General features: G+C 39.7%; 1 protein-coding gene and 1 long non-coding RNA gene across 2 annotated transcripts; one reads left to right on the plus strand and one right to left on the minus strand.

The window, feature by feature from the left end:
• Positions 1–15,464: 15,464 nt before the first annotated feature.
• On the minus strand, positions 15,465–46,404 carry LOC107967884 (uncharacterized). The gene is made up of 3 exons (XR_001708659.3): positions 46,170–46,404; positions 19,057–19,288; positions 15,465–17,121 (listed from the first exon to the last, which is right to left on the minus strand). It is a non-coding gene; the product is annotated as an uncharacterized LOC107967884 (long non-coding RNA).
• Positions 46,405–51,670: 5,266 nt separating this feature from the next.
• On the plus strand, positions 51,671–52,395 carry LOC742989 (ADP-ribosylation factor-like protein 2-binding protein). The gene is made up of 2 exons (XM_001146568.6): positions 51,671–51,917; positions 51,981–52,395. Exons 1-2 carry the CDS (start codon positions 51,671–51,673, stop codon positions 52,232–52,234), a joined length of 501 nt encoding a protein of 166 aa, XP_001146568.3. The 3' UTR covers positions 52,235–52,395.
• Positions 52,396–72,089: the final 19,694 nt, after the last annotated feature.

Consider the following 72,089-nt stretch of genomic DNA (forward strand, 5'->3'; position numbering starts at 1 on the left):
ATCATCCTGCAAACCTAACCATTATTTATGACATTTTTATGGGGGAAACGCAATTAATGTTAGAAACCTATATAAACCTACCCCTGGCAAAAGAGGAGACCTTCACTATCTTCTATGACTCTGTAAAGCAGAGAAGGGATTTTTGTTCTCCACCAGCTCTGGTGGAAGCAGTTTTCCTTTCCTCTGGCAGCTATTTTTGCAAGTGGAAAGGAATTCGCCCCCTGGTGGTGACCACATATTAACATGAAATATTTATAAATCGAGTTTTTATGTGTTACAAACTGCTTATGCATGCCTTCGTTTGCCCACCCTGAGATTTTCTTGTAAATATTTATATGTCCCAAAGCTTTTAGGGCATTAGCTCGCATCCGAAAGAGGCTCTGCGAGTTTTCTGTGTAATTATTAGGGACATCAACTCTTTACTAACTATTGAACAAGAATAAATGACTTATTCTTGCAAGCTCCTAGGATATAATCATAAGCAAAAGTGTCTTTCTTCCAATATGAGTGCACCATCATAACTGTGCTCTAAGGTGGGTCCCAATAGTATTACTAAATTTCTAACAAACTAGTCCCTAAGTTGGAATTTCTGTAACACACACACACACACACACACACACACACACACACACGTTCTATCTATCAAATTTGATGGACAAGGTAAACTGATCTTGTCATTCCCCAGATACAATTTTCACTGCCCACAATTTTCACATTGCTTTTTTTATGGTCTTCCTTTAGCCATGCTCTCTAGAAGAAATTCTCTTTTTCTTTCTATATTGCCTTAAATTTCATGGTCCAACATCCCCTTTCTCTAGCAACATGAAGTATTTATTCTTTCTCTTTCCTGAGATATATTGTGAACCTAGAAAATGCAAAGCTGAATAATGTGATCTCTCCTGTATTAAAAAAGGAAAAAGAACTTTTCTGCCTGAATTACCCTGCCTGGACTATATAATTAGCACCTTCTTATACATTATCTTGTCTCTAATTTTTAATTCCACACATTTCAAAACTTTATTATATAATGTCATATTAAGGTATTTCTAAATTAGAGTATATGCTCCTTCTGAGCAGAAAAATTTCTTACACATCTTATACGGGTTGTGCATGCCTAATCTGAAGACCCAAATTCTGAAACGCTCCAAAATCTGAATGTTCTTGGGCACTGACTTGACACCACAAGCAGAAAGTTCCACACATAAGTACTTAGCACAAGCTTTGTTTTATGCACAAAATATTAAACATATCATATAAAATTACCTTCAGGCTATGCATATAAGGTGTATATGAAATGTAAATAAATTTTGTGTTTAGATTTAAGTCCGAACTCCAAGATATTATGTATATGCAAATACTCAAAATCTGAAAATACTGAAATCTGAAACACAGTCACAAGCATTTTAGATAAGGGATACTCAACTTGCACTTAATTTTTCATTCATTACTTCACTTCAGGGATTGTTTACCACATTTGTTCATTCGTTTATCTAATTCGCTCATTCAGTGAGCATCTATGAAACGTGAATGAGACACTGTTGATATCATTGGGTCCATGGGGCCTACGGGCTATTTCCATAATGTGCGCTCAACAAATACCCACGGAGTAAATAACCCACTCTCTTACCCAGTCCTGATTTTCATTATCTGTGAGCTGGAAAGCTAGTTGCTATGAAACAGAACAAAGGTAGCTGCAAAAAGATGTTTTCCGACATCCTGATATAATGACCCTGACTCTGCCTCAGTTTAACACAAATCCCTTCTGTCTAGCTGAGATCTCAGTATATGTGTCCACCAAGTGGCCTCACGGGAAAAGCAGGAACCCTGAGGAATAGAAGTGGCGATATTTGTGCCTGAAAGCTTCTGCCTTTCACTGTGAATGAAGCATGAGGCAGTGTCATCTGCCGAGAAAAAGGAAATGTCATCAGGGAGGTTGGGGCTTAAGGAAGAGGGAAGAATCCCTGGGAAGAAAGCAAGAGGCTGTTCCCTGGAGAATCACCAAAGGATAGCTTTGAGCATTTCACTGAGATTGGAGACCAAAAGTATGTGGTGACAACAACTTGTGATTTCCTCCAACAACATTCAGTACCTGCTTCAAGGGACAGAAAAGGCCAATTTTACATTAACCATGGTCAGGACACAGCAGGGTGATACTACTGGCAGAAATGAAGGCCCAGGCAGGAGAACAGTTTGAGAGATGCTCCCTCGTTTCTAGCCAGGGATGGAATAGAAGGAAGCGAAGCAATGAGGGGAATGGGAGCTTGGGAACCAAAGGACTCGCTGGGCATGGTGGGTAAAAGCTGGAGAACCAAAAGGCTGTGGTCACAGGTTATTTTCATATTGACCTTTGCAACTTCAGAAATGAAGTTGTTCTTGGTGAGAATGAAGTTGAGGATGGATAGCTCATGTAGAATAGAAGTAAAAGTGAAACGTTAAGGAGACCAAGTTAAAGTCTGGATGGATTCTTCACCAGAATATTAATACTATCTATAATTATGGCAGGAGTCTGGAAGCCAGGCCTTCTGTGAATTAGATGGCAAAATCTTCAATAAATGAAGGTTGATAGGATGGGGAGAGTGGGATAGTCACACAGCCATGAAACTCAAAAACATAGAAAAATGCAGGGAATTTTGCCCCTTAGTAAAGTTTAATTGGTTTATAGTTTGGTTCATTCTGTAAAGCAGCTTATCTATTTAATAACTCAGGAAGCATAAGCATGGTTGGTAAATATATCAAAACTATGTAAATTCAGAAATAAATACTTAGAAAAAGCTTACAGTTTTATTCTGTGGTTTTCTAATGAAAGGCAATTTACCAGTCATTATGCATTTCCTATCTCATTTGAAAATAACACAGACTGACATTTTACTAATTCATTATGCCTGATCAAAATCATATTTTGCTTTATCTAAGGTTTGGATAGCATTTAAGTGTTGTACTGGGATGCTTGTTTAGAAGGATTATGCCCAAGATTAATTTTTTAAATGACTGGATGTGAACATGTTCTCTTTCTGCACCACTTCTCATTCAACTTAGAATGCAAAGTACAAATCTTATTGCAACCTAACAAAATTCCTTGAGAGTTAAGAGTCTGGTTTCAAAACTGAGAAAATGTCATACAGAGTGTTTTAAACTTAAAGCAAAAGGATAGTGTGTGAATTCAAAGCGATAATGGTAAATGCTAGACATTAGCAAGTCTTTACTTCCTCGTCAAATACATGAGGAAGTGTAATCTATAGAACCTCATTATCTCTAGTTTGTGAGAAAGGCCATGGAGGAAACTACCACCTCCATCATTTATACCCCTTTAAATTCTCAAAAATATCTCTTGACTTACCTACATAATAATTAGGTTGCTATTGAGACATGTTTGTTCTCAACCAGGCGATGACCAGGGAGGATCATGGCCGATAGCTATATTCCCAAGGTATAAAGCGCAGGAGGGATGCAGCAAAGAAAGCCCCTTGAATTTAAGTCAGGGCATTTCGGTTGGGGGTGGGCAGCTTTGGGGAGTAATGGGACCAGGAAGAAGGAAGGATTGTAGGACAGAAGGGTTGGATGGTGACCTGGTTCTGGCTGGTGCTCTCAGGGTTTCCACAGGCCTATCCTAAAGTCAAGGATAGGCCCTTGACCATACCAGTCTTCCCAGGTGATAACATTATACTCCCATGCTTCAGCCACAAGCCCAACCCCACTCCTGCCCTTCTAGGCAAGTTTCCTTCTCATCCATTACATGCCAAGGATGTCACTCTCATGAATAATTTCATAGAATACATTAGTTGTGTCCTATGTATACTAAATGTAAAATGTCTCTTAGGCCTCAACCCCTTTCTATAAATTGGGACAATAACTCCCCACTGCACTTTCTGCTACTCTCCACTGGACAGACAGTTGCAGCTTTTTGTGCAGTGCCAGCCGCATTCATGTAACACCATTGTAAAGGTTGAAGTCAATAGATTTGGCAGTATTAGGTGTCTGGTTACAGGGCTCCTTTCAACACTGGCAAAATGAACATTATTGCCATCAATGATCCCTTCATTGTTTTCAACTACATGGTCCTCATGTTCCAAGTTGATTCCACTATGTCAAGTTCAATGGAATCTTTAAGGATAGGAATGGGACGCTCATCATCAGTGGGAAGCCCATTTCTATCTTCCAGGAAACAGGTCCCACCAACCTCCAATGGGGTGATGTTGGTATGGGGGCCCCTGGTGTCATCACTATCTTCAAGAAGATTGGGGTTCACTTAAAGGTGAAGTCACAAAAGTCCTCATCGCTGCTTCTTCTGCTGATTCCCCCATGTGTGCAAGGAGAGTGAACCATGAGAAACATAAGCATTCCCTCAAGACTATCAGCAACAACACCTGAACCACCAACTGTGCAGCCTCCTCCCCAAGAACATCCATGGAACTCTCCCAACAGGGAGGACCTCACTGTTATAAACAATTCCATCAGTGCCACCCACAGACTGTGGATGGTCCTTCTGGCAAACCATGGTGCAGTGGTCATCGTGCTGCCCAGAGCAGCATCCTCACCATCACTGGCACGGCCAAGACTGTCATGAATCTGACATGCCACCTTGAGAACATTGCTAAGTACAATGACTTCAAGAATGTGGTGAAGCAGGTGATAGGGGCTTCCGAAGAGCCTCCTGAGCAACATTGAAGATTAGATTGTCTCCCATGACTCTAATAGTGTAACGCTGTGGATGCAGGGCCTGGCTTCACCCTCAATGACCACTTTGTTAAGCTTTTTAGTATGAATTTGATTATAGTAATCAGGTCTCCCAAGGAGTAAGATAGCCTTGTTTCAAGGCTATTGAAACAAGTCCAATAGCCTTGAGGTACAAAGAGAGAGAGATTCCATCACTGGGAAGTCTTTGCCTTGCCTCCACCCCCCAATACACTTAGAAACTCCCATCCTCAACACAGTTTCCACTCCAAGCCCCTGAAAAACCTTACCTTGTCGTGTACCATCAGGACCATTAATACCATGCTCTACACTCAGATGAGGGAAATCTACATGAGCACCCCACTGAGAATCACTTCTGAGCTCTCTAGTATGGCCTATCCCTTCCTAGTTAATTTCAGGTCTTCTGTCCTCACCACTAACCACTTATGCAACCCAGCACCATATATATCAGCCATACTGGGCTACTTGCTGTATTTTATCAACTCTGCCTTGGTGACTACTGTTTCCTTTGTTCTAATGTTCTTTCTCTCATACTGGCAAGCCTGATAAATGATAGATAATCTTGAAAATGGGGTAGTGGAGAAAGGCCTTGATAATAAGAAGTTAGTAGCATGTAATTACCCACGGATAAGTAAATCACTGATGATTGTTGGTTGTGAAATAGCTAAACACATGATGCTACCTGAGAGACATGACCCAAATGTCACTTTTTCTCCAGTGTTTTCTCGGCCCTATTTCTCCACCTCCCCCAAAAATATCTTCCTGCCAAAATTAATTATTTCTTCCTCTACTTTCGTGAGAAAACCAAGGCCATCATTTATGAGTTCTTTCATTATCCATTCTCATTTCTTTTTTTAATGGTTCTTCAAATTGTGTTTCTTAATTTTACAATGCACCATTTCTTCCATGCAATGGATGAAAATCTGATACTGAACCATAGAGCATTGCAGTTGTGCCCAACCATAGAGCATTGCAGTTGTGCTCAAAGGCTGTGGTAACAGAAGGGTGACTTAAAGCAAAGTATTGGCAGAAGGTTAAGCACAGGGCCTCGTAAATGCCTGTCAGGGGCAGACGTGTAAGAAATGTCCTCAATTCCCCTTTGTAGGACCTCACAGCCATGCTGAGTTCTCTTGGGTCCTTCAGGTGGAAGGGGTTCTGTAAACTTCTTTACACCGACATAAGGCCTACCCCCAATATTTGTCTGATTTTTTTCACCTCATCCTCCACCCTAGCCATCTCATCAAATTCTCTGATCGTCTTCCCATTGCTCAAATGCATATCATGTATGGCATCCTTATATTCCTTGAGGCATGAGCCAGCCCCTGGTTGGCTTTCTTTTGGCTTTCCTGGGTACAATGTCCTCAGTGGGGGGCTTTCCTGCAGCCTTTGTTTCCCCCTCTGACTCTCCTCCTTTTGGCTTTCCTTTGCTCTCTGGCTTCTCCTTATTCTTTAGCATTTTCCTCATCTTCCGCCTTTCTCTTGTTTTCTATCTTTCCATCATTTTCTAATTTTTCCTGGTTTTCCAGGGTACAAGCTGCTTCCAGGTTTCCTTCCTTCTGTGCTTGTTCTTCATTTTCCCTTTCCTTGGTTCGCAGGCTTTCCTTCATTGTCATGGTAGAGTTTTTCCATGTTGAGGCTGCCTCTCCCTTTCCTTATCTGTGGGGATTGGGGACAAGTTCTGCCTTTCTGTCTAGCCTACCCATGTGTGGGAACAATAGATATACGGGCCAGAAAGCACCTGGAGCCACCATTAGTGATATGGTTTGGATTTGTGTCCCCATCCAAATCTCACATCCAAATGTATTCCCCAACGTTGAACGAGGGACCTAGTGGGAGGTGATTGGATCATGGGGGCAGATTCCCCCTTGTTGTTTTTGTGATAGTGAGTTCTCACAACACCTGTTTGTTTTAAAAAGTATGTAGCACCTCCCCCTTCACTCTCTTCCTTTTGACCCAGCAATGTAAGACACGCCCCCTTCCTCTTCACCTTCCACCATGATTGTAAGTTTCCTAAGGCCTCCCCAGCCATGCTTCCCACACAGCCTATAGAACCATGAGCCAATTGAACTTCTTTTCTTTATAAATTACCCAGTCGCAGGCAGTCCTTTACAGCAATGCAAGAATGGACTGATACAATTAGGAACCCAAGGACCAGAGTAGATTGAGGCCGACCTGGGGGAGGAAGGGTAGAAGACACCTGGATTCACATTCTCATTTCCAAGGTTTGCTCCTGCGTACAAATTTGATCCCGTCCCTTCCAGCCTGTTCTGGGACTTTGTTTCTTGGGTTCTTCTTGTAACAGTACCTTCATCCTTTCCCTCTGTTCTGAAGTCTGCCAGTCTGCCCACAGATTTGCATAGATGTCCCTACCCTAAATCACTGATCTCAGTGCCCTTTTAGCTAGTATCCTATTTCTAGCCTTTATCATCCAGCAGTTCCAGGGAGCACCATACCTATCTTGCCTCCATTTTGTTACTAAGGCATTTATTTGTCCACAGCGCCTTTTAGCTTCTTTCTTTTTTTTTTCTTTTGAGATGGAGTCTCTCTCTGTTGCCCAGACTGGAGTACAGTGGCACGATCTTGGCTCACTGCAACCTCCACCTCCCAGGTTCAAGCAATTCTCCTGCCTTAGCCTCCCGAGTAGCTGGGATTATAGGCATCTGCCACCATGCCCGCCTAATTTTTGTATTTTAGTAGAGATGAGGTTTCAGCATGTTGGCCAGGCTGGTCTCAAACTCCTGACCTCAGGTGATCCACAAGCTTTGGCCTTCCAAATTCCTGGGATTACAGGCGTGAGCCACCATGCCCAGCTGGCTTCCTTTTTTCTTGACTATTCTTTTACTGCAGTTCTTTCAAGGTTATCTAACTATAAGAAATTATCATCATCATAGATGAGATGCCAAATACAGTGGCATTATTTTCAGTTTCCATTTAACATAGCTGACCTGTCTTAGCTTTTGAAATGTTCCCCTCCTGCGATGCCACAATTTCTTTAGTTTTCCTCCAGCCTTTCCAAGTGCACCCCTCCAGACTCCCACATGGATTCTTCCTTTTCTTCTCCTCCCTCATCATAGGTATGTCTTTGTTCCTCTTCTCTTTTATTGAATGTCACTCTTTCACAACTTTCACCAGCATTCCTGCATGGATGAGTCTCATGAAAGTCTTCACCTCTCTGCCAAGCCCTGGTTCTGATTTCCATCTGCCTAGGCCTCCACCTACAGGTACCATCAAGCCTTGGGACAACATGTCTACAACTAATTTGCATCAGCTCTTTTCCAGAGGTAACATTGGGTCTATCAATTATTTTTTCCTTCAAGTAGAACCACATTAATTCATGAACAAAAGTAAAGATCTGTTCTGCAATGAGCAGGCCTATGCAAACCTACACCCAAAATCCAAAGAAGCTGAGTGGAAGAAAGAGGCTGACAAATTCAGTTTCTCAGAAAGAAAGATTTAATAGAGACTTAAAAACAGAAGCCTTTATGTCCTGGACCCAGGCAAGACAAGATGGTGGATTCCCACACCCATACCCACTAGATCCAGGGCTTATGTACCACAGGGAAGGAACAGAACTTACAGGGAAAGGAAAGAGTACTACGGGAATCTGCATAAGTACAAGCTCTTATACAAGGAACAGTAGATAAAATGGAAATCTTAGAGGCTTTCCCAGAACTGGGGTTAATCCGAAGTCAACTTGATGGATTAGCATCCAAGATGGAGTTGCTTTAGCCTCCGTAAGATCTCTCCTACTTTAAAAGGCTTCCAGAAATAATAATTTCCTAAGGTCCTTTGGCAAATAAACTTTATAAAACAGGCTACAGAGAACTAAAGGGAAAATGATGATGCTTTTACACCTTAAGATAGACATAGTTGTGTAATTTAAAGCTATAGATCAAAAAAGGCTCATTTTACAACGAAAATCATTTCTAGGGAAGCACATAGAGAGTGTTAGATGGATTCTTAAAAGACAAGTTAGGCTTAAGAGTATTTTCGAGGGATCATTTATTTAAGACAGAAAGCAAAACAAGATCTTGGAAAAATAGATGTTGTATGAGTACAAAGATTATTTCTATTCTAATTATGTTAATTTAATTCATTTCCTCCATGGGGATCATGCTACTAAAGATTTTGAAAGATTTAGTCATTTTCTTCTGTTATAGATTGACTTTAATTCCATATTTTTAAAGCTTTTTACCTTTTGGACTACTGCCTTTTTGTACAAAATATTCCCATTGGAAGAAATATTTCTGACTAACCCTTTAAAATATGAACAAAACAACATCTATTCTGGAATGCTGGCTGCTCTTTGAATAATAAATCTTCCTACAGTTAAAAATGAATAATTAAAGTCTGTTTTAGAGACTTGATTTCAGAGAAAGGAAGCTCAGTAATTAAAGAAAAAATGAAAATGGAAACTGGTCAGAAATGAATAACAATTTTTCATTTCCATTTAAAAGAATCTCTCAAGCACTAAGTTTTATTCAAATTACCTAGGAGGCTACTCTATTTATTTTTTTCCAAGTAGTCTCAGAGTTTGAGTAAAGGAAATGTAAGCTATGTAATTTTGGTTCTATAAGATAAAAATGAAAAGCAATTCAAAAGTTCATGTTTCAGTAGGAGTTGTGAAAGAGGGAAATATTGGTAAGGATGGGTTAATCTGAGGCCACTGGCCAAGCCCCTCTGCCCACTCCTTACAGTGGCCTCTTCCTGGGGAATCCTAGCCAGGGAAGGTCACTACACGATGTAGGTTTATGATTGTTATGCCTTCAAAGCTTATCTATCCCTCAACCTCTCCAAGCCAACAAGGAACTTCTGGTCATTAAAGAGCTGCTGCAACTCTCCAGGATAGGTCAAGGACCTCAGATAAAACCAACCTCAACCAAGGCCCGTCCGCTAGCCACTCTCACCATGTGGCAGGCAGATGCATTCAATATCATGGTGGCTTTTAGCTCAGCCCCATCAGCAAGAGAGATGCATAGGACACCACAGGTCCAGGAGAGAACCCAAAAGACCCCAGCCCTCCTCTCCAACAACATCTCAGCATCTCATGGAATCCCACAGGAGAGGATCACAAGAGGAAAATAAATTTCACTTCTCTTTTTCTAGACTAATAATCTTTACTTTCCAATTACAATTTATGGCATTCAAAATGATTTATTATCTTATTTGTCACCTTCATAAAATTTTAAGTTGTACTCCAGATGACTGAAAAATAGCTTAGCAAAGATCAAACAAACAAAAACCAAAACCGCTAATTGCCTATTATTGGTTGCAAGAGCTTCATTTTTAATGTAGCCTCTATCGCCAAAACTCTGTTTAATGAAGAAACTAAAGTAGTAAAGACTGATCCTCATAGGCAAGGCTTCAAATCTCATGAAAAGTTTAGCCATCACCAAGAAGTCTTACTATTCAAGGTTATATGTGGGGCAGTAATGGGGGTTTTGTTGGTGGTGTGCATTCCAGTGGGTTCCAAATGGCATTTGACGAGATATCTTTGAAAGTGTTTATTCTGTTTGCTGATCTTGGATGCTCTATCTATATTAACCACTGTATTTATATTAACTTTCCTGTTTTTTTTTCAGATAGCTTTGTGTCATGTGCTGAAGTATGGCTATCTTTCCAAATTATTTATGTGTAATGTAATAGAAAGCTTGTACCCAAAATGTTAGATAGCTTACTTTTGTTCCAGTATTTTCACCAAATATGCACAAACCCAATTGGATTAACATACTTGAAACTTTTCAAAGTAATAACTCATTCAAGGTGTACTTTTTAATGTTTTAGTATTGCATATTATTAAATGAGATAGTGTGATGAGTAGAAGGCACAATTTCTGACTTGGAGAAAGTTTCATTTGGATAGACAACCAATCTTAAGCAAAGCAAACAACTAAGAATTATATGTCTTTTTTTTTTCCTTTTTTTTTGAGATGGACACTTGCTCTGTTGCCCAGGCTGGAGTGCAGTGGTGTGATCTTGGCTCACTGCAACCTCTGCCTGCCGAGTTTGAGCAATTCTCATGCCTCAGCCTCTTAGGTAGCTGGGATTACAGGCATGCACCACCACGCCTGGTTAATTTTTGTATTTTTAATAGAGACAGAGTTTCACCATGTGGGCTAGGCTGGCCTCAAGTGATCCACCCACCAAGGCCTCCTAAAATGCTGGGATTACAGGCATGAGCCACCGCACCCAGCTGGGAATTAGGTAAGTCTTAATACAAGCAAGTACACTATGACTTAGTATGAATTAAGTCATGGCCATGTTTTGTTTGATTTTTTTCTAATTCTTATTTTGTTGCTCTTTTAACGTGTTTAATATTTTCTACATATTTGTTGTGTACATAATGTGATTGATTTTTTTATATTAAATACGTGTTCATTGTATATATGTATCTAGTGCATTTGCTAATGTCTTTTTAAAATTATAATAATGCCCCTTTTTTTAAAACTTTTATTTTAGGTTCAAGAATACATGTGCAAGTTTTTTGTGTAGTTAAACTCATGTCATGGGGGTTTGTTGTACAGATTATTTCATCACCCAGGTACTACACCTAGTACCAAATAGTCATTTTTTCTGCTCCTCCCCCTCCACCCACCCTCCACCCTCAGGTAGGCCCCAGCGTCTGTTTTTCCCCTCTTTGTGTCCGTGTGTTCTCATCATTTCACTCCCACTTATAAGTGAGAACCTGCTGTATTTAGTTTTCTGTTCCTGCATTAGTTTGCTAGGGATAATGGCCTCCAGCTTCCTCCATGTTTCTGCAAAGGACATGATCTTGTTCTCTTTTTATGGCTACATAGTATTCCATGGTGTATATATACCATATTTTCTTTATCCAGTCTATCATTGATGGGCATTTAGGTTGATTCCATGTCTTGGTTATTGTGAATAGTGTTGCAATGAACATACATGTGCATGTGTCTTTATGATAGAACAATTTATATTACTTTGAATATACACTCAGTAATGGGATTGTTGGGTGGAATGGTAGTTCTGCTTTTAGCTCTTTGAGGAATTGCCACACTGCTTTCCACAATGGTTGAACTAATTCATACTCCTACCAACAGTGTATAAGCAGTCCCTTTCCTCTGCAACCTTGCCAGCATCTGTTATTTTTTGACTTTTTAATAACAGTCATTCTGACTGATGTGAGATGGTATTGTGGTTTTGATTTGCATTTCCTTAATGATCAGTGATATTGAGCTTTTTTTCATAGACTTGTTGACCACATGTATGTCTTCTTTTGAAAAGTGTCTGTTCATGTCCTTTGCCCCCTTTTCAATAGGGTTGTTTGGTTTTCTTATAAATTTAAGTTCCTTATAGATGCTGGATATTAGACCATTGTCAGATGCATAATTTGCGAAAATTTTCTCCCATTTTATAGGTTGTCTGTTTACTCTCTTGATAGTTTCCTCCTGACAGTTTCCTTTGTTATGCAGAAGTCTTAAGTTTAATTACATCTCATTTGAAAAATTTTGCTTTTGTTGCAATTGTTTTTGGCATCTTCATCATGAAATCTTTGCCAGTTCCTATGTCCAGAATGGTATTGCCTAGGTTGTCTTCAGAGTTTTTGTAGTTTTTGGTTTTACATTTGTCTTTGATCCATCTTGAGTTGATTTTTACATATGGTATAAGGAAGAGGTCCAGTTTTAATATTTTGCATGTGGCTAACTAGTTATCCCAGCACCATTTATTGAATAGGGTGTCCTTTCCTCATTCCTTGTTTTTGTCCACTTTGTCAAAGGTCATATGGTTGTATGTGTGCAGCCTTATTTCTGGGCTCTCTATTATGTTCCATTGGTCTGTGTCTGTTTTTGTACCAGTACCATGCTGTTTTTGTTACTGTAGCCCTGTAGTACAGTTTGAAGTCAGGTAGCATGATGCCTCCAGCTTTGTTCATTTTGTTTAGGATTTCCTTGGCTGTTCAGGCTCTTTCATTGTTCCATACAAATTTTAAAATAGTTTTTTCTAGTTCTGTGAAGAATGTCATTGGTAGTTTAATAGGAATAGCTTTGAATCTATAAATTACTTTGGGTCATAAGATCATTTTAACAATATTTATTCTTCCTATCCATGAACATGGAATGGTCTTCCATATGTTTGTGTCATCTCTGATTTCTTTAAGCAGTATTTTGTAATTCTTATTGTAGAGATTTTCACCTCCCTGGTTAGCTGTATTCCTAGGTATTTTATTCTTTTTGTGATGATTGTGTATTTTCTTTTTTAATGTAAATAATTGTTATCTATGAGTAATACATCTTTATTCTTCCTTTCTTATCTTTGTATCTTTTATACAATTTTCTTATTTTTTACTTACTGACTGTGACCTCCAATTCAATGTTGAAAAGATGTGTTATAAAGGCATCCTTGTCTCATCTTGATTTTAAAGTGGATGTTTCTAGTAATTTACCAATAAGGATGATATTTGCTGTAGGTTTTTGGTATTAATAGATACATTTGATCAGGTTAATGATGGTTTTTTTCTATTCCCAGTTTGCTAAGAGATTTATCTTGAAAATATATTGAACTTGAATGCATTTAAAAAATCTTTTGAGATGACCATAGATTTTCTTATTCAATCTTAAAATGGAGAATTATAGTAACATACTTTTCTTATGTAGAACCATCTTTGCATTCCTGGCATAAACTTAGTTACTAAGTATTACTAATAGCATGATTCTCTTTGATAATATTTTATTTAGTATTTTCACATTTATGTTCTTAAGATTGGCAAGTAATTTTTCTCAAAAGTTCTGGATTGAGTATCAAAGTTATACAAGCTCCATAAAGTATTTGGAGGAATTTCTCCTCTTTTGCTATTCTATGGAGGAGATCTATTTCCTAAATTACCTATTCCTTAAATGTGGTAAAAGAATTCACTTATAAAATTCTCTTAGCCTGATATTTATTAGGTGTCAAAGTCATAATTATTTCTTTAATGGTTATAGGTATAGTCAAGGTTTTCAATTCTTAATTCATTTCTATAAATAAATATCAACAGTTATATAAATGTATCTATTTCACTTAAATTTTCACATATTTTGACTGTGTGGTTAATATTTATACCTATTATATATGTGTTTAAGAAAAAATGTATATTCTTTAACTGTTGGGTTCAAGAGTTTGACTGTTTCTTAAATCTAGTTTTGTTAATTATATCATTCAAATCATTTTTATAGTTACACTTTGCTTTAGCTACAAATTACCGTGAGAAGTATGTTAAGATCACCTACTCTAATGGTGAATGGATTTTCCGTTAGTAATTCTGTCATGTTTTGTTTTATGTATTATAAAGATATGTTCTTAGGTGAATTCAAGTATGTTGATGGGGCGAATGTGTGGATGGAAAATCTTTTGCTGAAGAGATCAGGCAGGTGACTTATGGATTCAGTCAGTCCTCGAAGGAGAAGCCAGGATTAGAAATGTGGTTAGACAGGAAAGATACGTAGCAGATCTTCTTATCTAATGGTATGAATCCCCATGACACACACCACAGGCCCACAAGGTTTCTGAGAATGTTATACAAGTAGAAACATTGTCGTCTTGAAGTGAAAGGGAAGAGACTGGATAAAATAGAAGAAAGTCATCAGCCTCCCAGGATTCTACAGGCAGGAAAGAGCTGATAGAGTTAACTCTGAGCCTCTGTGGACCCAGAAGTGGTGCCTTCAGACAAAGGGGATATTGTCACCGCTTGAAACTTAATGGAGTTTACTCTCCTGGGTTTCGAACCTGCTTGGGACCAGGGACCCTTTTATTTCTTCCAATTTCTGCATTTTTGAATGGGAATGTCTATCCTATGCCTGTCTTGCTGCTGTGTTTTGAAAGCAGATAACGTGTTGTCTAGTTCACAAGTCCACAGATGGAGAGGAATTTTACCCAGGATGAATCATACCCAGAATCTCCCCATCCTGCAGATCAGTGACTTACATGACAAGGTTAGGAACTTTTGGAGTGGACAATATTTAGAAAACATTTTGAATTTAGAGTTGATGCTGGAATTAGTGAAGACTTTGGGTAATCTTGGACTGGAATTCATATATTTTTATGTGGAACAGACATGAATTTTAGGGGACCAGAGGACAACTATAGTTATTCCTCATCCTATTTCCTGGTACTTGTGACTGTGACCTTATTTAGAATAGAGTCTTCAACAACATAATTAAGTTAATGATCTAAGGATGAGATCATCCTGGATTTCAGGTGGGCCCTAAATCCAATGACTGGTGTCCTCATAAGAGGAGGGAGAGGGAGATTTGACACAGAGATTTGGAGGAAGACAATGTTAAGATGGAGGTAAAGATTAGAGTGATGTGTCTACAAGCCAAGAACACCAAGAATTGCTAGCAGCCATTAGAAGACAGGAGAGAGAGTCATGGCATGAATTCCCCCCTAGAGCCTCCAGGAGGAACCAACACTTACAATGCTTGAATTTGAACTTCTGACCTCAGAACTGTGAGAGAATACATTTCTGATCATAAGCCACTCAGTTTGGGGTAATTTGTTATAGCTGAGAGACCTAGGAAATTAATGCAATGGTATCTATCTTTCCATTCTTTTATAGATTCTGCATTCCTATATTTCAATCGTGTCAGATAAATAGAATAAACTGGGTATCTTTTTATCTAATTTAACACTCTTTCTTTGAGAGTCGCAAGTTCGGTTCATTTAAATCTATTTTTATTGCTGATATACTTTAAAATATTTCTATTGTCCCATTTTGTGTTTTCTATTTGTCCTACTCTTTTATGCTTTTCTCTTCCTTTCTTTTTGTCTTTTGATTGATTCTATTTTTTAACCTTTTAATTTCAAAATTTTGAAAGTTATTCATTCTATTCTTATTCCTTTAGGAATAAACTTTAATAAGCTAATATTCATATATAACTAAAAATTAATCAATATCTCTAAGAAATAAAAGCTCTACCTAAGAAATAAAATATCTCTAAGAAACAAAGGCTCTTAGAAAGCTTTACCTAAAATTACCTAGCTCACCAGATATTTTTACCACATTTCTAATACTAATTTCATTTTTTCACCTGCAAAAGTAAATATTAAATAGGCTCAACATTTTAGATGTACCCACACATTAACCCTTTGCTCATCAATCCTTGTTGAATCTCAGACACATTCTTTGTTTATTTCTTCTTCTTCCTAAAGTAAGTCCTTTAGAAGTTCCTTTCTGAGGATCTGTTTGTAATAAACCCTTAATACTTAGTTGTCCAAAAATATCTCATTTTACTCTCCTTCTTAAATGCAATTTTAGCCAAGTGTATTTTACCAATTAGATAATTATTTTCTTTCAGCATTTTGAAAATATTATTTTCCATCTTAGGGCCTCTACTGCTGATGTTGAGAAGTCTGCTCTTACACTCATTGAGTGCCGCCCAAAAGTGTGGCCTATGGAGTTGGTTAGCAATGTAGCTCTTAGACTTCACCCTAGATCAACTGAATCTGAATCTTAAAGTGGTAGGGCCCAGGAATCTACATGTTTGTTTACTTGCTTTCTGGATAGGTCATTAGAAGTTGAGAACCTTAGAGTATGTGCAGCAACTTGCTTTTATCTCTTCCTTCAGATCTTGAAGACACTATGATGTGTGTAGATATAGATTTGTTTTATTTATCTTGCTTTGGGATTATTATTATTCTTAAATCTGAGGATTCATACTTTTCAATAATTCTGGGAAGTCACCAGGCATTATTTCATCAAATATTGCCTTTCTCACATTTTCTCTGCCTTAATCCCAATAACGTGAACTCAAAACATTTTCACTTTTCCTTTCCTGTGTTTTTAAATGTAGATCCCTGTACACTAAGGTCCCTAATGCTGTTTTTAATGGGAAGAAAAATTTTGAATAGGAATATCTGTAAGGGACTACACCTGCAGAAATTTAACTCAATTTAAGAATGTATCCAACAAATACTCAGTGACCCACACACATTACTAATCCCAGAAATGGGACAGAACTTCTTACAAAAATAGTACAACATTTTTACTGTTACTATAATGCTCTTAAGCCTTACTATAAGAGTATCACCAAAGATATGCTCTAACATGGAATGACTCAGACTCTTCAGTAATTTGTTAAGTAAAATTTCTTGGACAATGTTCAAGACAAGTTTATATTCTCTAGATTTTCAGATTGCAATGTGTTCTTCTACAGAAAGGTCCACATGTGTCATGTTTTCTGTCGATGTACAATGCTTTATTGTTTTTAAATCCTTGTCAGTGAAGAAATAGTCCACGCTGGAAAACAATCCAAAAATTTTCTCCTTGACTTTAAAGTGTATCCATAGACCCCCACAGAAAATCTGTTACCTGATATTTGGGGAACATTTCATCAAATTTGGTGATTCAATTATCTTCATAGAAAAGAATGTCAGAAGTTTTAGAATGCTGACAGAGTAGCTTCATGTGAGTCCCTCAGTGCCTCCTTTCCTGGAAAATATGAAATGGACAAAGGGCTTGAGTAGAAATAAAGTTAGACCCAGAACATAATGAGGGGAGGGGACATATTTCTTAACATGCTGATGGATGAATGGGAAATTTAAAACTTGAGTGTTGTAAAAGCTAATGCTTTTAAGGCTAATTATCTGTAATGATAATATGTCTGTGTGCTATGTAAATAAGAACTCAAAATGAGACACATCTGTCATAATGAAATGTGACACAGGGGAGATTAAACTAATGCCTTTCTTACAGTGAGTTTTTGGATAAACTTTTTCTCTGATTAATGAAATGTTCAATTGTTTGAAATGTTTGCACTGAGACTTGGATGGAAATAAGACCAGACTGTTGCAGAGATTTTTTTATTATTATTATACTTTAAGTTCTAGGGTACATGTGCACAACGTGTGGGCTCGTTACATAGGTGTACATGTACCATGCTGGCCCGCTGCACCCATCAACCCGTCATTTACATTAGGTGTTTCTCCCAGTGCTATCCCTCCCTGCAACCCCCGACCCATGACAGGCCCCGGTGTGTGATGTTCCTCACCCTACAGAGATTTTTTATGGATGAGTTATGCAGATTCAACCTGATTAGTTCACTGATGCTTAGCAGAGGTTACAGATGCTCCACTGGAGTCAGCCATTGCCATGATTTGCATAGAGGCACAAGATCATCTGGGAGCTGAAGACTGGTACCTGACAATCATGCACTGGTTTATTTACATCAAGAAGGCAATTTAGAAGAGATTCTTTTTTTTTTTTCCTCTCTCCCTCTCTGTCTTTCCGTCCATCTAAAAACCCTCATAAAAAAGACAGAAACTATCTTGACCCAAGCCTTACCTTCGCATCACTCTCTTCTCTCTCCTGTAACTTCAACCTCTCCCGTTTTGCTCGCTCTTTTCTATTAGCCTATAACATGTACGTGTCTCTGCCATCTTAAAAAAGTAATTAACAGAAAACAAAGAAAACCCTTTTCGAATTCTGCCTATCCATTTGGCGGCAAGTTTCTCAGTTTCTCACCCTCTTCCTTCACATTCAACTCACTGAAAAAGTAGTGCCTTCCCACGGCTGTCTTCACTTTTATACTTTGTTTTCATTCTCCAACCTATTATAATCTGGCTTCTGCTCCAATTCAGCTCTGATATTCCTCATGCTAAGATCACTAACAGCTACATAGGGGCTTTACTTAAGCTTTTACCTAGTTTGACCTCTTTGGTGCACCTGACACCATTGATAACTCCCTCTCTTCTTGAAGTTCTTTATTCCCTTGGTCTCTACACTCCATTTCTCCCGCTGCAACTCAGAATCAGTCTCTTCCTCTGTCACCTCTTGGTCTGTTCTCCCCTTAAACATTGGTGAGCCCCAGACTTCCAGCATGAAGCAGCTGCGCTGCATGCCTTGCCTGGGCGATTTTATCCTTGATCACAGCTTCCCCTTATGGCTGAGAATTCAAAATCTATATCAGCTCTTTAAACTTTCTCCTCAGCTTTAGAACGGCACCTCCTACAGCTCACATGGAAGTTCCAATGATACCTCAAACTCAATGTGACCAAAAAGGTTTTACTTCAAAGTAGAAAAGTTTTTCCTTCTGTGTCCTTTATCCTCTCAGTTTTTCCAAACAGTAATCAACGAATCAGCTTTGTCTCCTTCTCCCCAGTGACTGACCCTGATATCACTAAGTCCTGTAAATTTACAGGACTACCCTGCCCCTACCATACGTGTCCCTTTCTCTCTATTTTCATTGTCACTGCTGCAGTTCATATGCTTATTGTCTCTTGCCTGATATTTATTTCCTAACTAGACTCCCTGTCATATTTGCTCCCTGCCAGTTCATTTATCTTACTTCTGCCAGAGTGATCTGACTGAAGTTGCAAGTGTCAATCTGTCATTGAAACCTCTCCATATTGGGCATTTCATATGTACCTCCTCAGACTCTTTCAGCCTCCGTCTCCTAGGCCTCTGCCACTTGCTCTGTCTCAGCCATTAGCACTTCAAACATCTCCATGCACACCTGTAGAGATCTCCAAGCCAAGGTCTGGAGCTTCTGGCCCCTCTCCACTGCTTCCAGACTCAAACGAAGCCCCATGTCCAGGCCCTCGGAGAAGCAAGTGCCAAGGTGAAATTGGACATGCAAGCCCGTGATGCAGATCTGCCCCTGATTGAAAGAGAAAGAGAAAAAGAAAGAAGGGAGGGTGAGTGGAAGCATCTTAGACTGCGGTGCAATTCTAAAGGAAGTTTGGCAGGGTCATTGGAAGGTTCCCAAGCTAAAGTCTCCTGTCTCTTAGGAACAGACCTGCTTTAGTATCTCTGCTCTGTTCAGTCACTGAGAGCGGGCAGAAGGAAGCATGGTCTCTACGGTGTTGCATATTTTCAGATCATCAAGTCAGACTGTTAGCCAGACATGGCAGCAACCCACCAGATGACAGAACTGGCACACTTAAAAGGGGGCTGGACCAGGTCCAAAATTATGAGTAAATTACCATTAACTGCTGATCAGACTGCATACAAACTACTTCTACTGCACCAGCGCCTCACCTTCAACCCATGGGTTTCTGCTGACCAACTCACAGAGGAAGAAAAGACAAGCCTGGCTCACAGGTACAGAGTACTATGCTGGTGTGCTAAAAATTGACAGTTGTTGTATTATATCCTCAGTTGTAAGAGACCCTGAAAGATGTTCTGGTGAGATGACCCTGAATGGTCTCCTCATCTAGCCCAGTGCTTGTGCAATGGGTCCATGAACAGAGTGGCCAAGATGGAAGGAATGAAGACCAGCCTGGGCCTAATAACCAGGGCTTCTTGGCATTATGGCCACTTAGCAGTGGCCAGTGTGCCAACTGCAGGGACTGAAGCTGTGCCCTCAACCCCACACCATTCTTTGAGGTATCTGCCAACTACCTACCTAGTGGCAAGTCAATTATATCAGGCCACTTACACACTGGAGTGGACAGTGAGCATTAATTCATACTGAAATTGATACATACTCTGAATGCTGGATTGCCTTTCCTAGCTGCAGTGTCTGTATTAGCAACCCCGCCAAAGCACTTATAGAATGCTTTAACATTGAACATGTTTTCCACACAGTGTTCCCTTCAGCGGTGCAATTTTCTACAGCAAAGGTGCTGCAAAAATGGACTTCAGACCAGGAAACTCCCTAATAATACCATGTATGCCATCATCTGGAAACAGTCAGCCCATAAAATGATGAACAGCCTGTTGAAGGCTCAGCTGTGGGTCTGACGTCTTGCAGCGTCTGACACCTTTGTTGTCTTTGAGGAGTGACATATGGACTAAATCAACAGCTGATAATATAGTACTTTACCTCCAATACTAAGAATATTAGGTCCAGGAAGCGAGGGAAGTAGAAGTGACCCCACCTCACCATCAAACACAAGGGCCCATTTACAGCAATTGTGTTTCTCCTCCCTACAATCTAAGATCCTGCCCAATTAGAGGTCCTAGTTCTCAGGGAAAGAACACGTCTGCCAGTGTATCTAAGAGTTGCATTGAACTTGAACTTGTGACTACCACCTGTTCACTTTGGGCTTTCATGATAGTAGTTCAACTGGCAAGGAAATAATTTGCTGTTTCATTGAAATAATTAAGGAGTTGGTGTTACCACCACAGAATGGAGTCACAGAGGATGACGACTGAAACCACCTAGGGGAATCACCGGGTCTCTCTCAGTACTTCCATGCCCCCTGATAATGGTGAATGGAAAAATGCAGCAATCACAACCTAAAATATACAGGACAAATAAAGCATCAGACCACTTGAAGTTCTGAATCACTGCACCAGGAAAGCAAATTAGACCACCTGAGAGTTGTCTGATGCGGGAAATACAGAATGGGTAATAGAGGAGAGAAGGTATAAATGCCAATTAGAGTCTCAGGACCAGTCCCAATGCAGAAATTGTAGCTTATTTCACTATCTTGCCTTAAGTATTTTAGGAAATCACAACTAGTAACTATCTTGAGGAGACTCTGTGACTGACTGACTGACTTGTACCTCCCCTCTTTGAGAAGCAATGAGACTGATGTGATCTTTACAAATTACATGAATGTATTAAATAATCACAAGTACCCCAAAACTATGTACTCTACTATACATCAGTTTAAAATATATAGTAGGCTCTTTATTTATTTATTTATTTTTTCAGATGGACTCTGGCTCTGTTGCCCAGGCTGGAGTGCAGTGGCAGTATCTCTGCTCACTGCGACCTCCTCCTCCCGGGTTCAAGTGATTGTTCTGCCTCAGCCTCCTGAGTAGCTGGGATTACAGGCACACACTACCACACTCAGCTAATTTTTGTATTTTTAGTAGAAATGGGGTTTCACCATATTGGCCAGGCTGGTCTCGACCACCTGACCTCAAGGGATTCGCCCATCTCAGCCTCCCAAAGTGCTGGGATTACAGGTGGGAGCCACCACACCCAGCCACAAAAATATAGTAGACTCTTTTACAATACTTTGCGACAGAATAGAGAATAATCTTGGTAATCTTTTGAATGACAAAGGTCTTTTTGGCTATTTGTGGCAATGTATGCTGAATATTTGCTTAGTATAAAGGCATTATATATATTTATTATACAATACATCATGCTCCAAATGTGCTGTCTTTGTCTGTGATGACAAGTGTTTGGAAGATGTTTTCAAATATTGAAACACCCTTAATCACTTCCTTCAGGGTAAAGCCACCATTTTAATAATGAATGAGAAAATAACTGCTTGTTGGAAGAATCAAACTATGGGGAGAATATTTTGAAAAATGGATGTGTGGAATTATTTCCATCATTGTATGATCATACAACTGAAAATAATGTATGCCACCTGTAACAACTCTCCTATATGATTGCTTCTTAAAAGTTGAAAATAAATGTTTCAAACCAGTTTTTAAATCTTCCACATATGGAATTTCAGTGAGTCTGGACCCATCTGTAAAAATATATCAAATGCTGGTCCTTTTGATGACTTTGTACAAACAACTGATGGATATCAGGGAAGATGGACACCAACCAGATATTCTGCTAGAACCTGGAGATTTTTCTTAACATCTATCCTGTTCTTCTCAAGCTTTCCTAATTCTGTCTTCTCTGTAGAAAAGACAGCAATATAATGGACAGTCTATACTCTGCTCTTATAAGCTCAAGTAATTTTAGTATAAATTCCAAGGACAGAAATAAAGAGATTAGTCTAAGTTTAAACTCTGCTACTAATTAGCCATGTGCCAAGCAAGTCATTCTGGTGAGAGGGGGTTCGAGTTCTGTCACTAAACAATCATGACATTGTATGACTTCACAGCAGCTGCCAAATTTGCAAATGCAAGATGGGACTGCTGCCAACTGATAAGCCCACTTCAGAGAAGGCAGTAGGAAAACCCATGCCACCTTTCCAAAGAATGCAAAAGGAGCTACATTCATATGACCCTCCCTTGACATTTGGGGGTAGAAGAGAAGGAGGGTCTGTCCCTGTGTGTCACACCACTCAGGAGTGATGGTCAGGCTCAAGGAAGTGTCTTTGGATTTGCTGAGCCACAATCCAAAGCCTAATTATGATGAATTACAATAATCAAACTCTTTTGTGCCTGTTTGGTTTTCTTCCCCAAGTCTCTATGTTTAGGATCTTATTTGAATTGAAATATTTGGAATTAAATGTTATAGACAGTGATACATACAATATGGGATAGTTCTTGTAAAATATAATGAACTGTAAAACCTTGTCATGATTTCAGCTTAAAATATTATTCTATGCCAGGGCAAATGTCAAAGACAATCATCTCCTTTTATTAAGCATTACCTAGAAGATGGATAATATTTAATATGTGTGATGACAAATCTACAAAGAAAAAGAAACACCAAAAGACTGTTCTCAGAATCTGTGATGTTCCACTGTTTAAACACACAGATATCTGTGATATCACAATGTTTAAACGAAATAAAATACCATTTCATATGTAAAGCAAGAATGCTAATCTCCAGATATAGAAGTTATAGGAATTCTTCCTTAAAAAAAAAGAAGGTATTCCAAAAGTAAATTCTTATATTAATATTAATTCATTTACTTTTAAAAAGTCGATGTCAGCAGCTGTGCTTGCTAAGATACAAAATTTAAAACCACAGCGAGGAGATAAAATGTAATGGGAACGAATGGGAAAACCCTTATTTGCCAATATTTTAAAGTCTCCTCTCTAGAAAGTAACTTCTTGGAGGCAGAACTATATTGCTTTTACTCATTTTTGCATCCCCAGAACTTTTCAACCACGCCTGGGACATAATAGTTATTTTATAAGTACTTGTTCAATGGATAAATAAATGAATGAAGTTAGGCAGCCATTAAATTTATTTCAAAGGGAAATTACCAAAAGCAGGCCACACAATTGTTTAGTGACAGAGATCAAACTCCCTTTCAATGGAATGACTTGCTTGGCATATGGCTAGTTAGTAGCAGAGTTTAAGTTTACACTAATCTCTTCATTTCTGTCCTCTGGAATTTGTACTAAAATTACCTGGGCTGGCCGGGTGCCGTGACTCATGCCTGCAATCTCAGTACTTTGGGAGGCCAAGGTGGGTGGATCACTTGAGGTCAGGAGTTCAAGACCAGCCTGGCCAACATGGCAAAACCCCGTCTCTACTAAAAATAAAAATAAAAAAATTAGCTGGGCCTGCTGGTACACACCTGTAATCCCAGCTACTTGGGAGGCTGAGGCATGAGAATCTCTTGAAACTGGGAGGCAGAGGTTGCAGTGAGCCAAGATCACGCCACTGCATTCCAGCCTGGGCAACAGAGCGAGGTTGTCTCAAAACAAAAACAAACAAAATTACCTGAGCGTACAAGAGCAGAGATTGTCCTTATACTGCTGTGATGAGCTCTTCTCTAGCTACCTTCCAACAGCTGCAATAGGAAATAGGAAAGCCAAGGTTGAACACCTCAAGCTTCTTAAGCCCACCAGGAAGAAAAGAGAAGGGCAAAGCTTAAATGGAAGAGGGAGCAGATCTTGGAAGAGGAAGGAAGAGGAGGAGAGGGGTCCAAGAACAATCATTCTAATGTGACGAGAGGATTGGACACAAGTTTCACAATTTGCTTCATTTCCTTTGAATTAATGTTCTCTGGGACCCTTCTCAGTACTAACTTTCAATACCAAAGAACTAAATAAAATCCTAAATGTCAAAAAAAAACTAATTTTTTTTTCTACAGACAATGTCTATCATATGACTGAGCCTAAAGGAGATGCACAGCTTAAACACCAAGCTGAAAATAACATCCCATATGAATTAGGTGTTTTTCTTTTTCCCAACTACATACTTCTTGACTAACAGATATAGTACATTCCACAGCTTACTGAAAAGACTAGATGATTTTTACTTTACTGGAAAAAAATTAAATGAAAGTTTCAATTTTTATTCAAAGGCATGTGAGGGGGGAAGGAAACCAATTGTAAAACACAGATAATATTTAAACCTTAAAGAAAATTGGAATATTTTGTTTTTCAATAAATTATAAAAAGAGATGATTTAATGAGAAAGCAGTTGTTAGTACACATGGTAGAAAAGCAATACGCTCTTTAGCTTTAGTAGAGCTAATGATGTAATTGTCATCAGCAGATTACCCAAACCCAGAGCTGTAGCATTTCCTAGTTCAGTCATGAAAATAAGCAGGGTTCAGGCATCAGGGAAGAATGTAGAAGCATTGCCCTTTTATGTCATGGTTTTTTTATTCTTCATAGTAATCTTTACGGGCTGGGGGAGGTGGAAGGGCTGTAAGTTGTTGACAAAAAAGCCAAACTCTAAAATATTTACAGAGATTTATTCTGAGCCAAATGTGAGCACCATGACCCATGACACAGCCTCAGGAGATCCTGAAAATATGTGCCCCCAAGGTGGTTGGCTTACAGCTTGGTTTTATGTATTTTAGGGAGACATAAGGCATCCGTCAATACATGTAAGGTATAAATTGGTTTGGTCCAGAAAGGCAAGACAGCTCGCAGTGGGGGCTTCCAGGTCATAGGTGGTTTCAAAGTTTTTCTAATTAGCAATTGGTTGAACAAGTTAAGTTATTGTCTAAAGACCTGTAATCAATCAAAAGAAGTGTCTGGATTAAGATAAGGGGTTGTGGAGACCAAAGTTCTTATTATGTAGATGAAATCTGATAGGTGGCCACCCTTAGAGGAAATAGATGGCAAATATTTCCTATTCAGACCCTTAAAAGGTATTAGACTGCCAGCTAATCTCTTCGGGATCAGAAAAAGACCTATAAAGAAAAATGGATTCTCTACAGAATGTAAGTTTTCCCCACAAGAGACAGCTTTGCAGGGCCATTTCAAAATATGGCAAAGGATTATATTTGGGACAAAATACTTTTATTTCTTTCAGAGCCTGCTATCTGTCCTGTGATGCTCTACTAGAGTCAGGTTGGAATTTGGTATCTATTTGGTATCTTATTGCTACAAAGAGTCTGTTTGTCAGTCTTAAGATCTCTCTTTTTTTTTTTTTTTGAGACGGAGTGTCGCTCTGTTGCCCAGGCTGGAGTGCAGTGGCACTATCTCGGCTCACTGCAACCTCTGCCTTCTAGGTTCAAGTGATTCTCCTGCCTCAGTCTCCTGAGTAGCTAGGATTACAGGCGCATGCCACCACACCCCGCTAATTTTTTGTATTTTTAGTAGAAACGGGGTTTCACCATGATGGCCAGGCTGATCTCGAACTCCTGACCTCAAGTGATCCACCTGTCTTAGCCTCCCAAAGTGCTGGTATAACAGGTGTGAGCCACTGTGCCCTGCCAAGGTCTCTATTTTTATGTTAATGCTAGTCAGTTGTGCCTGAATTCCAAAGGGAGGAGGGCATAGTGAGGCAAGTCCACCTCCTCTTCCTGTCATGTCTTGAACTAGATTTTCAGGTTTCTTTGGAATCTCCTTGGCCATAGTGAAGCAGCTTTGTTGTCTGGGGTAAATACTAGGGGTTCATAGCTTCACGACAAGAAAATTTAGGGCACAGACACACACACAAGGGATTTAGGAGCAGAGGTTTTAATAGGCAGAAGAAAGAGAAGGAAAACAGCTCTCTCTCTAGTGAGAGACAGGGTTCCCAGAGGAAAAGGCCACCAGCCAAGGAGTTCACCAGATTTTATAGGCAGGCTTGAGGAGGCAGTGTCTGATTTACATAGGGCCCACAGATTGGTTCAATCAGGTGTGACATTTACATAGCACATGGGAAAGACTGGCCACTCCACCCTAATCTTATTATGCAAATGGGCTTCCCCCAGCCAGTGCCACCTTGTCTGCTCCTTACTATACACGTGGCTGACAAAGAAAAGGGAAGATGGAGCCGCCATTTTGAACATGATTGGCACAACTGCCAGCATCTATGTCTGCAGCTCGATTTTACGGGCTGCTCTTAGTTAGAAAGGAAAATGTTTTTGGGCTGCTTTTCATTAAAAGGAAAACCTTACCGAGGACTTCCATAGCGTCACTATCTGCCTAAGTAATTTCTTTTTAACTCCCATATCAATAGGAGGGGTTCATTCAGTTGGTTGGAGGGCTTAGAATTTATTTTTGGTACAAAGTGAAAATGAGAGTTACTTCCAGGGAAATGGCTTGTTGCACGCTCAATAGAAAATCCAATGCCCCTCTCTCAAAATCTATGCAATAATGTTTATTGGTGTTTTCTCCACCTGGGGTAGATGGCTCTTAACTCTCTCTCTTTTTTTTTGGAGATGGAGTCTTACTCTATCACCCAGGCTGGAGTGCAGTGGTGTGATCTCGACTCACTGCAACCTCCACCTCCTGAGTTCAAGCAATTCTCCTGCCTTAGTCTCCCGCCTGAGTAGCTGGGACTACAGGTGTGCACCACCACACCTGGCTAATTTTTGTAGTTTTAGTAGAGATAGGGTTTCACCATGTTGGCCAGGCTGGTATCGAACTCCTGACCTCCAGTGATCTGCCTGCATCAGCCTCCCAAAGTGCTGGGATTACAGGCGTAATCTTACTCTCTTTTTACAGCAAAGACTATTACACTGTCCAATCATTTCCAAGTTATATCCCTTGAGAATTACAAAGAATGTTAATAGATGCTACTAGAGAAACAAAACTTGTTATTAAAAAGCTTGAGAGTCTTAAAGAAAAATGTAAAACACTTTAGGATATTTCAGGGTTATGACTCGAAATCCTGATTTGGGTTTATAATCTGGCTGCTTCCTGAATCTATAGCCTGTCCCTGAATTCCTCCCATTTAAACTTCCAGAACCCATCAGCTCTCAGCACCTTCGAGTTGGCGCCTCCCTGCACAGTGGCCTGGCTGCTGTCACTCTGCCAAGTCCCACCCAGGTTCTGCATGTCTGTGCTTCCACCATAGCTCAGTTCTCCTGACTCTTCACTTCTGTCCCTCACATGCCTCACACTACTACTATAGAAATGTTTGTTGAAGAAATGGATGAATGAATGAAGTCTTTCACCTAACAGAAGGATGGGGATGAGGAAGGCAGGGGCTTAATATCAATGGAATATTAAAGAAAAACTCTTAACTATGCTCTTCAGCTCTTGGTTTTTCATGTGATACATTATGCATCCTGATTAAATCACTAAGGAACAGGCCAAAACCCTACCTGCTTATGGTAAAGAGAAAATTTTACTTTTATTTTTAACTCTATTAGACATGTAAATATCCTACAGCATAAAATCTATACAAATATATTCTTCCTCCCACCCGTGACTCGTTCTTCTATGAATCAACTTTTCTAGTACTACTAGATTCTCTTTCTTGACACATGAGCACTCTAATTAATGAGAAGCTGATTTTTTTTCAGTACCACAGAAATTTTTTTTAAGGGTAAGGGGAAAAAACTATTCCAACAAAATATCAGCCCATGGTAGAGTGGAAGGTGTATGCCTACGAAGCAGGACATACAGGTCCAAATGGGTATTCTGCATTCAGGATTTAGGAACTGGAAAATTGCTCTATGCAAATGAACCCATATCACCAATAATCTGTGTCTCCATGCCTACATGAAGCTTCCAAATCCTCACAGGCTCCGTCACTTCACTTCATCCCGTACTGCAATCCCACAGGGCTGCCATCACCAGTACTGAACTGCTAATGAATGTTTCCTGCCCCTCTGCTCAAGTACAGCTGAAAGATTGTGTGCTGAAACTTCTAATTAGTAAGAGGCAATAAACAAGGACTGCAATAATTGTCTGAAATCACACACCAGGAGGTCTGCTTTTCACTTGCTCATCCAATCGTTTTTGTGTCCCCCTTGAGTTTAATATAATCCGAACTTCAAAGTTAAGACATATCCTAACTTACTATTTATATGAATTATGTTCATGAGAATCAGGGCTGTATGTATGCACAGAGAAGGTAACCATCTATCTTTTATGACCACCTATATGTTGTGCTTTCCTTCTCAAAAAGATTACCACTCTCATCTAACCTGAAAAATTGAGAAATAGAATCTAAGATAAGACTTGTCTTCCTGGAAAGTTCTATTGGGTTTGGCCTTGTGCAATGTAAAGCATTCATATTAAAATTACATTGACATAACTCCCCTATGTATACACTGAGTCACACTTGCATGAAGGTGCTAGGTACCTAAACAGTCTAATTATTTTGTAAAAAGAAGACCGTGCCCCACTCAAAACTTCATAATTTGGTTAGTGATAGAACTGCTTTGAATAATACAGCCATAAAACTTAGCCTTGAAATTATCTTGACTTTATGAAGTTGCAATCAATAAATACTAAAGAAATGTCTAAAGGCATCTATATTCACTTCTTGTGGCTGCTGTAATAAATTTCCACAAACTTGGTGGCTAAAAACAACACAAATTTATTCTCTCACCATTCTGGAGGCCAGAGGTCTGAAATCAAAATATTGGTAGGGCCATCCTCCCTCTGCAGGCTCTTAGGGAAGAATTCTCGCTTGCCTCCTCTAGCTTCTAGTGGCAGTTGGCATTCCTTGGCTCATGGCTGCATTCCTCCAATCTCTGCCTCCATCTTCACATCATTATCTCCTCCTGTGTCAGTCTTTAATCTCCCTCTGCCTCTCTCTTACTAAGATACATGTGATTGCATTTAGGGCCCAACTGGTTAATCAAGGATAACCTCCTCATCTTCAGATCCTTAAATTAATCACACATACAAAGACCCTTTCTCCAAATAAGGTAACATTCACAGGTTCTGGAGATTAGCACATGAATATTTTGGGGAGAAGGGAACATTTTTCAGCCTACTGTAATATCTGAGTGTTTCCTTAAGAATCATGAGTGATGTTTTCAGTGAGGAATACTTTGGTTTGCCTCAGGTTTGGCAATATAGAAAGAGAGGATTAGGCTTTAATCAATGCATACAAGGCAAATACTATTCCTAATTCAATATTCAGTTCAGTATCTAGTATGGAGATATGGTGTCTGACAAACCAGTCCCAAGCACTGTCTTTATGTTCAAAGCAAAATCAAACCCAATTTGCTTCTTTCAGTGCAGTTTGTCTGCGTTATCCCAGGATCAGGAATTGCTCACTTTGTTACCCTGGGGCCATGTTTCTAAGACACAATCAACATTTTTCACACATTCAATTCCAATTAATTCTGCCTATTTTGCAGAAGAATATTTGATATAATATTAAGAAAATATAGAGTTGTTTTTCACAAAACCTGTCATACAATCACCCCCAAATTTCCTCCAGTTTACCTTCAGTGCCATATTATTATGTTTCCTGTGTGTGCCATGATATTTTTTTAAAAGATTGAGTAGCCCTGATACAGAGAGATAAGTAGGCTAAAAACAGGTCTTATGGAATATCTACCTTGCAAGAGAGAGGTTGATGAAGAACAGAGCGAGAGCAGCTATCCGGCATTTGGGAAACAGACTCGTCCTCATAAGGTAGAAAATTCCTTGAATTACATTTACAGCTGGGCTGCCAAAACAGATGACAGCTGTCCACAATAGATCAATAATGTCAAATGCCACTGAGAGATGAAGTAAAGAATGAAAAACATCCACCGAATTTGGTAATTAGAAAGCACTACAGACCAAGTATGGTGGCACATGTCTATAAACCCAGCACTTTGAGAGGCCAGAGCAAGAGGATTGCTTGAGCCCAGGAGTTCAAGACCAGCCTGGGCAACATAGGGAGATCCTAGCTCTACAATAAATTTTTTTTAATTAGCTGGACATAGTGATGCATGCCTGTGGTCCCAGGTACTCAGGAGGCTGAGGTGGAAGGATCACTTGAGTCCAGGAGGTCAGGAATGTAGTGAGTCATAATTACAACACTACACTCCAGCCTGGGAAATGGAGAGACTCTGACAAAAAAAAAAAACAGCCAGCAACCAGCAAGATCAGTACCAGTGGACTGACAGGAAAAGGCCACAAAGCAGGGAGCTGAGGCATGCATGGGAGGACGGGAGGTGTACACAGAAAGAAGATTCTTTCATTAAGAAGAAAGAAGATTCTGTTCTTTCAGAAGACTATTGTTGACAGGGATGAGAGGAAATAATGGAAGGTGGAGGGAGGCTTTTGTGAGGTGTCAGACTTGTGTTTCTACCTTGAAGGTAAATAGTAAGTCCAGAAGGAGAGTTTAAAGGTACAGATATTGCTAATGGCAGACAAAGGCATACACTAAATAAAGTTTTTAAAGAACCTAGAAGGAGTGAGATTGTTCTTAGGGAAAAGGATTGGTCTTGGACAGATGTCCACTGGCTAAAGAGAAAGCAGTAAGGATGTGACAAATAATTTTACCAATCAGAATTCAAGAAGTTGAATGTGGCTCTGCCTGGGATACCTTTCTTTGTTTCCCAGGAATATAAACTGAGGAATATTAGAAATGAGAAAAGGTTATCGGATTTGGCAATTGGAAGGTCATTTGTGATCTTTGCAAGGGCAGGTGTAATGCTTCCTTCAGCCAACAAATATTTATAATCCTGGTGAATGGAGCACTAGACAGGACCTTGTTACAGGACCAACAGGTTCATATGCCTCCTGCACAGTAACAGACCAATATACCAAGACAGCAGGATTTGCAGCAAAGAAAGAGATTAATGATTGAAGGGCAGCTGAATGAGGAGATGCGAGGAGACCTCCCCACCACAATCATCTCCTGAGGATTTCTGGGTTGGAGTTTTTAAGGAGATTGTAGGGGACAAGAGGCCGAAAAAAATTGAGTCATTGATCGGTCAGGGTAAGAGGAATGAAATCCTCAGGATGTGGAAACTACATTCTTTACTGAGTCAGTTTCTTACTTCAGACCAGTCTCCTTCAGACCAGCTGATGTCGGTAGTTTCACTGGTATGCAGGACCTGAAAGGATATCTCAAAGGGAAAACTTAAGATTTTATGATGTTCAAGTTACACAGAGTCTTGTAACAGGATCTACTGATTCTGGGGCAATAAGTAAACAACTATAAGGAAGCAGATCAGAGAGCAAGCTCACCTAATGATTAATGCTGAATGCTTGCAGCTTGATTTATTTTCATTTCTGCCTCTCCCTTCTTCCTTGATTAATTTTATAATTTATAGGGATGGTTTCAACCTCCCAAGACAGGAGACTTGGAGTCCAGATTTAACTCTTTACCAAATTAGCTCTTCATAATGAAGGCACCATTTGGGACACTTATTCCCCCAAAATGAAGAAGTTGGATGAAACGACAGCTAAGGTAGTGTCCAACATTTACATTTGTGTATCTGTTCTAATACTATGTTCAAGGCACAAGGCTGGTCATGGTATGAAATTTAAAGATCCAATGAGAGGCAGGGATTTGGACTTTCAAGGACATCAGAGTCTCTAAAAACAAATAATTCCTAATAAAAAGTCATCCTGCAGTGTTCCTTCCTGAGTCAAGGTCTGCTGTCAGGGAGAAAGCATTGAAATTTCTATTTCAAAAGAAAAAAATGTGACCAATTTCTAACATGATTTAAAAAAATTCCTTAGTGCCGACCGGGCACGGTGGCTCACGCCTGTAATCCCAGCACTTTGGGAGGCCAAGGTGGGTGGATCACGAGGTCAGGAGATCGAGACCATCCTGGCTAATACGGTGAAACCCGGTCTCTACTAAAAATACAAAAAATTAGCCGGGCATGGTGGCAGGCGCCTGTAGTCCCAGCTACTATGGAGGCTGAGGCAGGAGAATGGCATGAACCCGGGAGGCAGAGCTTGCAGTGAGCTGAGATCGCACCATTGCACTCCAGCCTGGGCGACAGAGCGAGATTCCGTCTCAAAATAATAATAACAATAATAATAATAATAATAATAATTCCTCAGTGCCAAACAGCCTGAAAATGTCAAGACCTTTCACTACCTGATAAAGTTAGTTCTCAACATGAGAAATGTGAGAAAAGAATGAGCCATAAATTTAGGGGTTTTACCCAGTGGGCAAATTGGGTATTAATTTGACTATATTGCTTGGGCCCCTCAGGATGTTTAGCACAATGCACTAGATGGAAAGTTGTGATTGCACATTATATATTTTGAGACAAAATAACTTCTGCCAATTCTTGAGCTAAAGGAACAGAAAATATAAGCACACATAATGAAGACTGTAGAAATTTGATATTAAAAGATGTATTATGTTGTCTGATACATCTTCCCGTCAACGTGTTCATTATAATGTGTTCTTTTATTCTGTCCTATTCAGAATTTCTAGTTGTCTGTACATTGATTTTACACCTCCCACCACAAAGCTCAGAAACATTGACAAGCATCCTCATATACTCTAAAACGATGCAGTATGAGGAGGAGGACATTTCTATTGCTTTGATCTTCATAAAAATGCTCACATGGTTAATTTGTTCAGCTCCAAGTCTTTAGTATCTTGTCACTCCTTTTGATACTCCAAAAGATGCTTAGATCTGATTAGACTGAAAGTGCTCCTAAAACAACAGAGGTTTGTTAGAATATGGATTATTCCAGAGGTGTGTCAATGCCATTCCAATCCATTGTTATCAAAACCAAACCACCCACCATCAGTAACTAGTTGTCCACTGTGGTAAATTTGTAGGTAGCCACTTGTTTCCTTTCTTCCTAAAAGCCCCTGCTTCTCCTCTAAAACTCTGAGCTGCCCTCTAAGAGGATGGAGTCACTTCCTTCTTTCACTTCCCACATGAGATTGTGTTGTAGGAGAGGCAATTGGGTAGCCAATGAACTGTGGGATTTAGGGTTCAGGAGACTGGCTGCAAGTCCTTCTCTTTCCATTTATTGCTGTGTAATGTTTAGCTATCGCCTCATCAGAAGCCAAATGTATTCCTCTGTAAAAGTTAATAAAACCTGCGTGATCAATGTGTGATGTTGGGTTGCTGTGAAGAAGGAAAAGAAATAGTCGACAGAAGAGCACTTTGCAAACCACTCTATGACCTACGACTTGTTGTGAGAGAGAAGATGAAGCTGAGCAACCTCAGTACTGTCCTCTCAAAACATGCAAACCTTTTCCTCTGACCCAGTTCCTCACCTGCCATGGAGCTGTCACCACTGCTGCTCTGCTGGGTCTGTGAAAGAACACAGGTGCATGGAGGCAGGTGCCAGCCCCATTACCTGCAAGCCTGTCCTGACATTCCGGTATCTCCAGACGAGGCTTGCTGGCACTTGGGCTAGCTTGCTGGGGTAGTTTCAAGTGACTATTCTGGAGCCTTATTTTTCAGAATTACCAAAATTGCAACAGTGGTAATTTTAAGCATATTTTGATCCTGTATATAACAAAGCAGATACTATTTAACAAGGAATCATTGGATGATTCCTGTTCGACAAAAGAAATAATCAAGTCAAACAAAAATATGACATTTTACTATCTCTCTAAATGATCAAAGGACTCCTAATTTTGTCTAATGTACTTATTAAGTCAGTGCACACTTCCATCCCATTATGGGACCTGATATAATGCCAATCCCAGTTCAAGAGTAGAGGAGCAGTACAGAGTATGTTCTGGAATTTTTTTCTCCCAAAAGGTCACGCTGTTACCCCTATTTGAGAGAACTTCAAAAAGTTCATGGAAAAATTAGATTAAAACATGAAAGAAAAATATATAAATTGTATTTTTCAACATAAGCTCCATCAAGTTCAAAATGCTTTTGTAAGCAATGATACCAGCCATTTAGTTCAACCATAAAGAATCAAGGGGCCTGGGGATTTAACCATGTCAATGAAGTCTTTTTTTATATATTAACTGAATAAATGGATGCCCCTCACAGGTTTTTTAAGGTTTGGAAAGAAAAAATCAGAAGAAGCCAAATCGGGACTGTAAGGTGGATGCCTACTGATTTCCCATCAAAACTCTAGCAAAAGTGTCCTTGTTTGATGAGAGGAATGAGCAGGACATTGTCATGGTGGAGAAGGATTCTGTGGTAAAGCTTTTCCAGGCATTTTTCTGCTAAAGCTTTGGCTTTCTCAAAACACTCTTACAATAGGCACATGTTACCACTTTTTGGCCCTCCAGAAAGTCAACAAACAAAATGCCTTGAGCATCTCAAAAAACTGTTGCCATGACCTCTGCTGTTGATGGATTGATGCACTTTTGCTTTAACTGAACCACTTCCATCTTTTGGTAGCCATGGCTCTGACTGTGCTTTGTGTTGAGGATTACACTGGTGAAGCCATGTTCCATTTCCTCTTACAATTCTTTGGAAAAAAAAAAATGCTTCAGGATCATGATCTCACTTGTTGAAAATTTCCATTGAATGCTCTACCCTTGTCTGCAGCTGATCTGGATACATCAGTTTTGGCACCCATCGAGTGGAAAGTTTGCTCAACTTTAAATTTTCAGGCAAAATGTTGTAAGCTGAATCAATTGAGATGTCTATAGTGTTGACTATTTTTTGTGCCATTAATCCTGAGTCCTTTTCAGTTAGAGCACAAACGAGATGAATTTTTTCCTCACACATTGATGTAAATGGCCTGCCGCTGTGGGTTTCATCTTCAACATCATCTCACCCCTTCTTTTTTATTTATTTATTTATTTATTTGTTTTTATTATACTTTAAGTTTTGGGATACATGTGCAGAATGTGCAGGTTTGTTATACAGGTATACACATGCCATGGTGGTGTGCTGCACCCATCAACCCATCACCTATATTAGGTATTTCTCCTAATGCTATCCCTCCCCTAGCCCCCAACCCCCTGACAGGCTCCGGTGTGTGGTGTTCCCCTCCCTATGTCCATGTGTTCTCATTGTTCAGCTCCCACTTATGAGTGAGAACATGCAGTGTTTGGTTTTCTGTTCCTGTGTCAGTTTGCTGAGAATGATGGTTTCCAACCTCATCCATGTCCCTGCAAAGGACATGAATTCATCCTTTTTTGAGACAGAGTTGCCCTCTTGTAGCCCAGGCTCAAGTGCAATGGCACGACCTCCACTCACTGCAACCTCCGCCTCCTGGGTTCAAGCGATTCTCCTGCCTCAGCCTCCCAAGTAGCTAGGATTACTGGCTTCCATCACCATGCTCAGCTAATTTTTATATTTTTAGTAGAGACAGAGTTTCACCATGTTGGCCAGGCTGGTTTCAAGCTCCTGACCTCAGGTGATCCACCCTCCTCAGCCTCCCAAAGTGCTGAGATTACAGGTATGAGATACCGTGCCCAGCCATCTCACCCCTTCTTAAAGTGAGTTATCCATTTTTATCTTTTGAGGCATTGTCCCATAAACTTTTCATAAAGCATCAATGATTTCACCATTCTTCCACCCAAGCTTTACCATAAATTTGATGCTTGTTCTTAAATTTTAGCAGAATTCATGTTGCTCTGATAGAGGATCTTTTCAAACTGATGTTTTATCCTTCTTAGTGCCTTAAACTAGATCCTGCTCAGATATGTCATAACAAATTGGTATAAGTTTGTTTTGGTGCAAAAAAATTTTGAAATCCATGCATAGGTTTTTCACATATGCATTATTCATGAATCTTTGAAGACCCCTTGTAAAACCAAATAAGCTTCAGTTGAAACCCCTGAATTAAGTTTTCAAATATTCTGGGATTACATAGTTATCCTTTTAAGTCAAATGATGATTCCAATAATAGATATACATTTTTCATGTTATCCAAGATTGGCTCTGATTGTATATCTATCACTGGAGTAAAAAAGCTGAATTAACATAACTTCAAAAAACGGTATCCAGGATCACCAAAGTGAATTGCGCTGCTATAAATATGTCAAATATGTCCAACCTCTAAAGAAGGTATTATCATCTCAGAAAGCAACGTTTTAAAAAATGTATTCTATTAATATTTTCTTATAAATAAAATGACATCATTTGATGACACTACATTACAATAGTCCATTTTTATTGAAAGTATTTTGACTCAATTTCATTTTCACTGTATGACTCAAAATAAATGGTATTCAATAGAGTTGTCACATTTATTATGTCATTTGTTTGTCAGATTACTGTCCCTTATTAGAGATGAGAAATCAGGCTTATAGCACAGTGCTGATGCAAACTGGATATGTATAACTGAATGAATCAATGAATCAATCACAATTTATTTTAAGGGATTGCTCACGCTTGAATTGCTAGAAGGATCTGACTTGAACCTATCACTTTGGTCCACTGTTCCCTTTCACAGCATCACACTCCCTCCTCTTCTCTTAGTAACACAAGAGAAGTTTAAGCTAATTGTCACATCTAATATAAATTTATAAGTAATCACACTTCCTCTCATGCACATGTGGAAATGTTAGTTCCAGATTCCAAGGAAATGTACTGAAATGATGTTCATTGTGATTAATTCCTAGAAATTCTCTTGTCTCTCTCTCTCTCTCTGTCTCCCTTGGGTCTTCTCCAGCAAAGGTTTAAATTTTACATTTCAAAACAGACTGTTCCATTGTTTCATTCCTGGAACCTACTCCATGTTGAGAATCTCAACGAATCACACGTAGCTGTGCAGCTGTGGGCTGGGAATGAGTAGGGGGGAATGTAATTTGGCAAAAATTGCTTCAGAGATCTATGAGATATGTCATACAGATTGTGTGTCCTTCCCTCAGTAAGATCTAATGTAGGAGGAAAAATACAGCAATCAGAATAAAGAGGCTTCATTCTCCTTACCACAGAGGAAATTTTTATCAAAGATCTGAAGGTTCCAAATGAGCACACTGCTTAATCAAGCTATTTCTAGACCTCAGACTTTAATATTATAGTGCTGGACAGAGAGAGGATAGAGTATAAAGCATGCTGAGAAATAGAATGGCCACTCAAGAGGCCCAGAAAGTTCAGGTTTTAGCCCTTTTCATAAAGTTTTATGTATAATGGCATAGCAAGCTCTAGGCAAACACCGAAGTGGAAATATAGCCTTATTCCCCATTACATTTCTTTCACAAAATGATGGCCCACTTTCTCCTGCACAAAGATGAGAAGAAGCCCAATAGCATTGCATTATCCGTTGAGATTTCACCCTGAAGAACTTAAGTTTAAGCATATCCCATTGATTGCCTGGCATTAAAAAGCAGATATAATTTTACCCTTTGAAAGGAAAGACAATCAACAACCCAGCTGTGCATATTCATTTACGAAATCAATAGGATGCTGAGATCAGTTCTCAAGCTTCTATTTCACACATTTGTAGACTCAGGTGAGGGTCAGGCCAAGTCCCAAAACGTTTAGCTGTATCACCTGGGAATGAAGGATTCCTTGTGAGAGTGAGGGGCAGGAAACATCATGGGTCAAATTAATAAAATGGTTAAAAGAAACTACTTGGGTGATGAATTGCTTTGGTTTTTATACTTTCTGGCTAAATGAAGATTTAGCAGAAAAGCATCTGTTTAAATGCTTGTTGTTTTACATATTTCTACACTGTTTTAGTAGTTTTCCTACGTTAATGAGTATGGCATATTAAAGCTACTCTGTGACAAGTTTGCATGGTTTACAGGAAGAATAGGGTGATAGTATCCGTGTGAGTATTTTATAGGCAGTTGTGGGAGTACAGACTAGAAGCAGAGGATGCCTTCAAACTCAAAGGCTCTAAGGTATGGGAAGAAGGAGAAACGGAGCGACCTTTTCATGGCCATAAAGTCTTTAAGTGATCTGATAAAACATGTATCCTATTCCTGCCAAATCATATACCCAGATAAATTTTTTGCATACAATTCTACCTGGGTCATGTATTCTTAACTCTTGAAGTTCCTTTAATCACCAAATGTATAAAAACTAATTTATTTGCTTGTTTTCCCATTTCTCCAAAGGTGGCATACAGAAAACAAATCTTCCTATCTATGTTTCTAATTAATAAGTCATTACTTTTAGCCTTATATTTACCTAGATTTTTTTTGTAAAGTGCTTGTACAAATATGATTTTAAATTCCTGCAATACCCTATGATGCAGATGGGGGAAGCAGTGTTATGTACACTTCATAGGTCAGGCAGTGGGATAACGCGGAGTTAAGCTGCAGAGATAAGACTAAAAGTCTTGCCTTCTGCCTTAGCACTCTTTTCACCAGGTCAGCTGTCAAACTGCCCTCTGAGAACCCCGTTGGGAGTCCATGAAGATGAGGCAATAGTATTTGTACTTCACCCAAAATAGTCATCTGTTTCTTGGTTTTTTGACATGGTTGGGTTTCTATTTAATTTTGTGTTTAAAGAAAGGACCAAATTTCTTTGGTTATATTAAATATTTATTACTGCATTTATTTTTTTCTTATTCTACATAGTATTTATTATTTCCTGTATAATATATAAGTATTATAATGTAAGCAAATATCTACAAGCATCTGGGCTAATATCAAACCTATGATCTAAAAAAAACGACATAAAGTTTCATCATAGAAACCCAGATTAAAGGAAACTAGGCCCCTTCCTAGGTAAGATTCCTGAACTTAGTAGGAATGAACAAGCTATGATTAAACAAATCCAAGGCTTCAGGGTAGATTCTGGTCTCTGGGGATAGTGAATGCTGAAGTAATTAAGAGCAAGAGCTCGGCTTTTCCTCTTTGACTTAGCCTGCTGTTCAGTTTTGTTCAGCGGCTGTTTTCTATCTGTTTGGTCAGCTGGAGCCCACCAAAACATGCAGTTATTGCACAGAAGACAGCAACAAAATAAACTGAACAGCCTGCTCATGGCAGAAGGCAAAAGGGGGAGCCAGTGTGTCACATGGCAAGAGAGGGAGCAAAAGAGAGAGGAAGCAAGAGAGAGAGAGGAGATACCAGGTTCTTTTAAACAACCAGACCTCATATGAACTAACTACCTTAGGGAGAGCACACCAAGCCATTCATGAGGGATCCGTCCCCATGACCCAAACACCTCCCACTAGGCCCACCTCAAAATTAGAGGTCACATTTCAACATAAGATTTGGAAAGGACAAAACATCCAAACTCTATCATCTTCTATATGAGAAGTCATTAACATGAAATTGTGAGGCATGAAGTAAAAATGACTTGCATAGATAATACATAAACAGGTATCACTTTTGAAGCAATGTACCTATAATTTGCATTTATTTGAATAAGAGAAATCATTGCTGACATACACTGAATATTTGTTTTGTAGTAGGTATAGTCATAACCATTATACCTTTATTAATTTATGTAATCCTCACAACAACTCTATGTATCAAGATGATCTCCACTTTACAGAGGCACAGTAAGATGATTTTTCCTGCTTCCCACTTAGAAAGTGAAGCCGGGATTTATAGCTGGGAACTCTGGCTTGAGAGCCCCCATGTCCTTAACCACTAACCATACTACCTCCAGAGACCCTCTCTAAATGGGAAGAGTAGGATTTATCAAAGCTGTGGCACTCAAGGTACTCTAAGAAAGGAGTGGATGGGGTCTCTGAAGACAGTGTGTCTCATTCTAAGACATTTGTTAAATAATCCCTTCTTTATTTCCCATAAGCTTAAATATGACCATGGAGAATTTCCGCATTTGATTAGTTAAAACCTGAGAGAAAGAAGGGAAAGTAAGAGATAATTTTCACTCCACAGGTAGTTAAATTCTGGAATGAATTTAAACTCAGATATCAAGACCCTTTATTGTATATAGGCAAAAAGAGATAGAGAAGAAATAATGTAATTGTTTTTATAAGTAATTTGGTTGTTTTAAAAAACCTAAAGTGGTCTTTCAGGCAGAACAGAAGTAATCAAGTCCTGTACTGATGCAGAATCCTGTGTTAATTCTGTTCCGGTTACAATAAGTAAATGGCTAAAAAGGCGAAGAATACATTATTAAAATAAAGACCTGCCTACTACAAAGGAGCAAATTAACAAAGAAAGGGAGGGAGGGAAGGAGGAAAAAGGAAGAAAGGAGGGAAGAAAAGAAGGAGAGAAGGGAGAGAGGGAGGGAGGAAGGAAAAGAAAATCGCAATAGTATGACATTGGGCAAAGGAGACATTATTCTGGGAAAAGAAAGAATAATTGAAAGAGGTATGCTTTTTGAAGAGTTATTAAGGTAAAAAGTTATTAACTGAACAGACATTATGTGAGATAGGTATTTATTTGAATGAGTAATGACTAAGACTTTCAAAGTTGATGAAAAATAGAAATCCTTAGGTTCAAAAAGCACAATAATTCTTAGCTGAGACAAATTGAAGAAATATCTATGCAGACATTTCATAGGAGAACTGCAGAACACCAAAGAAGACTCTGAATACTTAAATGTTCAGAGAGAAAAAAACAAGTTACTTACAAAAAAAAAAACAGATAGTTTGACAACTGACTTCTCAACAGTAATTTTAAGAATCCAAAACACAATAGAATAATATCCTCAAAGTTCTGAAAGAAAATAATTGCTAATCTAAAACATATAACCAGCTAGATCATCTTTTAAGAAAGGGAACAAAACAAAGACATCCTCAGATAACCCAGAAAGTTTTCAGCTTACTCTTACTAAAAACTTCCAAAAGGTATAATTTTAAAAAGAGAATATGAGGTGCCAGAAGGGATGATATGAGCAATATTTGAATTTTTAAATTTACTTGTGCATCTTTTCCAACATGTGTATGCGTATATGAATTAATATAGTATTTGCTATCATTGTTTCATAGTTGGCAGTGTACTGTGCATACTTATCTTCACCTTGTTCATTTACTGTTGCTTAACATTATAGTCTGGGAATATTTTCATAACAGTATAAAAAGCTAATTCACAAGCACTTTTCAAATCTAATTGTGTTACGTTTGCTCTTGTCCCATTGGGCATAGCTGTTATGTGCCCAAGGTCAGAGTCCATGAAGGAGGAGACTATCCTAGTGTGTGGATAAAGGAAGGCATGAACTATTTAAAAGTCATTGCTGTAACATTCCATTACCTCGTGCAACTCAGATCCCAAGATCCCATGATCTTTGCTTAGATACCTGGGGTTCTGCAGGATTTGGACCAAGAATCTTGGCACACAGCTGCCTCTATTGTTTTTTTCTTCGTTCTGTAAGCATAGAAGCAGCCTAGCCATATTGAAAACATTTCATTCTCTTAACACATAAGGCCCTCACATGGTCATGTTAGAGCCACTGAGGAGATGGACTGTGTCTTGCACTCTTTGAAGCCCTTGAAGAACTGCAGACTGGGTCAGACCTATTGGTAGCAATTTATAATTTTTGGTGAGGATGGCAGAAGGATAAATGACTTAACAATGATGCTAATTAAATAAAAGTGCTTCACCCTTTAAGGATATGAAATCCTTAAAGTGGTGGATAGATAAGCTAGAACTAGATTCCCTTCCCTTCCTAATTTCATGTTAGCATGGGCAAGAAGAGACAGTTTGCTACAGATTTCCAAGGCAGAAGTGAATTTGCAGCCATCTTTTTATGCTCAAAAGGTTGTGTCAGGGAACAAGGTGCTGTGGCAGCTCAGGCACATTGTCTCACCTAGTTGGTGGGGGCAGCAGCTGGGCCACCAGCATCCAGCTCCTACTGGATCCTTCTTCAGCTTCTGCAACCTCTGAGCCAGGTGTATGGTTAGCTCCCTGGCAAAGGGCACTGATACCTCCTTTGGGACACCCTCATCACCAAGGTTGCAGGTTTGGAAGAGGTAAGAGACCACTGCATGCTCAATTCCTTCCCTGTGGGCTACAGGTTTCAATTCGCATCCATCTTCCCTTTCCAACTACCTGCCCTGTAGATTTCAGGCTCCAGCACCAGATACAGAAACAATATAGACTCACATAGACTGCCTAACCAGCTCCCAAAATTATATAAGGTCAACGTATTTGCTATCTATGGTTGCACAACAAATTACTTCAAAACAACATAAACATTTATTATTTCACACAGTTTCTGTAGGTCAGCAATTTGACAGTGGATTAACTAAATGATTCTAACTCATGGCCTTTCATGAGGTTGCAATCAAAATGCTAGCAGGGGCCAGGAGCGGTGGCTCAAGCCTGTAATCCCAGCACTTTGGGAGGCCGAGGCAGGTGGATCACCTGAGGTCAGGAGTTTGAGACCAGCCTGACCAACATGGCAAAACCCCATCTCTACTAAAAATACAAAAATTAGCCAGACATGATGGCACGTGCCTGTAATCCCAGCTACTCAGGAGGCTGAAGCAGGAGAATCACTTGAACCCGGGAGGCAGAGGTTGCAGTGAGCCAAGATCGCACCAATGCACTCCAGCCTGGGCGACAGAGCAAGACTCCATCTCAAGAAAAAAAAAAAAAAAAAAGATGCTAACAGGGGGTCTGCAAACTTTCTATATAAAGGTCAGATAGCAAATATTTCAGGCTTTGTGGGCCATACAGTCTCTGTTGCAATCATTCAACTCCCTTTATAGTTTGAGAGCAGCCACAGGCAATATGTAAAGAAATGGTCTTGTCCATGCTCCAACAAGCTTTCTTTACAAAAACAGTAGACTGACTGGCCAAGAGAGGGTCATAGTTTGCTGGTTCCTGATCTAAAAGTTTAATAGCGGCTGGAGTTAATGTTACTAAAATTTAGTGCAGGCAATTGGCAGAGGTCTACAGTTCCTCATCTCTCTTGCATGAGTGTCCCCACAGCATTGTGGCTGGCTCCTCCTGGAGTGAGTATATTATCCCTTTGATTACTTCTATTGGTCACACAGACCAAGAGCGCTACATTGTGGCAGGGGTTCACACAGGGTGTAGATACACGGAGGTAGGGATCATTGGGTGAGCTGTCTTGAAGACTGGCTTCCGTATTTAATTCCCTAAAATAAATGATATTCCTACTGGTTTTACGTCTCTGATCATATCCTGACTGGTACTGGAGCTATAATAGTAGACATTTTAACATGCCAAAAAAACAGTGAATTTGGAAAAATGTTTTATTATATTCCAAGCAAATTCTAAATTAATCTAAATAATATTCATACTAGACATACCTTGTCAAAAGTTAAAATTTCAAGAATATTTATACATTTCTGCAAATATCCAAATAGGGAGGAGGAAAAACAACTTTCTTAAAAAGGGGTAAAATCTCTTTTTTTTTTAGAGACAGGGTCTTGCCCTGTCACCCAGGCTGGAGTGCAGTGGTGCAATCACAGCTCACTCCAGCCTTGACCTCCTGTGTTCAAGCAATCCTCCCACCTCAGCTTCCTGAGTAACTTGGACTACAGGCGTGCATCATCACACCCGGCTAATTTTTTTCATTTTTTTTTTAGAGACAGGGTCTTGCTATGTTGCCCAGGCTGGCCTCGAACTCCTGAGCTCAAGCAATCCTCCTGCCTCAGCCTCCCAATGTGCTCCAATTATAGGCAGGAGCCACCACACTTGGCCTGCTTCCTCAGACTTCTTTACAACACTGAGTTCCTAAAGATAATGAAAAATTTGTAAAGACTTCCAGAGGGGAAGCATAATCAAGAATTTCATTCCCAGCCAAAGTGGTGTTCACGTGTGAAGGCAAAGACTGAGAAAGGAAACTACCCATGGATACGTGGCTGACTGAAGGAATTCAAAATAAAGAACTAAAAAGTAGGAAAGCCAAAATAAATTAAGTATAGAAGCTTACATATAAATAACTCCTGTAAATATAATCACAAAACTCAATGTAAAAACAAAACCATTGAACATAAGGGAACACAGGGTAAAGAAAATGAATAATTACGTGTAAGTAACATGGGTCCGCTCCTCTGTTTAACCACAGGAAGCCTGGGAAGTCAGGGAAGAAAGTAATAGAAGTCAAGGCAGAAGCCTCCTGCACAAGGCAGCATAAAAATTATATGTAAGCTAAGGCCTGAAAGAACAGTCGGAGTTGGCCAGGAGAATGGGGGATATTCTGGTGGCAACAGCAGAAGACCACTCTGGCTGAGGAAAATAGAAATCAGTTTATGGGAAAAATGTCAGAAGTTCACGGATGCAGTTAAAGGGCAGGAAGGTTAGGTTCAGAATGAGACAGACACAGTGACACAGGAGATGCAATAAGCTTGTCAGGCACTGCCTCCGAGATAATGAGCCCTAACCATGTTTCTGCCTGTGCGTTATTCCTTCTGAGACTCAAAGTCCCTGAAGAGAGAGCCAGATTGAACAAGCTCAGGCCTGTTGCTGGCCAGAGGAAGGCAAGACTGTCCCTGATGGCCCCACAGAGACAGCTCACAGTCCATAGGAGCCACAGGAAGGAAACTGAAATGCTGTTACCCATAGGAGAAGAACGGCTGCTAGGCAACTCCAAAATAATGAATGCTCACTCCAGGGGGACTGAGGCTGGGGAGGGCAGCAGAAACCTATCACAAAGAGCCTTTAAGTCATGCTAAGAAATGTGGACGTTTTTCCAAATGAAAATGGGGCATAAATGAAAGGTTTGGAGCAGGAAAGTAATAGATTTGATTTCCATTTTAGAAAGATGGCTCTGGCAGCAATGTGAAGAGGAAACGGGAGGGGGACTAACTGGAGACTGTTGCAGTAATCCAGGTAGAACAGGATGTGGCCCAACTTATTAACTATGGACTGCAGAAAAACACGTGCAGTCCATCTAGAGAGAATAAAGCAACATAGAACCAACAGATTTTGGTAACTGAGTTACCAACCTTATTATGATTAGATTATTCATCATCATCATCATCATAAGCAATAATAACGTAATAACAGTAAACAACAAATAAGAAACAATTTGATAATGGAAAACTGCATTCCCCCTTCTCCAAATAATTGATGTGCTATGTGCGATCCATTAATGAGAACTATGTAACCCATCATTTGGCTCACAACCAAATTTGCATCTGATTCACATCAGCAGTGTGGAGTCTTGTCTTCTGTGATCTTTTTTTCCTTGATCCTGACTTTTTCCATCTGTATTTGTTTTACTGTTACGCTGTGTACGTATCCTTTTTTGGTAAAGTGTCCTAAAAAAAACCTCAAAACTACAAAACAAACAAACAAAAACTCATCATGCCCATATCCTCAATCAAAACCATTTCCCTGTCTTCATAATTTGCTAATGGCTCCACCATTTCCCCTATACCTGGAGCTTGGAAACCTCAAGTATCAGAACCACTCCCTCTTGCCTGTCCTCTGTTGCCCACATTCAGATCTTCTGTACATGAAAAAGTTTTTGAATCAGTGCCCTACTTTTCATCTTTCCTTGCTTCGAGTGAAATCTCCCTTTTCCTCTTGCTTAAACCTTCCATCAGCTTCCTAATAGTCTCTCCTTGCCCTCTGACTACGCACCACTGCCAAGCTAAATTCCAATTACATTACTTTTCTGCTTTAAAACTCCGATGATTCACCAATGCTAATAAATTAGGCATTGGCCAGTGGCATATGCCTGTAATCCCAGCACTTTGGGAGGCCAAGGTGGGTGGATCACCTGAGGTCAGGAGTTTGAGACCAACCTGGCCAACATGGCAAAACCCTGTCTCTACTAAAAATACAAAACTTAGCCAGGCGTGGTGGCGCACTCCTGTAATCCCAGCTACTCGGGAGGCCGAGGCAGGAGAATCGCTTGAACCCAGGAGGCAGAGGTTGCAGTGAGCCGAGATCGTGCCACTGCACTGCAGCTGGGGTGAAAAGAGTGAAACGCCGTCTCAACATAAATAAATAAATAAATAAATAAATAAATAAATAAATAAATAAGGCATAAACCCTTCCTTCTGTATTAAAGATTTTCTCTCAGAAGATTATAATATGAAAAAGCTAGGAACACTTTTAGAATCCCCTAAATTGAGTACACATATCAGGTCTACTTTTCTTCACTTCATACCTTTTTCCAGGTTCCAGGTACATCCTGGGTGTCTTAGTCCATTTTCTGCTGCTGTAACAGGATATCACAGACTGGGGAAGTTATGAACAAAAGAAGTTTGTTTGGCTCACAGTTCTGGAGGCTGAAAAGTCCACAATCCAGGAGCCACATCTGGCAAGGGCCTTCTTGCTGCATCATAACATGGAAACTAGGTGGAAAGGCAAGAGAGTGCATGCGACAGAGAAAGCAAGAGAGTGAATGTGCCTTTATGACTAACCTACTGCTGTGACAATGGCATTAATCCACCCAAGAGGGTGGAGCCCCCATGACCTAATCACTTTTTAAAGGCCCCACCCCCTCGACACTGCTGCAGTGGGGATGAAGTTTCCAGCACTTACCTTTGGAGGACTTATTCAACCATGACCCTTGCTTCTCATTCATGGAGGAAGAGGAGTGAAGAATCCAAGTGGCAGACTTGGGAGCTCTAGCCCATCCTTTTCCCGTCCTCTTATTTTTGGGGGTCAGCCTGCCTGCTTAGCACTGTGAGCCTCTCTTAGCCTTCGTGTAGGCTTAGTGAAAAAGCTCTGCTTCTGGTAGGAAAGAGGGCCAGGGGAATGCTGGGCTTATAGCTGATGGGAAAACCTATCTAGTTCTGGGGTTTAGTGTCAGGAATTCCATTGTTGCCACATACCTGAGTGAATTTAGGAACCAAAACTAGAACACATAGAGATTAAGGCTTCTGGAGGCTAGAGGAATTGATTGGTGTGATATAACCTTTGGGGAAACTATACTAAGCTTGAGCCGTGCAGGAATCTTAAACATTGAGTTTTCTGCAGCCAATATTGCACCTTATGCCTGATTTTTATGAAGACGGTTTTTAGCTGCTTCAGCCTGGACAAGTGAGTTTAAGTCTCAAGCTTCTGAAAGATTCTGACCTAGTGGTTGAATACACAACCAAGAGGCTCTTTCTGTATTGCCTGGGCTGCAGGCACTGACCACTTCAGTGATTTCGGTGGCATTAGCAAAACTAGCCACAAAGGCTTTAGCAAGCAAACTTGGGTTTAAATTGAAAAATAACTTAGTCTGTGGGCAGCTGCAGATGGCCTTGAATAACACAAGTACAAATAGGCCTGTGATTGCGGCCAGGACTGATAGAGGGAATAAATAAATCCGGAAAGAGTCTTTAGAGTCCCACTGAGGTTTTGCCTTGAAAGAGGCAGAGTTTCAGCATTACTGTTTGGCTTTTACCAGGATTTTCATCCAGGTCTATAAAGAAGTTAGGTTCCACATGGGTCACAGAGCAATAGCATGTGAGATTCTAGCTTTAACGTATTAGTGTTAGGTTCAAATAGGTAGTACACGATCTCACTTTGAGTAGACCCAAATTCTATTCCACATTTAGAGCCAAGGAGGAAACTTTAGAGGAATTAATCTTCAATTCATGTGACTGATAAACAGTGTTGAGTCACCACCAATCATGTAAACTCAAGTTGGCCCTGAATTTGTTAATTTCATGAATTCAAACCAAGGCTTTGGATTTCAGACTAAAATTATGCATTCAACCTAAAAGGGAAGTACATTTTATTAATAAAACAATAAGAATAAATGGGCACCCTCATTGAAAAAATGCTATCTTCTTAGATAACGCTAGAGAAATAACTGAAAGAAACTATCACCGTCCCAATAAAAAGACAGATAATTTTTCAAATACGGTCTCTGAGGAACATGATTGCTTAAAATGTCACAGAAAAACTGGAGTTGTATGAAAAATATGTTGGTCTTAATATCCGAACATAAGCAGAGGAAAATTGAAAATAAAGAGACGGATTAAGCTAGAGGAAAATTTCCTTAGGAGTAAGGTTGAAATATTAGAGAACATATTAAAGAGAAATTAAACTAAAATGAGATCTCAAATCCAACATATATAAAAGGGAAAGGAAGGGGGCCGGGCACAGCGGCTCACACCTGTAATCCTAGCACTTTGAGAGGCCGAGGCGGGTGGATTGCCTGAGCTCAGGGGTTCGAGACCAGCCTGGGTAACACGGTGAAACCCCGTCTCTACTAAAATACAAAATTAGCCAGGCATGGTGGCAGGTGCCTGTAATCCCAGCTACTCAGGAGGCTGAGGCAGAGAATTGCTCCGCCTCCCGGGAGGTGGAGGTTGCAGTGAGCTGAGATTGCGCCATTGCACTCCAGCCTGGGTGACAGAGCAAGGCTCCGTCTCAAAAAAATAAAAATAAATAAATAAAAGGGAAAGGAAAATGCAATAAGGTCTAACTTGTATGAGGGAGGGTGTTAGATGCAGGGAAAGTGTGTAGTTATTACTAGAACAGAAACAGTGATTCCAAAAGTTTCAGAGTTTCTTTTTTAAAAGGAGAATAAAAACAAGAGTACACTAAAATGACATTCAAGAGGGCTAAGATCCAGGAAACTATTAAATGGTAGATTCTTAAAATTATTACTGGAAAGTCTATAGTAAAAGCAACTGATTTTCTTGCCTTCCTTCCTGCACCCTGGTAATCCATTCATTTCTAAGAAGCACACCTGATTATGTCAGTCCCTTGCCATAAACTACATATGCACACACACACACACACAAACACACACATGCACACACACACAGCCCATGCACCTTTGCACCTTAGCATGGAAGACAGTCTTTCTGTGACCTGGATTCTATGTACCTCCCTGAATTGTTTCCTGATAAACTCCACCTCTGCATCCTAGATTCCAGTTGTACCAAACTATTTGCAAGTCTTGAGTATTTATAAACTTTATGACATATTCATTCTGTCTACCATGTCCTTTTATCCTAGTCCACACGGATTTTACAAGACTCAGCTTACATATCCCTTCTCCTAGGAGCCTTTCTACATTAGAATTACCAGTGAATACAGAGCACTTACAATGTTTTATTTTTCTTATATATTTATTGACTCTTTTTCAACTCTAAGCCAGTGGTTCTCAAAAGAGGTGATATAGCTCCAAGGAGACATTTTAAAAATGTAAGGGGCATTTTTAGTTGTAATGAGTTTAGGGGTTGGGAGAACACAACAGATATTCAATGGACAAGCCAGGAAGCTAGACACCTTGCAATATCCATACAGTTCACTACAAAAAAGAACTATATGCATCATGTTCAACTTTAGAATGTTCCACAGGCCTTTCTGTAGGTGAAAAACTTGTTTATAATTATCTGAGTTAAGACTCAAGCTCTGGGCCAGGTGCAGTGGCTCACACCTGTAATCCCAGCACTTTGGGAGGCTGAGGCGGGCAGATCACCTGAGGTCAGGAGTTCGAGACCAGCCTGGCCAACATGATGAGACCCCATCTCTACTAAAATTACAAAAAAAATTAGCCAGGCGTCGTGGCGCATGCCTGTAATCCCAGTTACTCAGGAGGCTGAGGCAGGAGAATTGCTTAAACCCAGGAGGCAGAGGTTGCAGTGAGCCGAGATCACACCACCGCACTCCAGCCTGGGCAACAAGAACGAAAACTCTGCCTCAAAAAAAAAAAAAAAAGATTCATATTCTGTTTTATATAAAATCAAAAGTATTTTTGCATGGTGTTACATATTGAATTTCACAGGAATATAACTACCATAAACTGAGGAAAGAATGTACTTGGTTTATGTTCAGAACTTTATCAAGAGTTGTTTCCCATTTCAGAAATCACATCACTATGGGCACCGCTGAGGGTGGTATTTGAGTCACCAACACAACACTCCTGTATCCATCTGCATTTGTCGATGAGGCATTCATGGTGACTGTAAGTAGATGTACAAATTTCCTCATTTAGCTCTTATGGTCAAAATGTCAAATATAAATTTTAAATGTGGGCAAATATTCAGTCAAATATATTAAATTGGGTTTTACAGCTTTTATGCACAAATGAACAGTCACCAATATGTCTATTCCACCAACACATTTTTTTCTAATTAAGCCAACGAACCCATCTAGAGTAAGTGAACATTTTACAAAGGAACATGTTGATCACATTGGCAAAGATATGTACATATATATATATATATACTTCTGATATTTAAGGAAAACTGAAAATTGCTATACTGTCACTGGAATGTTCAAGAATGTTCTCTGCAAAAGGAGGTGAGTCTCATTGGTTCTTACAGAACAACATAAAAGATCATGCAATATGGTACATCATACAGTATTCTAAGAAAATTAGTTTTATAAGCTATATAAGAGATTAGTACAAAGAGGATAAAAAGAAATCTAAACCAAATAATTTCTCTATCCCATTTAATACTGCTTTAAGATGGTAAAAGATATTGAAATCAATTGCATAGTGCAAATAACTTTGATTATAAGTGGGCAAAAGTAACCTGAATAATCATAAGACTTTAATATTTGCATCTATAAAGTGTGCAAGGACAGAAAAATTATGTAGAAAAGATTATTTTCAAAATTACTAACAGTGAATACAAAAAATTTGTCAATATTTGAAAACCTAAAATTAATTAAAGGGAAAAAAATTTCCTTTTCCAACATCATTGCTTATTTAACAGATGGAGCACCAATAACGTAAGTTTAGAGCCAACTTTAAAAAGAGGTACCGGGTGTTTTAACAAGTCATTTTATTATTCATCAACAACTTAATTACCAAGTCTCAGAGAACAAGATAATCATCAATGAATGTTTAAAAATAATCCCTTCACTGACAGATTATTCATACTCTTTCAAATGTCATTTAAGTGTTTGAATGTCATGTCCAAATAAGATGGTTCACCAAGCAAATATTTTTAAAAGGTTTGGCTCACATTATGGACCTTTATGGATCTTTAACATGATCAGTAAAAATACATATATAATTGGAAATACTGCAAATTGATGAGGTATAGCCTTCAAGCATATTTGAAAAGGTCTTCCTTATTCAAATTATAATTTTTAATTTATATTTTGTATATTAATATATTTATTTTCAAATATACAGAAAAGTTGAAAGACTAGGACATGCTTGTCCAACTCACAGCCCATGGGTCACATGTGGACCAGGACAGCTTTGAATGCGGCCCAACCCAAATGCATAAACTTTCTTAAACTCATAAGAGTTTTTTTGTGATTCTCTTTTTAACTCATCTGCTATAGTTAGTGTTAATGTATTTTACGTGTGGCCCAAGACAGTTCTTCTTCCAGTGTGGCCCAGGGAAGCCAAAAGATTGGACACTCTTGGATTAGAGCAAGGAGCACCCATATGCCTGCCACCTACATTCAGCAATTGCAAGTATTTTGCTGTAATTGCTTCCTATATGTTTGTATATTTGACGAAAACATTTCAAAGTAAATTACAATGACCATGCTATTTCACCTCTGAGTTCTTAATCATGAATCTCCTAAATATAAGGATATTCTCTTGCATAACCACAATGTTATTGCTATACCTTTAAAAATTCAGGAGTGGGCTGCAGCCTGGGCGACAAGGCTTCCCCCAGCTGACCTCTGTGCCCTAGAAAGCGTAGGGACCCAATGGGTCAGCTCACTTGGGTGGGTGCGGTGGCACCAACCATGGGTGCTTTAGAAGAAGGCTTCATTGTGCCCTTCTCTGACTCTGATGCACATTTTGATGCTGCGGTTGGATATTTAGAGGACGTTATCATGGATGAAGATTTCCAGTTATTACAGAGAAATTTCATCAACAACTACTACCAGGAGTTTGAGGACACCAAAGAGAATAAACTCACCTACACACCTATTTTTAATGAATATATTTCTTTGGCGGGAAAGTATATAGAAGAACAGTATATAGAAGAAAGTATATAGAAGAACACACCTATTTTTAATGAATATATTTCTTTGGCAGGAAAGTATATAGAAGAACAGTTGCTGGAGCAAATTCTTGGCTTTACCATGGCAACTTTCACAACGTTACAGCACCACAAAGATGAAGTGGTTGGTGACATACTCCAAATGCTGCTCAAATTTACAGATTTTCTGGCTTTTAAAGAAATGTTTCTGGACTGCAGAGCAGAAAAAGAAGGCCAGAGACTGGACTTAAGCCGTGGTTTAGTGGAGACTTCATTGTGCAAATCATCTTCTATGACAGCTTCTCAGAACAATCTGCAGCAGTAGGACCTACCTCCAGACAATGAATGGGATCATTCTCAATTTCACGGGCTCAGTAGTTCAATAGGCTCAGCTCATGATGACAGGAGAACGTATCCTGGAAAAATTGATTCTGTTCTGCAACTCTTCATTCGCATTAAATATTGATGGGGTAAAAGCCAAAATGATCTAATCCTCCTGGACCTATTTATCCTGAAACATCTTGTTGGGTTTTTGTTTTTGTTTTGAGACAGGGTCTCGCTCTGTCACCCAGGCTGTACTGCAGTGGCCCAATCTCGGCTCACCGCAGCTTCCACCTGCCTGGTTCAAATGATTCTCCTGTCTCAGCCTCCCAAGTAGCTGGAATTGCAGGCACCCACCACCATGCCCAGCTAATTTTTTTGTATTTTTAGTAGAGACGGGGCTTCACCATGTTGGCCAGGCTGGTTTTGAACTCGTGACCTCAAGTGATCCGCCTGCCTCAGCCTCCCAAAGTGCTAGGATTACAGGTGTGAGCCAACACACCCACCCCTCCCCCGGCCGAATCACCTTCTTGTATTCATTAACCCTAATACTCCTCCCCTCCCCAAGTAGGTACCTCTCTCAGGTGCTTCTGACTCAGGCAGCTTGTGAGCAAGCCCATGTCAAGCATTCCACTCTGTGGGGGGCCTTTCCTCACCCCAGCATTCATGTTTGTGTATCAAAACCCACCATCATGAACCCTCTTTATCCCAGCAGGGTTTGCATAAATTTTTTGTGCACTTGCATCTCATTTTTGACATGGGTTAGAGTTTCAGTTCTTCAGCCCCAGTGAAGTTTTTTATATTTATCTGGGGTGTTACTCCAGCCAGCTGTCCATCTTGAGATTTTTGAATCTCCTGTGATCACAGCTTGTCCTGGCTGGAGGAATCAGCTGAAAGAGATGTCCCTTATCTAAAAGCTATGTGTGAAAATTCCTGGTCTTAACATTTGAAATCCTTGTGTGACTATGTCTTCTGCTGGCCCTGATGTAGTCCCACTATTTTCAGAAGTCTCTTTGAAGTGTTATTTTTGGAAAATATTTGTATAGATGAATTCTCAGGCTAACCTAGTTGTCTGAGTAGCCTTGCAGTAAGGGAAATCAAAACTTAAGCAGGGAAGGGGGTGGGTATGACCTTATAAGGGGATAATGCAACTTAGGCAATATCCAGAAAGATTGTAACCCCATAGTACTCGACCAATGAGGAACTTGGGGAGGGACTTGCATGCTAGGAGATAAATTACCTGCTATGACTGCCCTGGGTGTGCCTGCCTATCAGACACCCGATCTTGCAAGACCGCCATTAAAAGTATCGTTTCCACTGGATATGATTTTGGAACTTCCATGATTACCCACTTAAAGATCAAAGTATTATATACCGTGTGCTTTTTAGTGAATGTTGCAAAGGCAAAAATGCTTTCTACGGTGGCATTCATTCTTATTTTACTGGGCACCTATGAATGCATGCTGTGTGCTAGAAATACACTAAAAGGTATCCGTTCTTATAGCATGTTTGTGTGTTTGCATGTTTGCTGAAAATCCTTTCTGTATAAACAAGTTTGCTGGGTTCTCAGTGTTAGGTAGGGACTCTGCCATTTCTTACTGTCAAAATCTCTCCTGTGGAGATGGTGTTCCACTGCCAGTCTAGCTCAGCATGAGTAGGAAATAGTAAACACCCTTACCAGTCAGCTGTCTGCTTTGGTTTAGTGTAATGTGTGGTAGAATATTACTTATCAGAAAGCATGTATGTCATCTCTGGAAAGAAGAAAAATCACAGCAGTTCAAGTCTCAATGTGTACCTTTGATTTTTTAAAATTAAAAATAAGAATCTGTACTGACTTTTCACTTGGCTATCTTACTTTTAAAGGACAAGCTACAAGTGATGTGTTTTTCTATACTGATGCATCACTTATTAAATGCTTTTGTACCATGAGTAAAAAAAAATTCAGAATCATTATTTAATGTCATCTAATACTCAGTTCATTTTCAAATGTCTCCAACTATCCCCAAAATACCTTTTGACAATAGCAAAAATCAATTGCATTTGTGCATCATGACTCTATTTTAAGCTAGAAAATTTCTTGGCCCTATTTTTTAATATAATTTTTATAAAATTGACCTTTTTTTACTAAGCCAGTTGTCCTTTCGAATTTCCGCATTCTGAATTTTTCTGACTGACTCTTCATGGTGCCATTTAACTTATTCCTCCCTCTCATCCCTATAAATACGAAATGAGCTCTATAGACTTCATTAGATTCACATCAAACATTTTTGGCAAGAATCATATGTAATGCTTATACTTCATATTTCCTCACATCAGGAGGTAGCAGATGTCAGGTTTCCTCCTATAACTAATGCTAAGGAGGGCACAGTCCTATCTCTCCACTGCAAAGGTAGAGCTACAGCGCAAATGAGGTCCTTCTTACATTTTAAGGAAAGAAGCTCAATCTCATTATAGTATAGGGAATTATCATGACTTAATCAATAAACATAATATTTTTTAAATAAGCTGGCCAGATTAGTCTTTACAGGCTACTAACAGAATACCACAGACTGGGTGACTCATAAAAACAACAAATATTTATTTCTCACCATTCTAGAGAGTGGGAAGTCCAAGATCAAGGTGCCAGTAGATTCTGTGTCTGGTGAGGGCCCTATTCCGGATTCACAGATAGTTGCCTTTTTGCTGTGTCCTCTCATGGCAGAAAGGGTGAAGAATCTCCCTGGAGTCTCTTTTATAAGGGCACTAATCACATTCATGAGGGCTCTGCCCTCATAGTCTAATCACCCCCAAAGGACCCACCTCCTAATACCATCACCAGGGGTGTTAAGATTTTAACATTTAAATTTTAAGGGCACATAAACATTCAATCCATTGCACCTGCTCAATGTTAATTTTTATAGTTTTCAGCTTTGCCGCATAATCTAACATAAGGGTAGGTTAAAAGATACTGACTCAGAAATATATTGCTCTCATTTGGATGCTGTGATGATTAGGTTTAAAGATCCATTAACATTTTACAATACCAGATTGGGTGGTTTCAAACAGATGTGGAATATCTTTGCCAGCATTTTCAAGAAAAGTTAATTGATTTCAGTATGGTGCCTCTCATATAAAAAAAAAACTTAATTGGACTTTGAGGACAACATATGATTTAATCTGTCATAATAAAAAGATATCGGATCCAGCTAAGACTTTCTCACCCACTTGTTCGAAAATAATCTAAATTATGGCAGCATTCCTCCCATCCAAGTACTAACCAGGCCTGACCCTGCTTAGTTTCTGAGATCAGATGAGATCAGGTGGGTTCAGGGTGGTATGGCCAAATGGCAACATTCCTACTACACATATAGCTGAGGATGGTTTCCAAATGCTTACTGTGAATGTCATGAAAATCAATTGCAAACCGGTGACAGGAGATTTTAAGCTAACTTTCATAGACTCTGTACAAAATATTGAACCATAGACCTAGGAAACAGATATGTCATTGAATTTTAATACAAGATATTGTTTTCAAATATTTCATATCATTAGCATATATTTGTTTAAGTTGAAAGTACTATGATAAGATATATATGTTCTGATAATTACATTTTGAAACTGTTGTTATTAGTCTGTTCTCATGCTACTAATAAAGACATACCCGAGACTGGGTAATTTATAAAGAAAGAGGTTTAATGGACTCACAGTTCCACGTGGCTGGGGCGGCCTCACAATCACGGCCGAAGGTGAAAGCCACGTCTTACCTGGCGGCAGGCAAGAGAGAATGAGAGCCAAATGAAAGGGGAAACCCCTTATAAAATCATCAGATCTCATGAGACTTATTCACCACCAAGAGAACAAGGGGGAAACCATCCCTGTAATTCAATTATCTCCCACTGTGTCCCTCCCACAACACGTGGGAATTATGGGAGCTACAATTCAAGATAAGATTTGAGTTGGGACACAGCCAAACCATATCATCTGTATATTTATTTTTTGACTACTTGTTTTTTTCTCTACCATTTGGAGTCCCCAGAGCACAATCTCTTAGAGCCTCTTGTCTGATGGTTTCTTTTTCCAGTCTACTCTATTCACCATTGCTTATCAGAGAATGGTCACCCATGTATTTTTAAGCTTTAGAGACTGGTTGTATAACTAAATAAATTGTGGGATTTTAAGACATTATGTGAGATACTGTTATCCATACCATGTGTCACAATAGAATTATTTTATCCTTCATTTTTAAATAATGCCCAACTCATTTTCTCCCTTCAATGCCCATAATTTGTCTTGGATGTTTTCCCTACTTCAATTAAAGGTTTTCATCTTGTTCTCTTATCATATACAAACTAGTGTGGTTTTAGTTTCTCCTAAACTATTTCTATTCAGGTGTTTACATATGCCTCTGCTCTTTCCTTTTCTTATACCTCTTATTTTAAAATGACCTCTATTTCTTACTTATTTTATCAGATGAGCGCATTTGACTACATCATTATAGTTCTGCCTAATTGTGCCTGGAAATTAACACGTTAGATACACATATTATTAGATTATAAATTACTTTCTTCTTTGTGTCTCCTTTATATTACATTTAGGACAATGTGGAATATTTTAAATTGTGATAAAAATAAACATTCCCAAATCTTACCATATTGACCATTTTAAAATATACAGCTCAATAGTGCTAAGTATATTTACGTTGTTGTGCAGCCAATCTCCAGAACTTTTCATCTAGTTAAACTGCAACTCTATACCTCTTAAACAACTCTCTATTTTCCCCTCCTTCCAGCTCCTGAGGATAATGTTGATTTTTAAATTCTCTGCATAAGCACGTCATTTTAAATGAGAATTTTATTTTGAGATTATGAAAGAAATTTTACAAAATATTTGTTTAAAAAAATGAAGGACCTTTGGGTCTAACAGAGTCAAGAACCACCACTCTAAGCTCCTTGAAGGAAGAGTGTTTTATTTACCTTGGTATTTCCAGGGCCTACCACGGCGTAAATAATAGAAGCTCAATGAATATATATTGAAAGAATGAGTGATTGGAAAGCTAAGCGAAGCCAAGCATAGTGACTCATACCTACAATCCCAGTTCTTTGGGAGGCCGAGGTAAGAGGATGACTTGAGGCCAGGAGTTCAAGACCGGCCTGGGCAAAATGGCAAAACCCCATCTCTACAAAATAAATAAATTAATTAACTAATTAATTAATTTAATTAGCTGGGTGTGGTGGTACTGACATGTAGTCCTGGCTACAAGGGAAGCTGAGGCAGGAAGATCACTTGAGGCCAGGAGTTTAAACTGCAGTGAGCTATGATTGCACCACTGCATCCAGCTTGGGTGACAGAGCAAGACCCTGTCAAAAAAAAAACAAGAAAGAAAAGAAAGAGAAGAAAGAAAGAAAGAAAGAAAGAAAGGAAGGAAGGAGAAAAAAGAAAAGAAAAGAAAAAGGGAAAGAGAGAGGAAGGAAGGAAGGAAGGGAAGAAAAGGAAAGAAAGGAGAAAAAGAAAAGTTAAGCAAGAGAAACCACTATCACTCACAAAAGATCACATGTTGTATGATATCAGTTAATGAAATGCCCAGGATAAGCAAATCTATCAAGACAGAGACAGAAAGCAGATTCATGGTTGCCTAGGGGTGGGAAACGAAAACAGTCGGGAGGAAGAATGGGAATGACTGCTGATAGGTACAGGGTTTCTTTCTGAGTTGAAGAAAATCCAAAGTTAGGTTAAGGTTATACAACTCTGGAAATATACAAAAAAAAAAATTGAATTGTACACTTAAAATGGGTAACCTTTACAGTACATAAATTATATCTCAATAAATTCTTTTAAAGAATTGATTGAATACATCCTAAAAACCTATAGTCACCATCCTTAACAAGTCCTTTAGGACTTCACCAAAAGTTCAACCAATTATGATTTTATGCTTTCATTTGAAATGCTAAGTATTCTCAGAATATCAGATGTACAATTACATCTTCTGTGCAAAGTAAAATACAAATTATTATTTTATTTTATTAAATCATTCAGAACAAATTGTATTCAACCAACTCAGCAGTATAGTGTAAACTCAAGGGACGGGAACTGTGGAATTGCTTCCTTCTGTATTGGTAACAGATTAAACAAAATTAAACAAGCAAATGACACTGAAGAAGTAAGCTTACTCATCCATGGTGGATCCCCTGTGGGCAGAGTGCCATGGAAACCTCTTACAGCCAAGGGTATGAAGAATAAATCCTGCTCAAGAGGATTAGACCCTTGATCTCACCTGAGGAGAAGTGGGTGCTTCCCCACCCATGGTGCTGAGCTGGCAGAATGAGGCTGGAGTCAAGGTTCTGTCAAGGTAATCTTTATTTTTATTATTTTTTTTTTTTTGAGATAGAGTCTCACTCTGTCACCCAGGCTGGAGTGCACTGGTGCAATCTTGGCTCACTGCAACCTACACCTCCTGGGTTCAAGCGATTCTCCTTCCTCAGCCTCCCGAGTAGCTGGGACTACAGGCATGTGCCACCACGCCTGGCTAATTTTTGTATTTTTAGGAAAGACAGGGTTTCACTATGTTGGCCAGGCTGGTCTCGAACTCCTGACCTCAGGTGATTCACCCACCTTGGCATCCCAAAGTGCTGCAATTGCAGGTGTGAGCCACCGTGGAGTTAACATTTGAATCTTAGATTATGATCCTTCCTGTGCCAGGGAGGGGCTGATTCTTTCCTGTGCTTGCACATTAAAGCCCCCCTGCACCAGGGCCTAGATTAGGTGTCTCCCCAATATTTACTGTTAAATATGGCCATGGAGTGATTACCTAACTGCCAACTAAAAACTACTTGATCATTGCTTTTCTTTTCTTTTCTTTTCTTTCCTTTTAGAAAACTTCAGTACTCCCATAACTGATACTTGATTAACATACCTGGCACTCTGGCTTAATTCTTCTGAGGAATTTCAGTAGCATTTGAATTTATTTTCTCAACTCAAAAGCATTTTTGTTGTTCTTCCAGAGGATATAGCCCTGATGTTAAAATATTCTTTTTCTCTTGTCCGACAATGTGAGACAATGCAGTTGACCCCTTGAACAACACAGGGGTTAGGGGCACTGACCCCTGTGCAATTGAAAATCCTCGTATAACTTTTGACTCCCAAAAAACTTCAATATTAATAGTCTACTCTTAACTGGAAGCCTTACTGAGAACATAAACAGTATATTTTGTATGTTATACATATCACATACTGTGTTCTTATAATAAAGTAAGCTAGAGAAAAGAAAATTGTATTAAGAGAATCATAAGGAATACAAAATATATTTACTATTCATTAAGTGAATCATTATAAAGATTTTCATCCTTGTTGTCTCCACATTCAGTAGGATGAGGAGAACAAAGAGAAGAGGTTGGTCTTGCTGTCTTAGGAGTGGCAGAGTCAGAAGAAAATCCACATATAAGTGGACATGCATAGTTCAAACCCCTGTTTTTCAAGGATCAACTGTAGTTCATAACAAAACAGTGATAAGTATACGTAATAGAGAGGGTATGAAAGCTCTGTTTTTAACCTTGTTTGAAAAATCATTTCCAGGCCAGGCATGTTGGCTCATGCCTCTAATCCTAGCACTTTGGGAGGCTGAGGCGAGCGAATCACCTAAGGTCAGGAGTTCAAGACCAGCCTGGTCAACATGGCAAAACCCCATCTCTATTAAAAATACAAAAATTAGCTGGGTGTGATGGCACATGCCTGTAATCCCAGCTACTTGGGAGGCTGAGGCAGGAGAATTGCTTGAACCTGGGAGGTGGAGGTTGCAGTGAGCCAAATTCGGGCCACTGCACTCGAGCCTGGGCAACAAGAGCAAGACACGGTCTCAAAAGAAAAAAAAAATCAGTTCCAATAACAATTCTTGCTTTTCAACTTTATTTTCATGACTCCTTGATTGATTCAACATGATTTTAAGAAAAGTCCTGTTCCCTGGGACTGCATTACAAGCTGTCTAGATAGCTGCCATGAAATGGAAATTAACCCCACACCAGGGGAGGCAAATTGTCCTATAGATTATTCTATATTATGTAGACTTTCAATTATGTAGACTTCCACAGACTTTGATCAAAACAAAATCTTCCCTAAGAGTCCACCAGGCTCATATAGCAAATCTAAAATAACTTCTTGTCAAGGCAGGTAAAAACTGGCCACAATTATGGCCACAATTTTGTAAAAAGTAGCATTTGGAAGTTGTAACTATAGTTCTAAAAATGAAGTAAGCATCCTGATCCATAAGGTGTCAATAAAGTTCTAGACGTTTTTGTTATAGAAAAAAAAAATGACAAACTGTCATCTGTCTGTTGTATTCTGAACACTTGATTTTTTTTTATTTTTTTATTTTTATTTTTATTTTTTTTTGAGATAGGGTCTCACTCTGTCACCCAGGCTAGAGTGCAGTGGCATAATCACAGCTCACTGTAGCCTCGATCTCCTGGGCTCAAGTGATCCTCCTGCCTCAGCCTCCCAAGTAGTTGGAACACAGGCACGTGCCACACCTGGCCAATTTTATTATTATTATTTTTTTGTAGAGATGGGATTTCACCATGCTGCCTAGGCTGGCCTCAAACTCCTGGGCTCAAGTGATCCTCCCGCCTCAGCCTCCCAAAGTGTTGGGATTACGAGTGTGAGCCACCATGCCTAGCACACATTCTGAGCACTTTAAAGGACACAGTAAGCCAATAAAATAGGCTAACACATATTTAAGGAGTCACTGGACATCCAGGAGCCCTTCACACTCATCAGAACTCTTGGGATGACCCAGACTCTGGCCACATGATTGATTACATTCAAACTTTAGAGCCATCCGCACCCAAAATACATGGCTTGTCTTGGTGCACACATCATAGCAGGTACCAAAATACTCTTCAAGAGGATAAACACCAAAGGCCATGGAGGATAGCCACCAAAAATTGGCTTGGCCCACAAATCATAGAACTAATGATGGTGACATCTTACTGTTATTTTGCTCACATTAATTGAAAAAGACTAGTGTGAGAAGAGGAAATAAGTAATGATGCAAAACAAGCAGCATCTATACTCTACCCTCCGATGACCACAATAATGGTGAACAAATATTTAAATGTAGTTTCCTTAATTTTAGCCATCTACTAGCCCTTTGTCATCTAAAAGTACACTAGTGCTGCTTAGCTCTGTGTCTCTGTCCTCTCTGTCCTTGCCACCCCCCAGGGAGTCTGTGGCATTTGCTTAGCTCAGGAACTGAGCCTACGCAAATATTCAAAAGGATGTCAGCTTGTTTCCCACTGCCCTACTTTTTGCAGCAAGTTCCTTTTAATTTTGAAGGCAGACTATTTGGTTCACAGAATGAAAAGATTTCCGATACCTCACAAGAACATGTGAGTTGTATTTGTGTTTTTGTTATTTATTTATTTATTTATTTATTTATTTATTTATTTATTTGGAGACAGGGTCTGGCTCTCTCACCCAGGCTGGAATGCAGTGGCATAATCTCAGTTCACCACAGCCTTGACCTCCTTGGGCTCAAATGATCTTCCCACCTCAGCCTGGGACTACAGGTGTGCGCTACCACACCCAGCTTATTTTTTGTTGACTTTTTTGTAGAGATGAGGTTGCCCAGGCTGGTCTTGAACTCCTGAGCTCAAGTGATCTGACCGCCTTGGCCTCCCAAAGTGTTGAGATTACAGGCATGAGCCACCACACCCAGCACGAGGTGTGTTTGGATTGGAACCGGATCCATGGATGGCGTGAAGTCAGTGTCCATCCTCCTGGCTTGGATATTGCAGGACCAGTTCTTTTCTGATGCTGGACAGATTCCAGGAGCCTCGCCTTATGTTTAATTAAGTTTGCTCTCCAGGAAGACATTTCGTTTGATGGCTTGATTCAGTGCTTCTCTGTCTCCCAAAGTAATGATCATGGCATTTATGCTCTTTCCAAAGCATAACTTGTTTGTACTCTGTTCCCTGACAGATTTCTGTAATTGATCTTTAATCACTTTAGCCTATGCTAGACCATCCTCTAATGCTCAGATCTCTGGGGAGCCTTTAGAATGTTGCATTGTGAATTTTCTTTGGCCATGTATACCTCCATATAGAGTCTGGTACTTTTAGTCAGAAGGTTCCTGTTCCCAGTTGAATTTGTTCTAGCTGTTTTTCCAATCCAACTTTGTATTCCTATCTTTCCCCCTATTCACTGCATTCTGCTTATATGTTATAGCAGATCTCTCTAAAAGGTAGAGTCTTCTTCTGAGATGAAGTCCGTCTTCCTGAATTCCTCCAACACGTAAACTAGTGAGGAAATTAGTCTTCTTGTGGTATGGTTTCCAGGCTCAGCAGGTGAGGACTCTCATTGACAGCAATAAGGAACCTAAAACATTTTTTTGTATACTGCTATTACATGGAAATTCAGTATTATCCCAAACTATTACCTTCCTGCTTTAGTGCATATCATGAACAATTGACTGCATAGATACCATGATAATAGTGATAGTAACATAAACTGAAGAGATTGGGAACGTGGTTGTGGGGGTACACATTGATATACCACCTCGACTGATGGTAGGGTAACTTAGCAATCGAGGTACCTTAGCATCAGAGCTCTTCTGCATGAAAAATGGCAAGGACGAATGAGAAAACAACAGTATATTATGAAAAAAGTTGAAGATCTAAGTGGCCCAAACCATGACTACACAAATTATAACAGTAACTACTTTTCTTCCTGTTGTCTCATAGTTCTGAGTAAGTCCCCAAGGAAGAGAACACCAGCTCCCAGGGCACCAGTGTGGTCCCACACTGGTTCTGTACTCTGAAACTCATTCCCCCTCTTCAGCCCACATCTTCATCTAAGAGAAGCTGAGAGAGGCAAAACCAAATAAAATGCAAAGAGAGGATTTCTTCTAAGAGAGTGGCAAGTGAACTGTGTGTTTCCTTTGTCAAAAAACAAAATCTCAACAAATTCAATTTAAAATTTAATTGGATTTTATTAGCAATTCATGAATCAAGCAGCACCCCATCTTGGACAAGATTTGGACAGGCGTTCTGCTGGACATGGAAAAACAGTCCGTTTTTTAAAGGTAGCTTGAGCAGGAACAAGGAAATAGTATAATACAAAAAAGCAGATTGGTTAGTGTCAGATTACTTTTGTTGTAAGGGTTAGAGCAGAGGGGACTTCCTTATTATATGGGCTAAAACTGGGCTGATCGGAGATTTGGCTATCATCTCTTTCCTGATTTCTCAGAAGGTCAGATTAAACAACCTATTTTCAGTTTGGGGATGTGAAACTTGAGCATGAGTGACTGCATTCTGGTTTGGTCTGCAGGAACCTGGTGCAGGAGCTCAGTCTAAATCAATGGACTCTCATAAATTTAACACCCTTCTTCCTTTCAAGATAAATGAGTAGGACTTAGAAAAAATATTATAGAGAAATCGCACACACATACCATCTAGTTTGCAGGGTAACAAGGAATGTTGCCTGAATCTTTCTAAAATACATCTAAAAGCAAGGGACTAGCTAAAGCTGTCTTGATAAAAAATGTAAAAGGCTAGGGACACCAGTAGCTATAGGAGCCAGCTTCTCTTTTATCTCTGGTAGGGCAAGATGGTTGGGTTTAGTTATCCCAAAGGGACTTTGTCCAGGAGAACCACATGTGGCAGTATGGCTATCCACCAGCAGAAAGATGCTAAGTAATGGGTATCACTTAAATCAGGGGAACAGAAGTCATAGAAGCCCCCAGAAAGGAAGCCATCATTAGGACATCTGTCACATGAAAATCCCCAACTACAGATTCCCGTAGCACCCATCCTCTACGATTCGCTCTTCAACTTTAGCTCTCCCCATCCCTGTGCCTTAATTGAAGGAGTCAAAAATAGCAACATAGCCAGGCGTGGTGATGGCATGCACCTGTAATCCCAGCTACTCAGGAGGCTGAGGCAGGAGAATCACTTGAACCTGGGAGGTGGAGTTTGCAGTGAGCCGAGATCGTGCCATTGCACTCTGGCCTGGACAACAAGAGCAAAACTCCGTCTCAAAAAGAAAAAAAAATCACAAAAGTAAATAGGGGAGAAAGCGGAGGATAGGAGAATGAAGAAACTGGGCATGCTGTCTGCCTACCACCCCATTAGTTAATTTTCAGACTTGAATTATAAAGGAGAGAAGCTCCAAAGTACATGAAAAAAATGAAGTTTGATATTATTGTTTTCCAAGGCTTTTTGTAGCCTGAAAATGAGATTGCTTATTAATTCATGAAAGTGAATAGAGAAACTAACGGATCGTCCCAAAATATACTCCAGAGTTGGGAAAGAAAAAGCAGACACATCAGGTCTGAAGAAAGTGGTAGAAGAAAATAGTTATTTCCTAAATCCTACCAATCCAGCTCATTCAATAAACTGATTGCCCTGCCATTACCCTTAATTGAGCCCTTTTTAAGTGCTGGCATATTGTCTCGATTAATACTGTAGAGGGGAAAAGTAACTTCTTTTCCTCATCCATCACAAGGGTCCTGGCTAATACTCCTATAACAAAAGACAGATTAATGAGAGAAAAGCTTAACAAATTTATTTAACAAAAGTTTTACTTGAAACGAGAGCCTTCAGAAATAAACACTCAAAGAAACAGAGAAAACTGTTTTCATGCCTAGGTTTGATAAAGAGTGGATAGTCACATAAAAGTATAATTGGACAAAGGGGATATGATCTAGCAGTAATAAACTGGGGGAACTTAGCAAGGCCTGTTTGTTCAGACTCTTCTTAGCATCACTATGTCCTCATTCCTTTCCTCTGAGTTTAGGGCAGGACCCCTGTCACATGAGGTTCTTATGACCTACTTTCAGGAGAGGTATGTCAAAGAATTCTTTTACAGCCAGCTCTCACACATAAAGATAGGAGAAGGTCAGACAGTGGCCTCCAAGTTTCCATATTTGGGGTAGCGTGTCCTGGACCCCATCAATAATAACAGCAAATCTATAAGGTAGGCCAGTTCTCACAGTCTCTTGCTAATTTAGGGATAAGATTCCCTTGGGGCTTATTAAAAATAAACACTGAGGCCGGGCATGGTGGCTCATGCCTGTAAGCCCAGAACTTTGGGAGACCAAGGCAGGCAGATTGCCTGAGCTCAAGAGTTCGAGACCAGCCTGGGCAACCTGGTGAAACCCCATGTCCACTAAAAATGCAAAAACTAGCTGGGCATGGTGGCCTGCGCCTGTAATCCCAGCTACTCGGGAGGCTGAGCCAGGAGAATCACTTGAACCTGGAAGACAGAGGTTGCAGTGAGCTGAGATTGTGCTATTGCACTCCAGCCTGGGAGTGCAATAAAAAAAAAAGTTAGCTGGGGATGATAGCGTGTGCCTGTGGTCCCAGGTACTTTGGAGGCTGAGGTACAGGATCACTTGAGTCCTAGAGGTCAAGGCTGCATTGAGCTGAGATTGCGCCACTGCACTCCAGCCTGGGCAACAGAGCTAGACCCTGTCTCAAAAAAAAAAAAAAGAAAGAAAGACAGAAAAAAGAAAAAAAGAAAATTATTCTAGTCATCGAATGTGTAAAATTATAAGGAGAAGATTTGTTTCTCATCAATGCTTACTCAAAAAGAAGTCTTCTTCTGTTAGGAATATAGCACATACAATAAAAATAAGTAAATACACAATGTACCATGTATTTCTTTCCTTTTTTGATGGAAATTGTGCCAAATAGAATTTACCAGAATGTTTGTGCTTTTAAACACAAATATAGCAGTACACAAGCCGGAAGTACATCTGTAGGTGAATTGCTGTTTTATGTATTATATAATTAGGCATCTTTCCCTGTCTCCCTGTTCTATATCTCTGCCCTTTGAGATCTTCTCAGAGTCCCTTGATGAAGGTATAAAGGCAAGAGTGGTCTAAAATATAGTTAGGGCACTGGTCTTCCCAGATTGCAATGGCCCAGAACAAATACTACTTCATATATTGGGCTACGAAAGTCATCATCTTTACTCTGTCATTAGAAGCCTTTTTTGCCTAATTAGAAATGGACCTTTGATAAAGTAACCTACTCACATTTCTGTAAATCTCCCATCGTTGGAAAAATTAATGTTGCTATAAACTGATGGGGTTTAATGCCTCATTACAGTTCATCTTAGTCAAAACAAGAGCATCTTAATAAATAAGCAACTTAGTTAAACCAATAATTTAACAAGTTTTTTTAAAAATACCACCCCTGGCCGGGCACAGTGGCTCATGCCTGTAATCCTAGCACTTTGGGAGGCTGAGGCAGGTGGACCACAAGGTCAGTAGTTCGAGACCAGCCTGGCCAACATGGCAAAACCCTATCTCTACTAAAAATACAAAAATTAGCTGGGTGTGGTGGCGGGCGCCTGTAATTCAGCTACTTGGGAGGCTGAGGCAGAAGAATCGCTTGAACCCAGGAGGCAGAGGTTGTAGTGAGCCGAGATTGCACCATTGCACTCAAGCCTGGGCAACAAGAGTGCCCATCTCAAACAAAAATAAAAAAATGCTACCCCCCGCCCACCATGTCTACATATAGCAAGAAGGATGAGAGCATCACCTATTTCTCATCCAGACTCAGACTTTTGCTGCCATGGCAAATGGATCCAGTTGCCAGCTCTATGTTTATATGTGAATCAGGGACTGCTTCTTATTGCCCTTCCAGTCACACTATTTGTCTGGGACCAGACTTATGTAGATTACTGAAAAATAATTTTTAAAATAAATTTCCCTACTCATGTTCAAATCAGGAGTCAGCTTGGTGTGTGAGTATCTGATAACATCACAATGATTATGAATACATGTCATGTTGCTATGGCTCGGACGTGGTTTGTCCCCACCAAAACTCATGGAAATTTGAGCCCCAGTGTGGCAATATTGGATGATGCGGATTAGTGGGAGGTGTTTGGGTCATGGGGGCAGATCCTTCATGAATGGCTTGGTGCCATTCTCAAGGCAGTAAGTTTTTGCTCTGTCGAGACTGCAATAGTTCTCTCAGGAATGGATTAGTTCCCATGAAAGCTAGCTGTTGTAACGTGAGGCTCCTCCTCCCGTTTTGTCCCCTCTTCACACGTGACCACTTTCCCTGTGACCTTCTCCACTATGTTTTGACCTCCACCATGTCTGGCCCTCACCTGAAGTCAAGCAGATGCTGGTGCCATGCTTCTTATGAGCTAAATAAATCTCTTTCCTTTATAAATTAGCCAGCGTCAGGTATTCTATTACAGCATCACAAAACAGACTAACACACATGTGTTGATAAAAGAACTGTTCTTGTAAAGGAACCACAGAAGGTCATGCTTGGGGATATTTCTGTGCTATCCTGCGTTGTATTAACATATGAGCAATACATCTTGTGACATCTGTGTTAGGCCAGATTCAAGAATGATTTGGGATGTGAAAGATAAAAAACATAGGCACTCAGCCTCTGACTGAAGTGAACATATGAGGCATGACTATCTAAGAATATGTAAGCCCTAAAACTGCTTCACCTTTCACGATGAGATAAATATAAAAGTGTTATGTATCCAACAATTCTTTAGAATCTTCTTTCAAAGGAGGTCATCTCCTGGCTGTTCTAAACAAAATCAGAACAGTATTTCTGAAATTCTGAGCACAGTCTCTTTTTTGTTCATGCATTATCTACAAACTGAGAAATGCAAGAAACATAAATAGAGGCTTAAAAATGAACTCTATGTTCATTTTTATTTTCCTAATATTCTTCCCACTTTCCTGGAAGCAAAAGATGAGTTGTTTTTTTTTTAATAAATTTTAATTAAATAAAATAGTGATACATGATATAATGTATAATACAGATTGTCATAAACAAATTTATCATATCAGAATTCTTCATTGTGATTCCTATGCTATAATAACAATGGTAAAGTTCTGTTTTGGTGAGAATTGGTACTCTGTGGACACCAAGCTTCATAGGTGATTGGAAAAGGATTGAAGAAAAGGTGATTGGCAAAAGAAAATTAGAATGGTTCTTTTCCTCAGCCCCCAACTCACAGCATAAATTACTTCTCATGAAAACATGACGCTGTTTTATGGAAATAAGAAAAAAAGAAAAATAAGCTAGAAAAGGGGAAATGGAGTATAGAGTTGGAAATAGAGGAGAAAAGGCATAGCCCTTTGGTTCTAGAAAATAATTCTTAACTTTCATTAAAGTTAAATAAAAATTAACCATATATCATTTTCTTTACTAGAGGCAGAAGGCCAAGTCAGGGTTAAATTACTCGAATGTTGAGAAAGTAGAATTAAAGCAGTAGATTGAAATTGATTGGTCCCTACCAGCCTGCATCCCCCTTTAAGGGAAACTGCACTGCCACAGCCCCTGTGCTATGTGAAAGGATTCCTCCTCCAATGACTGACTGGATCAAGAATGGGCACCTTACCCAGGTGTAGACCATCCATGGCTTTTCCATGAGCTCCAACCAACCCAGCAATAGGAAGACAAATTAGGCAAAACAAAGTCTTACTATCTGGAGTCTGAAATGGAAACCCTGGAGAAATGGCACCAGTGAGCAGTGAGAATTAAGATGGAAAGGTCCTAAGGAACTGAAGAACATGAATCCCATTCATGGCCACTATATCTTAAAGTCCCAGCAAGAAACAGAAGATATAGATGGTTCAAAGAAGAGACTTTAACCAAGACTGTTTGCAGAAATGTAAGCAGGGTTAAGAGAACACACAAAGGATGGTAAAGCCATCCAGAACGTAGCAGCAGCAGGAAGCCATTACTAGCTGGGCATGAAGGAGCAGGGGGCAGAAATAGGGTTACTGGTGCTCAGCAAGACCTAGTAATGTGGAAGAGCACCCCTCAGCAGGAGCTGTAGCCTCAGAGGGATATAGAGACTGCCAGAGAGGCAAAGTGGAGGAGAGAAGCAGAGTGCAGGCAGTATCCTCATCTCTCACTTTCCCCTTGCTCTGGTGGCCCACTTAATGAGTTAGTCAAACCCAGTTGGAATCCAGAGACCATGGGAATTCTGGTATGGTTCAGTCCAGCCTGCCTCCACCCCTAGCACAGAAAAGAACAGGGGACAGCAAGCAAAGTACATCTACAGGTCAAACAGAGACCAACCAGAAAGCCATGTGCAAGCCCAAGTTATGAAGGATCTGAAGAAAGCTGGTAGACAAAGGAAAACTGTCCAGAAAAAAGTAGGTGACCTGAGAGAAAGAGAGCTGGGGAGAGCAGCTGGTCCCTAGACCTGCCTCAATTCTGATGCCATTCTGTTCTAGTTCTGTCCACTCACTGCAATGCCCCACCCTGACCCCCAGAGCTTGAGGCCCCTTTAATAGGCCTTGCTTCCTTGTCATGAAAAATAAGCCAGATTATCAAAAAAGAATAAGCACTTTTTCATCTCACTGTTTCCCACTTAAAGAGACTACTCCTGGCAGGGCGCTGTGGCTCACGCCTGTAATCACTCCAGGACTTTGGGAGGCCGAGGTGAGTGGATCATGAGGTCAAGAGATCGAGACCATACTGGCCAACACAGTGAAACTCGGTGTCTACTAAAAATACAAAGATTAGTTGGGCATGGTGGCGTGCACCAGCTACTCAGGAGGCTGAAGCAGGAGAATCACTTGAACCCAGGAGGCAGAGGTTTCAGTGAGCCGAGATCGCGCCACTGCACTCCAGCCTGGTGAGAGAGTGAGATTCCGTCTCAAAAAAAAAAAGAGAGAGAGAGAGAGAGAAAGACTACTCCTTTGGTAATTGATAAGCACCATTTTCAAAAACACAAAAGAAGGAATGTGCATGGCTATAGGGAAATAGGAGGATTAGTAAGGAAATAAATAGAGGAGATGAGGAAGCCCATGCAGAATTTACACAATGCCTTGTCGTTCTAGCAAGTCTTTAAAGAGTAAATGCATGGAATCTAAATGAAATAATGGCAATAGTAATAATGCTAAAATTTTGCTTTGACAATAATCTGAGTTCCTACCACTTAAAAAATACCATATGTGCAAAATCTTACTGGTTGATGACAAATACACTATGTTTACGAATCCCTGAGCTAGGATATCTGTTTGTACATCTAAGTACACTAGATTACTTCTTAGTATATTATAGATAATTCAGTGATTCTCAACCCTGATTGCATATTAGAATTACCTGGAGAGCTTTTTAATAATATGGATGCCTTGGCCCCTCGCCAGACCAATTAAATCAAAATCCCAAGTGACAGGCGCATAAAAGGTCATTACAGTATATTACATTCTAAACTTAGGAAAGAGCTTACAGATCATTTAGACCAACTTCATCATTAAGGAGGTTCAGGAAAGGCCACCCCAAGTTACCTTGTTATACTGACTACTTTGAAGTGAGAGCACTTGGGAGGCATTGGGTGCAGACAGAGGCATTCTCTGAACATCTCTTATCTCCCTAAAGACAGATCCTCCAAAAGGAACTCCAATCCCATCACTGGGGGATTTATCAACTAGGAAGATTAACTCTTATCACAGAAGAGGAAGACTAGAAGTCAGTACCATACCCAGACAACATTTGTCACAAACTGTCATCTATTCTTCTAAGAGCCCATTCATTTTTCCCAGAAATTATTTACTCTCCCCTGAGTTACCTACATCCCCACTTCGCTCTGCCCTGTGAAGAAGGTATATAAGCTTCTAGATCTCACTGGATTTGGGGGTATTCACTTTTCTGCTATGCGCCTGTGCAAGTAACAAATGTGTATACCTTTTCTCCTCTTTATCTGCCTGCGGTCAGCTTATTTCCTAGACTGTTTATCAAACCCTCAGAGGGTATAGGGGAAGTCTTAAGCGCAGAGATTCCTGGCCCCTGCCTGATCAGTTTCACTGACACTTAGGAACAAAGCCAGGCTTAGAACCCGAAAGTCCTGCATTCACTCAAGCTCCTTCCCTTAACCTGACTCTTTTGTTAATAGTCATTCAGAAAATACTTTTGAGACCTATTGTGTGCTAAGCACTAGATAATAAAATCTATTGCCATTATTTGTGATAGCCAAAACCATAAAACAATCCAAATGTCCATGGTCTGGTAGATGGATAAACAATACAATGAAATAATATTCAGCAATAAAAAGGAACAAACTACTGATATAAGAAACAAAGTAAATGAATTTCAAAAACATTATGCTAAATAAAAGAAGCCAGGTGCAAAAGACCATATATTACACGATTACATTGATATGAAACTGTTACAGTAGGTACTTAGTCAGACGTGAACAGGGCAGGAGAGTGTCCCCCTTAGGAGGGCAACCATCAGAGGATCATGGTCAGGCAGTGGTTAAACTGCTTCTCTAAAGTAATAATTTGTCGCAGCCCGCGCCAGGGAAAGGCAGTCTTCCTATAGATAGAAACAACTAAAATTGGTGATTAGCAGCTTCCCAATAAGATCTCAGGAGTTGGCCAAGTGCCTCAAGCATGCACACTAAGAGACAAAATGGCAGAGTTTAACTGGTATATGACCTTCCTCTAGAAACACTCAACTGGTAAGGGAAGAATGCCTCAAGTGAACATGTGCACAGTTTTGGTAAACACACTGCACATGCGGCCCCTACCAAGCACTGGCAGGCCACTGTGTATGCGGACAGCCCACCCCAAGGGAAGAATCAGGGGAGAAGGGACACAACTCCCTGGAAGCATGCCAACAGATAAAACCCCAAGTCAAAGTCAAACCACGCACTAGATCTCTCAAGTCACCCACTTGGCCTTCTTCCAAGTGTACTTCACTTCCTTTCTTTCCTGCTCTAAGGCATTTAAATGAACTTTCACTCCCGCTCAAAAACTTGGCTCAGTCTCTCACTCTGCCTTAGGCCCCTCGGTCAAATTCTTTCTTGTAAGGAGGCAAGAATTGAGGTCGCTGCAGACCGGTACGGATTCATTGCTCCTAACAAAATGTCTAGAAAAGGCAAATCTATGGAGA

The sequence above is a fragment of the Pan troglodytes genome, chromosome 14 (assembly GCF_028858775.2).
Source record: "Pan troglodytes isolate AG18354 chromosome 14, NHGRI_mPanTro3-v2.0_pri, whole genome shotgun sequence".
Taxonomy (NCBI): Eukaryota; Metazoa; Chordata; class Mammalia; order Primates; family Hominidae; genus Pan; species Pan troglodytes.

What these genes read in the sequence shown, in the direction of transcription:
- LOC742989 (XM_001146568.6), top strand. Translation starts at nt 51,671, where the DNA reads ATGGGTGCTTTAGAAGAAGGCTTCATTGTGCCCTTCTCTGACTCTGAT. An exon ending in AGAACAGTATATAGAAGAAA is followed by an intron (nt 51,918 to 51,980) that starts GTATATAGAAGA and finishes AGTATATAGAAG; the next exon opens with AACAGTTGCTGGAGCAAATT.